Source organism: Strix uralensis, chromosome 2 (assembly GCF_047716275.1).
Source record: "Strix uralensis isolate ZFMK-TIS-50842 chromosome 2, bStrUra1, whole genome shotgun sequence".
NCBI lineage: Eukaryota > Metazoa > Chordata > Aves > Strigiformes > Strigidae > Strix > Strix uralensis.
Window position 1 is genome coordinate 19360451 of NC_133973.1, and position 70201 is coordinate 19430651.

Sequence of the window (70201 nt, forward strand, 5' to 3'; positions counted from 1 at the left end):
TTGTGACATGATAGATCTAATGGCCAGTCTCATAAAAATAAGAGAAATTATAAGAACAAAACCAAAGCGTCTCCTTAGTCAGTGCTATTCACAGAAGCTCAGGCAGCTGCTATAGATGTGTCTCTGTCTCCTTGGTCTCCTATTGACTCTATCACTTCTTCTGTTCCCCCTTCTGCACATCCTGCTTTCCCTTCAACAGCACTACAAGCTTTGCTGAAGGAGGTGGTTATTCCTCCTTCAGTGGCAGGGGCAGCCACAACCATAACAAGGGTACGTGTGCCATTTGGTCCGGCAGATTTGGTGGTATGGCAGCAGCAAATGCCCTGACTCCAGGAAGACCTGGAAAAGGTTCAGCAAATGATTAGGGGAATTTTTAGAGCATATGACCCCGCTTGGTCTGATGTTTGTTAGTTACTGGAAACTGTATTTACCCCTGAAGAGCAAGTGTTGATTTTACAGAAAAATAGAGCACGGGCTGCTGCTCCGGTTGGTAGGACTGCATGGCCAGATGCAGAGTCAGACAGGAACTGCCAGACCAAGGCAGGATGAGATGCATTAAGACGATGTCAAAAAGGATTAGAAGAATGGTTAATTGGACCAAGGAAAAAGAATGCTGACCAGGCATTAACTAGGTGGGGAAACAATTCTGAATGTTTGAGGGAATGGACCCTGAAGCCCTGCAAAATGGGACTTGGCTTGCCTCCTTATTTGTAGATCAAGCGGCCCTAGATAGTAAGAAGTATTTTAACCAATGTTCTCCAGGTTGGCAAGAGAAGCTGGTAGGGGAGATATCACGTGTTGCAACATTTGTGTATAATGGAAGGGATGAGGCTAAGGGTAGGCAGAAGAGAAAAGAGCAGGAAGAGCAGGCCAGCTTCTTAGCAGCTGCTTTGCAAGGTAGGAATTTTAGGGGGCAAAGAGGTAATAATAATGAAAATTCAGGAAACAGAAATCTAAATCGGACAAGACTGAAGGATTACTGCAGTAAAACCAAGATACTGGAAAAGAGAGTGGCCTGTGATCCCGAGAAGGGGACTATGACAGCAACAAGGGGAGCTGAACGAAAGCAATGAACAATAGTGGTTATCAGATCCCCAAGCTCTAGCGGTGGAAGGAGATATAAAATTAATCTGCTCAGGTGACCCTAAGGAATGAATTATAGATTTGAAAATTGGAGGTGAATCTTAACCATGTCTGATAAATACCAGTGCAAGTTATTCAACATCAACAAACCCCCATAAAGGATCAAGAATTAAGGGTAAAGTAAATGTTGTAGGAATAGAAGGTAAATCTACATTTGTACCCAGGACAGAGGAAATGACAGTACAGATAGGTCCATGGTCTGTTAATCATTCTTTTCTGTTGTTGAGACTGGCACCAGCAAATTTGGTAGGGAGATGTTAGTTATACAAATTACAGGCAGAGTTGCAGTGTACACCACAAAGAATTGCATTGTGACTCACGATGGATAATGTATCAAAATATCATGATGGCTATTGCAACTGAAGAAGAAATAGCCCAGGGACTCAAAGATGTACCTAGGATTTTATGGGCCCAAAGTTCTGCTGATGTAGGGTTATTAAGGTCGGCTGATCCAGTACAGATAGAAATGGAGGCAAACCTCCCTCCTTAAAACAATACCTATTATCTCAGGAGGCAAGGGAAGGTATAAGACCAATAATTGAAGATTTTCTGTCAAGAGGGATTTTAACTCCTTGGGAGTCTCCCTGTAATAATCCTAACTTGCTGGTTAAAAAAGCCTAAACTAAGCTCAGACGGAAAATGAGTTTATAGATTTGTCCAAGACTTATGAACAATAAATAAATGGGTAACTGTACTGCATCCACTAGTTTCTGATCCTTCAACAGTTATTATAACCATGATACTGGCCCAACTTTCTTCAGTAGAAGAGTGCATCCAGAATCTCAGTATATTTTTGCCTTCACCTGGCAAGGGAAGCAGTAAACGTGGACTAGATTTTCTCAAGAGTTTGCAGGATCATTGACTTTCTTTTTGAAATCCTAGTGACAGATTTACAGGACGTAGAATTAACCAATAACTCTGCATTAATACAGTATGTGGATGATGTGCTAATAGCGAGTACAAATAGGGAAAATTATGTTGAAGACACAAGTAATGCTGGTTGCTTTGGCTGATAAAGGCCATCAAGTATCCCCAACCAAATTACAATTCGCAAAGAAAAGGTAGGGTATTTAGGATATTTTTGTCAGGAGAGGTCAGGAACATACCAGATGACTGAACAAAAACTATCCAAGATATGCCTAGGTCTACAGGTAAGAAACAGGAATAGAGCAACAGTTGCATACTCCGTACTACCCTCAATCATTAGGGAAAGTAGATAGAATGAATCAAAGCCTTAAAGATTTATCAAAGATTTGTGCAGAGACTAAAATGGCCAGATGCTATAGTTGTTGCTTTAATGTTCATAAGGTGAAGGCTGAATAAATTGAGATTGACCCAGCAAAGTGGTATTTGGCAGGAATATTCACATTCTGAACATATACATGGCTGCAAAAACTAGTCATTCCAGTCTGTTTCCTTTTTTTCATGACTTCTACTTCTGGAGAGACCCCGAACTCCAAACGTCCAGTGAGTACACCCAGATTTCAGTCTCCAAGGAGATAAAAAGAAATGTTTATGAAGAAGGGCTCTAGAGGAAAGAACCAGGGGTGAGTATCAGCTTAATCTGTACATCTCTCAGTGTCCAGGGACTAATTTAAGGTCACTGTTAGAAATTTGCTTTATGGCGTATGTCTCCACTGCAATAATTGTCCGTGCTTGCAAGTGATCAGAAATGCTGCTGCAGAGGACTGGAAAATGTACTGTAGAAAACTCTACATAGTCTTAAAGTTTCAGGATGTAGAAGTTAGTCTCACGCTGGCCTTCCTCAGTTTCAGAAGGCTTAGGTCTGACAGTACTTTGGTTTTATTTCCATGGAGCTGAATTGCTTTGTCGCAGTGTGGTTTGGACCTGCACAGGGACCACTCCATCAGCAGTGAGCTGGGCATTATGCTGTTCCACCCTGCCTGCCATGCAGATGTGACCCAGCCCTTCCTGCCATCAATGGAGCCATCCGTCTGGGAGGCCACATCTGCTTCCACTGAGTGCAGGAGAAACACATATCGGCCTTCTGGCATTGTCAAATATGCAAAAAAAAATGTTTGCACCTTCTGAAAATGTTACTAATTTCAGATTTTCAGGGTATACAGGAATTTAGTCTGACAAGGCTATATTTGTTTGCTGTCTTGGCCTCAGCCAGGACTACCTCGTTAAAGAGTGTCATGACTGAGGACTTTTCAACCTGCTTTTTAAGTTCTAGTTGGCATGCTGAAGCCGTGTTTCTAGCTTTGATCCTATAAAACACTGTTTTTCAGCCTCTTTCAATCTGTGGACCCCTCCATTTTTTTTCAGTGGAGTTCTGGTCCCTGTACAATGAAATTGAGTCTACTGACAAGATGGCTATTTTTCTAAATACCTTAGTCTGTGTTTGCTAAGCACTTCTAGTAAGCAATGCAAAGTTAGATGAGCTGGATTTTTTTTTTTTTTGATCAAAGACTATGTCTGTGCTCCTTAAAAGCAGCTTCTTAAAGCTCTTGAATGCTCTAATTTGCTGCATGTACCAGCAGTTACAGTTTCTTGTGTTTGGTAGCAGAGCTTCAGCAAAAGGCACAAAGTGTCTTTCAAGTCTTTTGACTGTCACATTAGGTTATCCATTGTGCTAGAGTGTGATGAGGTGGGGAATCCCTGTCATAACCACCTGTGATCTTGTGGTTGTAAAGCTCTTTTGGTGGCTTTTATCTCCATTCTGTACTCTGCTGAAAGATTTTCTTAAATGAGCCTGGCATTAACCTTCTTGTAACCACAGCAGACCACAGCAGATGTAAAGCTAAGACATTAAGTGAATCCTGCAGGAAATTTTAACCTATGAAATCTATTTGCCTTTGTAAATAATACTTATGTGATTGGTTTGAAGATGGCAATGTAAGTGAAATTTCCCAAGTTCATCTTCCCAGCTGGGATTTTGCCAAGTCAATTTTCCCTCACCAAAATGAGGCAAGGCAAAAGAAGGAGAAACAGGAAAAGATGAACAAGATGGGCTGGTACTTGAGGAGTGAGTGGGTGGCTGCAGAATGATCCTGGTTGGCAGGAGCTGAGAATCTCTGCCAGAGAAAATTTTGGCTGTCTCTGTGTTAATTTTGGCAGGCTAGGCCGAGAAGGGTGAGCTGGAAGCACCCGTGGCAGAGTTACATGGCAGCAGCCTCTGAGCAAGACCCAGGCAAAACTGATTGGGGGCTGAAATTCATCCGAGTCATTCAGTGGAGATGAAAGCAAACAATCATGGTTGACCTGCACCAACCTGTGACAGGTTGGCTCCTAACCTGACTTCTCATTGTGTTGTCCACTCACAGAAACAGATTTTGCTCTGACTCTAGTGAAACTGGCCAAAGCCCATAGACTGTAGGCACTGTGCTTGCTGTCCTTGATGTGGTCCTTCAGTTAAGCTCTGTTCACGTAGCAGCATGATTGAACCCATATGTCTAAATAGCTCTGTAATAGAAGGCGTGGGTTAAAAAAACCAAGCAAATGCAAAGCATTTCACCCCGCACGCAGTGGTGCTAAATATAAATTGTGTAGTTTCTAGCAGTTACTCCATATAAGGACTCTTCTTTTTCTCTTGTCATCGTGAGCTGAACTAGGGGAGCTATGTCAGAAACTGGATGTGACTGGTATGCTTGACCTGGACAGCTGGTATCCTTATGTTCTTGTTCATCTCACGTGGCAGTGAGATGATAGGTGAGTGCCAAGATGAGATGGCAGTATGGCACAGTACCTCCTCCATGTCTCAGCTTTTTTGTGGAACTGCCTGGGTCTCTCCCCCCATAGCTGCTCAGTGGTAGCTGAGTTGGAGGTGAATTCGTGCCATTCACCCTAAGCTGCCTGGTGGAGGGGGTAGAGAGGGAAGGACACATACCTACTACAAGAGGAAGAAGAGAAGGCCTAAGGGTAACAGCAACTTGTTAATGAGCAGAAGTCTGAGTAAGCTTCTGTAATCCTGCCTGGTCTTGTTCAGCATCTGAGAGACAGCTGGGAGAGGGGAGCTTGTGTATGAATTATGGAATCTGTGACAAGTGCATGGATTTTTAACTTGTCAGAAATGGGAGCTGAAGAAGACTTCTCTCTAGCTTGTCATTTATGTATTCTGAAGGCATGGGACTGCTCTGCTGGCAGCAAAGAGATAGGCTCTCCCAGAGCATGAGACAGGTGGGCACCATGTGCATGAAATCAAGGTGCTACTGTGAGTTTTTCTACTTGGGTTACTTTGAGCAGAGGGCTTCTGCAGGTTAGACACTCTGCTCCTGGGTACTATGCAGAGTCTTATTGTCTCTGGTCCGTCAGGATCCTCCCTGCCATGCACTGTTACTTGAACCATACATTTTAGACAGAACAGCAGCATATGGTTTGGTGGGTCCCAGATAGCCTCAGCATCACATAGCAAAAGCAAAGGCTGTGGCAGAAAGTGTGATACAAGGACCAGTGGTGTGTGAGACACCAGAGGGGTGTCTGAGGCATGGCAGACCTGCTGCTGCGGAGTCTCCCAGGTTCCTCTTTGTTCATCAGAGCGGGTATCCGAGCAGGTTTTCCTTTTATCAGCCCTGTTTCTAAGCCCCCAATGCAACAAAGTCCTCCTCCGTGTTTGCAGGATCTTGGATGTTCCTTCCATCTCTTGGCAAAAGAAAGCTGAAAATATCCACAGATGTTCTGAAGAAGAAAGCATGTTCCTGTGGGCCCCTGTCATCAGAGATCTGACAGTCTCCACAGGGGAGAGCTCCAGAAATCTTGGCCCTGACTCTTGCAGGTGTTGGACCATTCCTTCCCTGGAGGTACTACAGGCTGGAGAAACTATGTGTACCTTGTCTGTAATTAGGCCCAGAGCCTTTCATTAGCAGTTCCTGATCTCAGCAGATTTCTGCAATGTGCTTTTTATAATTTGTGGGTTACTTTAAACGTCCCTGTCACGGTGATAGCATCCCTAGTTGAGGCTCTGACATCAACTATGTTTGGAGACAGGCTAATAGCTGAGGTGAACTTTTAATTTGACTCAGTAATTTTTTATGGTCTCTTTGTATGGGAAACTGGAAAAACAGTGTGGCAACGTGTCTCTTTTGCTCTCTTTTTCCCTCACAATGGCCTCTGATTGAACCTCACATTGTGCAACTGCTCAGTGGCTGTGGGGTGGGTGTTGTCTCAGGGCAGAGGACCAGGCCTGTGGAAGTTGGATGGATTGAGCTGAAAGGGGGATCACCTCTGAGGCAGAGATAGGATGAGTGAGAACAAAAGTCCAGTGTCCTTCTCTCCTCCTGATTTGCCTTATTCAGCATCCAGTTGAGAGCTGGTCAGGAGAAATTCCCCGGGTGCAACTTTTTGTGGAAGCTGTGGCAAATGGGTGATTTCAGGAGGTGGGGAGAAATGTCAGTGACCTGTGTCTAGCCTGTCCACTTTCCTAAGACTTGACACATGAGACCTCTCTGCTCTGGACCATGTGGTGGGGAAAAGCCTCTCATCTGTCAGACATGCTGGCAGACAGTGTGGTACGCATCCATTGAGGTGAGTGGCACCTGTGCTAAGGGTGCAGGCCAGCACTGAGAACGGGCTGCTGTTGGTAAAATTATGTCTATCCACAGCTGCAATGCAGCCTCTTGGTTTCTCTGCCCCTCCAGGACCACTAAACCAGCTGCAGTTGGCTGGACGTTGCGGATCAGGCTGATGGTCTCTCTTTGGTGTGTTGGGTCCCAGGCAGCAGCGCTGCTGGGCTGTATCACAAACGTGTGAAGTACGAGTGCTGCAGTACAAGGGCAGGTGGGGCAGGTCTCATACAGAGCGTTTGGTGTTTGGCAGGCCTGTACTTTGGGGCTGCCTGGGAAATCCTATGTATGTCCATGTTCCTGGCTGTCTGTAGCTGGTAGTCTGAAGGTCTGCATGTTTATTTCCATTTTTTACAGATCTGTAAAAGTCCCTGACACAAGAGGGCCTTCACCTATGGCCATCTATGTCCTGGTCACTCTTCTTGTTGTGCCAGTACAGCCTATTTTGCCCAAAAGTCACCTGCTCTGAACATGATCTACAGGAGTACCCTGATTATGCATGTCCAATTCCTAAATAAGTTGTAAAGTAGCTGTAATTTCACAGCTTTGCTGTTAGATAAACAAAGTGCACAATAGTCTCTTTATCACCATGTAAGCATACACCTTTCTGTGGTTATCTATGCTATTTTTTGCTTGCTATTGCTATTTCTTTGATCAAGAAAGAGTTCAGGGTTCAAGCATAGCTCTCTGGCTAGTTTCATTTAACAAAGAAAGAATTCCTGTTCTTATGAATATGAATCTTTGTCAGTGTCTGCATCTTCATCAGTCTCTGGGGTCCTGCTGCCCCCACACAGAAGTATCTCTCAGGCTTACCCCACATTCCTGCCTTGTGACTGCACAGTTAAACTCTCCTAAGAGCCACTCAAAGCATGTTTAGAAAGAAGTGTCATGCATGAATAGCTGTAGGTGTGGATGGGACAGGTAAGCTAACATGGCTGCAAGCCTCTCCCTCCTCCCATGCTGCACAGTCCAGGTTGTACCTGCCCTGGCAGCCTGTGGTGTAGCCATGGCTATGCTGCTCCACTGCAGGGGGGGGATGGATGGACAGATGGACAGATGGATGGACAGAGAGAAGAGCAGACTGCCTGCAACCAGCAGTGTTTCCTGGCCTGGGGCCGGTGCTGGGGCAGGGAGCCCTCAGCGGCTTGCAGAGCTGGCTCTGTGCATTGCTGGAACCATGGGCTCGTTTTCTGTTTCCACACGTTGAGTTTCTGGCATTTAGCCCTGCTGCCTCTTCCCCCGTGTGAAGCGAGGCCTGTGTATTTCCCCAGTTAACACATGTCAGCGTTGACAGTAAAAATAGGTACGCTGCTTACACTTACCAACCTATTGAAAGGAAGATGCGCAGACCTAGTATGCACAAATTCCTCTGCAATACTTCACAGCTTATTTCCTGCTTTACTTGGTCGCTCGGGTTTTCCAATCTCCTGTGCTCCATCAATGACTCATGTCATGTAAGGAATGAATCTCCATTCTCCTTTCATGATGCTGTCAGTGGCTGAAAGGACAAAATAGCCCTGTGAGCTTGCAGCTTACCAAGTAAAGATTTTAGTTCACCTTTCAACTACAAGTTCTTGTCTTTTTCTTTTTTTCCTTCTTCTACTTATGGTTTCTGTTAAGCCTCACAAGGTAATTTTTGTCTGCAGTAATTACACAAAACTTTATGCGTCTTTATATAAAAAGGGGAAGTGAATTCTCTGGCTAGCTAAGGGTGTTGTGAGAATTCATCAGTCAATGTTAGAAATTAGTGTCTAATCTTATCTAAAAAATGTGTTATATGTGAAATTTGAGCGAGTTGCTCTTAAGAGAAGGCTGCTGATTGATGACAACACAGATCGTGCATGTGCTGTCATCTTTATACTGGCTGTGATTTTTTTTTTTTTTTTTAAAGCTAGTGAGGATGTGAGGGACAGAAGGAGCCTAATGGGACTTCATATACTGCGTGATGTATGGGGCACTTGCAGTCAGAAATATTGAACTCATAAATGTACTCATTTGCCCTGGAGTCACTGAGAGGGAGACTAAATACAGGACACCGCAATGTCATGGTCATGCAGAGTCACTTCTGTAACAACAGAGCTACAGTAGAAAGGCTGTATTTTTCTTTGATTTTACTGCAAATCTGTAAATGAGGTCTGTGAGACTGCTATCATTGGCTGGAGGAGAAGGTGAACTTTTGCTGGATTTGGCTGTATGCAGACCACTTTTGCATTTTGTTGTTTTTCTGAGATTCTGAACATTTTGGGGTCCTATTTTGAAGAGACCCTGCACATGCTGTCTGTTCTGTCTCATGTCTCCACCACAGCACTGCAACCCTAAGCTCTACCAGCCTACCCTTCAAGCATGAAGGTGAGATGAAGTTGAATGTGCACATCCGAAGCAGATGGTTAGACCCAGTCTTGCAGTGGTATTTATGAGAGATTTTCTTCATGTCGTTTCAGCAGCACAGAAGGAAATGAAAGTGTTTCTTACTGTAAATACTTTTCTCTCTCCCCCTTTCTCTGCACTGCTGTGAGAGTCTGAAGACTCACTTCACTGCTTTTCTCAGAGAAGGCTATTTCTGTCACAGATCAATTTAGGCCTGTCCTATGCATGTATGATAAAGACAGGATGGTGCTATGGTAGCCTTGAATAAACTTGTAAATTTTGGACACCAGGAGCGAGAGGTGAGATGTAATTGTCATTGCTAAGAAGTCAGAGGGGACAAACCAGTGGCTGAAATGTGGAATTATCAAGCAGAGCCAAATTGTTTGAAAAATAGTGCAGACCACGCCACAAGGGGTTTAACCATTTCTCTGAAATGTGTGTATAGATGTAATTCCACTGTGTGGAGCTTCTTTAATCCACTGTGTCTATGTCTGTGTCCAGAGAAACAGCATGGAAGTATAAGATTCCCAGTCGCATCCTGCACTGTTGTCACAGTTATTCCCTGGCACAGCTACTAAGCACATCTAAAAAAATCCAGATGTTGGCTCTAATGCTAAGGCAGTTTACTTCCTCCAGTGAGCGAAACAGTTTCTGCTGCATTGTTTGTATAATTTAACTCAGCACTCAATGCAAAATGCCAGCGTGCTTTAAGCCATCTCAACAAGTGTGAACAAAATATCCGGCCCTGCATGGCCCTGTAGATAACTGGTTCACAGTGGTTCTTCAGGATTGGCTTTTCAGTCCTGTCTCTGGGATCTGCACTCCAGAGTCAGGGTGGCTTTCAGGCTGTGTTCAATCTAGTTTTGCAATGCAACTTAACTTCCCATAACCTTTATTCTTTGCCTGGGGCGGCTGTACGGAGCCCTTTCCTGCATGGCAGGTACCATTCAGTCACTAGAAGAGCCCAGCAAAACTCAGGCTGGCCACATAGCCTTTGTGTATGGAGGGAGAGCCTTATCCCACCTCTCCTGGCAAAACTCTCCGTGAGTGATTGTTGTTGATATTTTAGAAAATCAGCTGGTCTGCATGTGCAGTGCTTTATCTGACTGGACTGATTTATCTTCCCTGGGTGGGGATGCTGTGCTTTGATAAACTGGAAAAGGATGGAAGAAATAGGTGTTTTGCCTTTGTCCGGTCTCAATGTTAGCATCTTCCGAAACGGGGTGAGCTGACCAGGAGATATTTTCGTCTCTCCTCACCTCTCAGCCCTATTCTCACACTTGCAGCTAGCTCCAAGGTGCGGGACTTTGCAGAGCACATTGTGGCTCGTGTTGGTTCAGCCCGAGTTCAGTCACCCAAAACCTTGCAGGTCTATTTTGAAACATTATTCAATCTGTCCACTATGGAGTTTCTTTTCTTTTTTTTTTTTTTTTTCACTCTTGCTTCTGACATCATTTCCTGAACGCTATATTCACAGAGCTCTGTAGCCAGATCGTCTTCTCAGCACATGATGCAAGGAGCTCTTTAAAATGGATTTCAGCTCTCCTTTTACTCTGCAGTGCTTGCTGGTGATAATAACGGTTACTCATGGTAAGTTGGATTTTTCTTTATGAAGTTGGCACAGATTTGCCTAGATGAGCAGACACCTTAATTTTGCTCCAGGATCTTTTAAGGATTCTATCAGGTTTAGGGAGACTTCAAATAGTGTAACTGCTAATGCATGAAAGGCGCAGTCGGACCAAAGTAAGACGAATTATTTTTTTAGTAAATGAATGATAACTAACAATATAGTACTTTCTCAGTGTACTGCATCTGTAAAAGCATTTCAGCAGAGAACGTAAGGTCTTTGTATGCAGAACACTGGCTGGAGGGGCTGGAGAGCAATGTGGTCCCGCTCCTTACGCTTGGTGTGACCTTGGTTTAGTCCCTGAGCTGCTGTCACCGTGTCATTTACCCATCTCTGATTTGCGTACAGCAACTTAATAATGTGCAAGGATATTGTGAGACTTGCTCAAGTTAAAACTGTGACCTTACTCTGTGGGTAAAAGCAACTGTGCAAGTGGCAGTTGTTTTTGCTACCCTTTGTACAAGATCTGTGGCATTGATGCCCTGAGGATCTTTCTTTGCACAGTCTCTAAGCTCTGAGGGGGTGTAGTAGATGGTCACGTCAAATTTGGGGAAAGAAAAGACCAGCTGCTCAGCCTTTCGTCGCCCTGTGCGCATGGTGTATGCACCACTCCCATGTTATCAGGGGAGAAAGTTGGCCTTTACAGAAGACTTCCCACTCTTCTGATTTTCAATTACTGGTGACCCCAGCCTGTCCCTGGGGATGGGTCTGTCTCTCCTATGTCTCACCTGGGCGTTTGCCTTTCTGGGAGGCAGATGAGAGGGGGTGGATGGACATGGCAAGCTTGCTGCCCACACTCTGTGCCTCTCCTTTCAGGCTCTATCCACCGGACCAGAGTGCTCAGCGGCAACTCAGCAGTCTTTCCTTTGGGAATTCAGAGTCTGCAGACCCCCCTCAGAATGAGCAAGAGGAATGTGACATGCTTGACAGATGTCTTAAATAATACTTTGTTGGCTAAGTGCGGCACTTCTGCCAGCAGATGCCTGAACTTGCAGAATGGCTCTCTAGTGCTGAGGAATGTGGAGAAAGAGGATGAAGGAAAATATGAGTTTGTTTTTCACAACACCACCACATTATTTACACTGGAAGTATTTGGTAAGTGGCCTTCTTAGCAACAAATAGCTTTTGAACTTGTGAGCCTGGCTGGAAGCTGGTGCCTTGAAATTCTTCCTAAGAGATGACTTGAGCTTGGAGGAGCTATAGGTGCCTCTGGAACAGTTTTATAAGCTTCTGGCACCTCAGCAAGCTGTAATGGTGAGTGTAAACTAGGGGATGCTTTTTGCATCCGTGTTGTCGGTCTCTCCTGTCTGTTGAGTCTTTCTTGAAGTAGCCAGTCAGTTGAGCTACATGCTATTTTTCCCTGATGTAAAAGACAGTAGCATGAAGTGTTTGTAAAGTTGAGCCTACAGTATGTAGATAAGTAGCTGGAGATTTCAGTCCATTTCCAGAGTACTCTTCCTGATGGCTCTCATGAAAGCTCTCACTGACCAACAGCATTTTGCTGCCTGTGGACACGCTTCCTTAAGGAGTTAACTCTAGCTGACTTGGTTCTGGAAACTGAACTGGGCTCTGTGCAGGTCTGGGTTTGAGGCATGCTGGGTTTTGCCCCTGCTTCATGCAGCTGAGGAAAGGTACTAAAGGAATCCAGGTGTGACTTTCTGATTCTTAGCTGGCCCCAAGCAGCTTGGAGGTCAGCATCTTCAGAGACCCGCAATAGGTACCCTCCCATGCCAGTCTCCCTGCTGTCCTCCCTGTGGCCTCAGAACTGCTGCTCCCCTTCATGTGCCTGTTCATCCATCTGTGGGTTGAGAAGACAGAAATAAAGTCATTTCTGTACAGGAGCCAGCTCATTACTTGGGTTAATATGGAGAAGGCTTAAGTGGGTTCGCCTCCCTGCTGAACAGTGCTCCAGACAGCCAGCAACCATTGCTCTGGTCCTCATCTCCACAGTTCCTTTTGCAAGGGCTTTCTCTTACACAAGCTTCTAAGAGATATTGAAGCGTATGAAATTGTAATGAAAATGTCTGAGCAAACTGGTCTCAGTGAAGACAAATGAATCCTTACACCTTTTGGGTGCAAACAGGCGGAACTGCCATGGAGAGTAGGTCAAAGATGTGACTCCTTGGCACAAAGATCAGGGGCTTAGACTGGAAGTAGGCAAAGACTGCAGAAGTGTCCTGGGTTTAACCTCCTTTTCAGGGAATTTGCTTTGGGAACTTTTGTCTCCTCCTTGTGTTCTGTTGCCACACCTAAGTCAGGGAAACAGTTTCACAGCAAAGGTATTCCTAGAGGCGGTGAATTTTAAATGAAGGTGATGTCCTGGTTGAAGAAAGTGATTTCTGAGCTTATTTACATGGATGTTCGGATAGACATTCTCGGTGTGACTCTTACTGTCATAAAACCATACCACTTCTCTGTCTAGTCTGTATTTGCAAAGTGGCAACTGTAGGAAATAAGTTGGCTCCTTGTAGTAGACTGAAAGAGAGAAATTCAGGAAAGTGTAATAGGACCAATGATTCGTTACTTCTACTATCGTTAGATAGGATGGTCTGGGTCATTCTATCTAACTGCAGGTGTCTGGTCTTGGTACCCATATTGGGCATGATTTGTACTAGTTCCTCTCTAAAATGGAAGAAGAGGCAGTGTGACAGCAAAAGTACGAACCTCTGGTAGAGGAGAGGGCTGAGTCTCCTCTGATGCTATGATTATCTGCTGATTACAGAGAAAGCCTCAGGCTGGCAGATGGTTTGGGTGTTTCCACCGCCCTCTCAGGGATTTTTATTCTTCTTTTTTTCAATTTCAATAAGGAAAATGAAGAGATGACAGATTTTTGTGGCATCTCCAAAATAGGGACCAGGAGTCACTAGCAGGGTTGGGTGGGCTCTACTAAGCATTTCAGGGCTGAGGGCAGGCACTGAAGAGTCTGGTTACTTATTTCTGTGTTCCCTGGCTACCAGTAAATGCAGTGGTAGTAAGACTGCCAGTAAGGGAAGCTCCCATCCAGCTCATGTTCACTGCTGAGTCTGCTCCTTACCTCTCTCTTCCCTCCCTGTTCCCGTTGCCCCATGCTGTGTGTGACCAGAGCTGGCCATTGGAATCCAATGCTTCCCCAATGGGACTGCAGAGTTGTCCTGTGACGTGACCAGCAACACGAGCACCAACTTTCGGTGGCTGCTGAATGGTACCGCGCTGAGCACCCCTGAATCTTGCATTAAAGATGGTGGGAAGAAGGTTCGCCTGGACAAAACCATGCCTGGAGAATTTGTATGTGAGGTGTACCATGGGGCCAACGTCATGAGGACGAGGCCTGTTGTGCTGTCTTGCAGCTATGGTGAGTAACAGCATCTCCAGAAAAACTCCCTTTTGGTCTCTTGCAGCAGAAAACTAAGGGGTGGTTGTTGTCTGAGTAATACCGAACTCTTCTGTCCTCTGGCAGCTGCTTTCCAGACTTACCACATCCTCCCTTTAGAAAGTGTCCTCTTGACTTCCTTCTCCCTCCCATGTCTCGGACTGACACAGCCTACAACCACAGAAGGGATGGAAGTTTTTTCAGGAGGTCCTTTTACCCAGCTCTGCAGCAAGGATCTATCTCTGTCTGTTTTCCTACTTCCCAAAGATGGAGACCTTGCACCCTCCTGTGCACTGATCCTTTATGCTGATTTGGGAACAGGAGCTGCTTCCTACTCTAACATTCATCCATTACCCTGATGGCTTTCCAATTTCTGCAACATCCCTGTAAAAACACCTCTGCTAGTTCAACCCTGTTGCTGCTGGAATCAGCTGAGGTGGTTTTTGTCTTGTCCCTTTCCTCCTTATCTAGGCCAGATGCACAAAGATTTACCAGTCTATACAAATGTCTCTCCATCAGCCCCACACCATCAGAGGTGACACAAGTCAGTTACTTAGGAAATGTAGGGGTTTTTCCCTCCATATCCCTGCTCAGTTATGCAGTTCTATGAGAAGGCTGTGACTTTATCCATTTGCAAACAGTCCATAAATGCGGAGTACTCTGCTTGGATGAGGCCATAGTTTAATCAGATGGAAAATCTGGATCCTAGGACTGATCAAAACTGCCAGAACCTCATGATGCAAGGCACTGGTCTGTGTTGTAAGGTCACATTTATTAAAAAAAAAAAATCGATTAGATAACTTTGAGTGTGATTTCCCTTGCATCTCCAGTAGTGAAGGTTTTTCTCCTCTAGCGGCAAAGATGGTCGTCAAAACTACATCAGGGTGGCATAATTTAACCATAAGGTTTTTGACTAATTTATCTGTAATTGATTTAATCACCTTTGCTACTAAAGAAATTGTACTGTGCAATAGCACCTAGCATTTTAGAAATTACATCTGACCTGCTTCAACTCTACAACATATATTGTCTTTTCTTCTATGGTTGGCGTACAGTTGGTGTGAAAGCAAAATTAATGACATAAACCCTGTATTGTGTGTGCTGGCATTCAACAGAAAGGCTGTGGGCTGTTCGTGCCTGATAGCGTTGGTGCCACTGGCCAATCTGTACAAGTTTGTCATTTGTGATTGTGAAGCAGTGATCTTAATTTTGTCCAGTTAAACTGGTCAGAGGTTGTTCAGCGTAGCCAGACCCAAGTTGGCTGAGACACTTGGAGGGGTGAGGATGCAGACATCCACGAGCTGTTCAATTGAGCCCTGTGATAAATCACGTGAGTGCTGACAGTTACTATTGTTTGTTCTGGGTGGCTGCCCAGTCCACTGGGTGTGATATCAGTTCCCCATTTCCTCTTGAAAAGCCCACAGGGGAATTTAGTGATAGCTCTGTTGGGATGGACACACACGTGAATGTGTATTTGGAAGTGTCTGAGAGCAAAAAGTTGTCAGTGATGCTACTTTTTAGTCACCAAATGTAACCGCATTTGTAAAAAGTGAACTAAAGCAGTTCTGAGTATGAGTAAAATGAATTGGAGAGATAAATGAATTCAATTTAATTAATTAAAGACTAATTCATTATTTTTGTGGGTTATTATTTGCTCCAGAAAAAGGGCTGAATATAGTTTTTCTGCTGTAGGCATATGATCTATGTAAGAGCACCTATTTGGGCAACCTGTTGGCTGATTAAATTAACTTTGAATAATTGTTAGTGTAAAACAGTTTAGCAGAAATACTGTAAATTTCCCAGGCACTAAAGGGCTCTGATCACGCAGGATCTAAAGCAGAGGATTCAGAAGTTAACAGATCAACATATATAAAAGACTTTTATTCATTCATTACTTGTTTTATGACTTGTTTATTACTGATTTTTAACACAGTATTTTATCTCAAAAAGACCTTTTTAGCAAATGGCAATTCTTAAGAAAAACTATTTCCAACATATATTTATGCCTTTGATAATATTCTCTAAGCTTTCATCAAAAAGGAAAGAAAATTATTAGGGAAATGATTTCTTATTTGCTGAAAGTTTAATTTTGAGTATAGGTTTTTTGAAGTTGGTAACTGTTCCTGAGGAGACTGGAACAAGCAATCTGAAAATACTTTTGAGTATGTGTGGTTTCACACACAGGAGCACCTGTCTACAGTTGTTTTTACTGTTCTAGTGAGTATCTGGACTATGACAGTGTGTAGTATGTCTTGGAGTGTTTGAAACACTTCCCAGCCTCTGGGGATATGCAGCAATTTGTGTGTTTGGGGTCTTGAAAACAAGCTCCAAATGCTGATTTCCCCAGTGCAGTGCTGTACAGGCATGTGCGCAGCAAAAAGAAGCCAAATGGTTCAAAAAGGGATGGCTTGGGTTTACCTACGGAGTTTTAAGGAAATTGTATTATAGCAATAGTTGAGCTGTATGGTTTTTTCATATTGGGAGGAAGAGTTTTCCTACTGGCTACCCCAGGTTGGAGCAAATTGTCTCAGTGAAGAAGTGAGTCTGGACGGGTCTCTCTTTTCTGCAAGTCTGCGATGCCCTCTACCAGCTTTCCTGCTCAGCAGCAGCGTATGTGCAAGTCTGACCCGTCAAAGCAACCCTGAGCACTGAACTGGGTAATAATTACCACTGACTTGTGTGTGGCCTTCTGCTCAGCCATCTGTAGCCATCGCCTCCTGCTAGGCGTTTCACATGATCTCGGTTGGGAAGGGGAATAAAGAGAAATCCTTCTCTGAGCAGTAGTGGAGCTGGTTTCCTACAGCTCTGACTCGGGTGGCTGGAGTCTCTGGTGCCTGAGGAAGTGCAGGCTCTGATCAGACTTTCTTTGAGGTTGGTGCAGCCGTTATATGGCTGTCCTAAGTGGATTCTCTGGGGCTTAATATGAGCTCTGACGGTAGACTCTGATGCTTTTCTTTCAGCAGGAGATGCTAGCTTAGGTCTCCCTCCTCAGCTGCCTGTTTTCATAAAACTTGTTGAAATGTAGTATCTTTCAAACCACCACCTTCCCTGTTAAATTTGATTAAAACTTATTCATTATCTTCGATGTTGCTGGTCAGAGTAGGCAGAAACAAATGCACACAGCATAGTCACACAAGCCTCTCTTCTTAACGAAAAATTCCATTCCATAATTAAACGATGTGACATAAATTACGATGTGCCACATTTCATAAAATCAACTCCCCTGATCCAAACCAAACAAAAGCAGTAATAATGACCACATGTTCTAATCTGTCTGCAGGTTCCTCCCATTTGGAGAAAGCAGCTTTCCCACCCTGGTAACTAACAGAGCCCTGTCCTTCTTGCAGGAGACCTGTTGCAGTACCCGTGGTTCATTTACATCCTGGTGGGATGCGCTGGGGGTGCAGTTATCCTGGTGGTGGTTGTCTCCTCAGTCATATGTTGCTGCATGAAGAGGAAAGACAAGTTCATCCCAGTGCCTTCAGGTGAGTGGAGAACACTGTTGTTCCTTGGAATGAGTCTCACAGAGGACTGTGTTTGTGCAGCCTGGGGTTGAAATGGCCTCAGCTTGGTGGCTGCTCATCTTCCAGCCAGCCCTCCCCTGACCTGGTGGAGCAGAAAGCTGCTTGCTGACAGGCAACTGTTACAACCAGCAGGGTCTTGAATTAAACCTCGCTTTTCCTTTTTTCACCTCATGCCTGCCACCTTGTGCTCCTGGCCAGAAAGAAACAGCAAAACCTTTTCTGTGGGCAAGAAAACGGAGCCTCATTCAGGTCTGATCCTGAAAAGACCTGAAGGCTTCTGATGGCAGTCCTTTGTCAGCACCAGTCCCTGAGTGCAATCTGCCCGTGCCCAGTGAGGCCACCTCAAGCTGTGATCCTGCCAGCGTGGCCAAGCTGGTCTCTGACAGGTTGGCAGTGGCCCTCCGTACTTGGCATCTGTCTGCTCCAGGAATGGAGCCAGTGCCACGTGAGGAGGAGACGCACGCATGTGTTGGTGGTCCAGCCTCACAATGAGTGGGCCAAGGCTGCTGGGATGTGGGGGACCGCTTTCCTTCAAGTCTCTGATTTTGGTTTTACAGAGGAGGAGAAGGATGATGGACTAACAATGTCCGTGGTCTCCAGTGAAGGTGTGAAGAGCCCCCCCAATGGAGACCATGTTGAGGCTCAAGCTGCCCAAATTGACTGCCCTTCAAAGCCTGGTGGGTCCAGTGACTTGTTTTAAGTTGGACAGATAGCCTGTTTAGGAGGGTGAAGGACAAAATGGATGTGTGTGACTGAGGGGGGAGGAGCTGACCGAAGAGAGGGACCTGGGACTCGCTAGCGCAGGGAAGGTGCTACATCTTGTCTAGATGACAGAAGTTGCAGCAGGTCATTTATCAGTACCTTACTCGTGCTTGGCTTCTGCACAGGAGTAGCTCTTGCCCTCATCTAGCTGTGAGCTGTAGCAGCAGCCATCTCATAAGCATCCCGCAGAGGTGGTACTGCCAGCAGACTGCAGACTGTCTGTTCCAGTATCTTCTGTGCTAAAATACACATCTCTCAAAACCAGCAACCCCTCCAAACTCCGTGGTTTTCCTGCAATTTTATCACATACACCCCTTTCTCATCAGTAACGTTTTATAAGAACTGGCATTGTTTTTGTAAGCAGTCATCTTCGGGACAGCATCCACCAATATGCTGAACAGCAAACACAGCTAAATCCCACCAAAGTCAGACGCTTGTGTATTTCCTTAAATTGGTGCTAAAGTAGGAATACAGTAACATTTTCATTCCTTCAAAGAAATCAAGAATAAAAGCCCACAGCTTTAGCACAGTATGGCCAAGAGAGCGCAGCGATAAAAACCTTTCAGAAATTTCCTGGTTTGTGAGTGCTTGATATTAATATTCTACTTTTTGCATTATGTTTCCCTCAATTTTATTTCACAAACACCTTCCCTAGTAATGCACCATCATCAGCTGAAGTAGATCTAGCAACAATATCATGAACTAGAGCAATGTTACATAGGTCATAGCCTGGTCTTGGCACTACTGTCTCTGCTTCTGGTATGCTTCACTGTACCATGCACAGCCTCTCAGCAGATCAGCTATGCTTTATGTCTAACCTTGGATGCTGCTTTGCCCTCCTTTCAAAATATTAAATGCTACTCATGAACATAGTGCACGAAAGAAAAAAGAAGGTCAGTCATTCAGGTCATTGTTTAACATTAATATACTTAAAGTGTAGAACTTTTTTTTTTAATAAAAAATTTCTGAATTGTCAGTTTGACTAATTTTCTGCAAATAAGTAAAAAGCAGACATGTGCCAGGAAAGTGTTTAGATGAGAACATATTAAATGTGTGCTGTTAGCCAGCTTTAATTATTCAGATGTGACTGAATAGATTTTGCTTTGGTATTTTGGTACATTTTGGGCGGTTGAGCCCAGAGATCTTCAGCACCAAAGTGTCTTACAAACAAAGCTGTGATGAACATCTCAATAAATGAGTAGTTACAAAGAAAATTGACATTTGGCTTGCAGACGCCTGGGGAGAAGGGACTGAGTGGGTTAGGCAGCCTGTGGCATCAGGGACTGGGGGGAAGATTTTCATGGGGGTGAGCATAGTGCGGGCAATTATAAACCATTTCTCCCTTCTTTTCCAGATGCTGCCCAGACTGGTCAAGGCATTGAGCCCCAGCCCCCCATGGAAGAAAATTTACCAGTGGAGATAGAGCCTGAGGAAATGCGAGACCCAGAGGTCATAGTTGATGTGGAAAGCCAGGAAAACGCCTCGGACTGTTTCCCGGGTCCAACTGTTGACTGATCTGGCATGCTTGCTGTTCCACCCTCTCTTGAGACCCATGACAAGCATTCTTTGCATCCCATAGTCTCATTGTGTGTAAGAATTGGTCCAGAAAATTTTAGCAGGAGGAAGACGTGAGGTGTCAGGCCTGCTAACCTCATTAAAAAAAGAAAAGAAAAAGAAAATATAAGAAAAAGCACACGTGTGGCTTCAAGGCCACGCTGCCATGGGCTGACAGGTTCACTAACAAACAAAACTGGGCAGCTCTTTGATGCTTTGCCTGTTAATAGACCTGCAGTTAACCTGTGGAGCCCTAGAGGACAGCCTGAAATGAGACAGACAGTTCCTCCTGCTCCCTGCCTACCCCATCCTTTGCCATGTCTTCACCAGCCAGTGGTTCCTGCAAGGGGTGGGCATGACAGGCAGACTGAGGTGGCCTGCCAGTCCCAGACAGAAACAAGGACCTGCCAGAAATTTCCTGAGAAAGCCTCTTCTCAGGAGACTTCAAGGCATTTTTCACAGGCCCTGCAAAAAAAAAAGCTCGACGGAGATTTCAGCTAGGTATCTGCTGTGGCAGATGTTTATCTGAATTGCTCCTCTGAGCTCCAGACCCTTTGTGATTTGTTCCTCACCGCTTGCTGCGTGGGGCCAGGAGTAGTGGTAGGGGCTGCTGCGTGGAGACCCGGGAGGTGATGCTGGCTTGCTCGTCTTTTGATGCCCTGTAATGGCAGGGGGCTACCAGTTACCTTCTGCCAGAACCTAACTGCTCGGGTTGCCAGTGAGTTAAAACAGCTCTGTCACTAGCTTGCTTGCTTGCAGCAGAAGGGTGCTTGGGGCTTGGGTGTGTAATTTTGGCAGAAATGTTGATTATAATGCCGAGATCATTCATCAGTGCAAGCATTAGTGCATTTAGTGTAATGGTTTAGCTACTGCAAGCTGGTGAAGCTGGCCATCTGCCTGTGCATGTAGGCTTCTTCAGTGCTGTGTTATTTGCATAGACAGCAGCAATTTATAGAATCTCTTAGGCAAGTCTTGCTGCTACACACGTCCTGTTCTGCTCAGGGGAGGTTTGCCAGTGGACCAGCTGGGGTAGACCTGCAGAGAAGAAGGACAAGGTGAGGGGAGGGCAAGGACTTGGTGTCAGGCAGCAGGTAGCCGAGCCCCTGACAAAGCTGCCAGGGGCTGCAGGGCTGTCAGGCCACGGGGAGTGCTGCAGGATGCACTGCCCAAGCAAGGTATTTGCTGTGTAAGTGCATTTCAATGGTCAGAAGCGAGGCATGTTGGTGTTAAAGTAGCCCAAGGGGCTAGAAAGGCATGGTAGAGTAAAGGCAGAGATGGTACAGATTGGGGTCAAAAGGGATGGGGATGTGTGTATTGCATTCCTCTCTTCCCTTGTCATTTTGTCCCTGTTTTATATTGTGCTGACATTGTGCCATGAATCCCTTGGAAACGGATTTAAGGTATTACTTGTAAATGCCACCCAGTGAGGTCTGCAAAAGTACCCCAGCAAAATCAGAACTGAGCTGAATGCTTCTCTCCCAGGCGGGGGAGCTGGTGGGACGGCTGCATGCTTACCTGGAAGTCCTTCATGTGTACATGGCAAAGCTCTGCATAGGGGACGCCCAGCCATTGGTGGTTGTTCTTGTTGTTTCCTTGTCCTGTGACTCTGTTTAGAAGATTTTTGGATCTTGTGTGCTGTGTTGGTGATGATTCAGCCTGTTTCTGCTTTTTAAGGCTGCCGTAGGAATCAGATTTTCCACGGTAAGAGGGAGATAATAATTCTTTTCCTCATGGTGCTGCGCTATCTCCTTTCAGTACAAACATTCCTCAAAGGCTGTGAATAGAATGTCAAAAATGTGACACCGAGCGCATGGGGTGGCAGCTGCCTGTAGGCAGTACAATGGCGGAGACGCTGGGTGAACAGGGGCCAGCGTCACTGAAATGGGGGGATGTCGTCAGCTTTGCTTCTCTTCTGCACTTTCTGGCAGGGGCAGGCAGGGGACAGTCGACTCCAGTACATGCTTCGAAGGCTGAACGAGGGTGCTCTGAGCTGCGTGGAGAAGATGCCAGTGTTTCGGGTGCTGAGGGTGACAGAGCTGGGCCCGCCTTGTCCTGCTGGGCTGGTGTGTCCTGGCTTCAGCTTGGCCTAGCGCTGCCTTGCTGGGGTGCCCTGGCAGCCCTTGGCACCCTCACTGGTGTAACCCCAGCCTGGGAAGGATTTTTCCCATTGAGATTGGAATCTGAGATTTGAGCCATCTTTATGAGGCAGAGAGGACACGGCTGGTTTTCTGTCCTTCCTTGCTGAAGATGCCATTCAGCAACTGGGCAAAGGTTTCTGTTACTGTGAGGTCAGGAGAGAAGTCGTGCAGCCTGTGCTTTTCCTCTAATTGTATGTATTCAAGCCCTGCTATTGTTCTTTTTTGGTGGTGTTTTTCTTTTCCCCGCAATGATTTTGTTCCTATAATAAAAAGATCTGTTTTCTAACTTGTTTTGGAAATGTTTAAGTCCTGTTATTTAAAAATTACTTCTTTATGATTTCTGCTGAAAGTACAGGCTGGTTTCCAAATTTTCACCTGGCCAAATAAAGGAAAGGTGATAATGAGTTAGCGCTGGCTAGAGCTGACTTGGGTAGTCTAGGGAATAGAGATCACAAGGATGTTCATTTGTAAGTCAGTCCAGGGGAGGCTGTAGGACAGTGGCATATAACTAGTCCCTATCGAAGTGTGTGTGCTGATGTGCCTGCACATCTGTGTGCACCAGCAGCTTGCCAAACCGTGCTCTGGTGCCTTGCCCGAACTGTGAGATGCAGAGAAATGGTCTTGTTTCACCCATCTGCCACAGCCACCTTAGCTGTGAGAGGGGATGCTTGACTGCATAACTCCTTTTACAAGGAGGTGGTGACTCTTTCATGATCACCCTTAGACAAGTGGGCCCAGATGGTGGGTAAAATCAATGTCCCAATGGTTTGTGATTGTATAAAATCCCTTGATTTTACCATTACAGGGTTACCCCTGGAACAGTGGTGTGACTGGACATGGGTGATCTTGTCCTGCAGCCTGTGAACCTAGTACCCCAAGGAGCCACCTGCCTGAATTTGCAGTTGTTTTCCAGCCTGAGTATGGTGCTGCATCACCCAGGCCATAACGAGGGTACTTTTGGGCCTGGGGCTATCTGGCAGAGTAATGGGTATGGATGTACATGGTGCTATCAGGAATTTGAGTAGAAACAGAGATGTCTGTGCTGCCTCTTCGGGGCTTCTGGCAGCCTTGGTGAGGCTGTGCCCTGTCCCCTCTCTGGGTTGCTGAGAGAGGCCTTGGTGCTGGGGTGTCTCTGGGTGCCTCTGGCCTCCTGTGGGAAGCTGGTGCTTTCCAGGGGAGGGGAACTGCACAAAGAGCTACCAGTCACGACGTCCTCTCCAGCCACTGGTCCTGGCTGGGGAAGGCTGGGAGTAGGGCAGGGTCCGGCCCTCTGCTCATTGAGTGCTGGTGGGACAAGGGGAGGTCTGCTCTGTGGGAAGTGCAGATGCTTTGGGATGTGGTTTCTTCCCAGCTGAGACAAACCACCCGTGGTTTATAGTACTGTGCAGAATGGATGTTTAGATTAGTATTCATGTCAGTGTTTCGTGGTGGGAAGAGAAAAATTTCCCTCTGCTTGTGGCATATGCTAAGCAACAAATGACATGAAATGTAATATGTTGTCTTTTCATCATGTAATTCATGCAGTTTATGAATATAAAAGGAGAACAGAGAATGATCTTATTTGACTTAAGATATAGGTGAAACCAAAAGCACAGAACAAACATGTTGTATAACAGCAAGCAGAGAAAGGAGAATGATTCCTTTAGATTTTTTTTAGCATTCAGGATGAACTCATCTCCACAAATTTCTCATGTCAGTAAAGCTCGCCATCCCAGTGGTGAAACAGTTTGTTCTCTGCCTTCCAACCTTTACCCCAGGCTGCTGTGCCTGTTGTCCCAATGGCTGTGTACGTAGCCCTTGGGGTCCTCCCTTGGAGTCCAGAATGGGGGCAGAGGCACCAGGGCAAGAGCCAGCAATTTGTGGGGAGCTGAAGGACCAGCCCTCCCTGCCACCATCAACTCTACAGAAAAAACAGACTAGAAGTGGGTGAGTCTGAGAGCAGATAGACAGAACTGATAAGGGGCCAGTTTACAATAGCAAAAGAAACGTTTGTTGTAAATACTGAAGAGGCACGTGAGCAGTGATTGTATTAACTTCTGATGAAAATATCAGTGTAGTTGAAAAAAACCTCTAGATTTTAGACATGTGCATAGTAAGTTCATGTCACTTTTTATGAATTGCAATTAATTTCAAAATAAGCAAACAAGAAGAGTTCACATGTAACTCAACTGCAGGATACAGTGTCACTGATAGAGATCTTCAAAACTAGCCAAAAATTCTGGTGGTGCTACAAGATCCAGAAGTGTAGGTATTACTACCACCAAGTGGGGAGGAGTGAGATGCCCCATGGACTTCCATATATGTAAACACACAGACCAGTAATGGACGTGAGCAAGAAGACCCATTTCTGTCTGAGATGGAAGCAGAATTCAGTGATGTGTCATCACAGAGGCTTGGATTAGCGTTTGGGTATTGCTTGTGCCTTTGGCCAGCCTGCTCAGAGCCTGGGTGCGATCAAACCCTGCCTGTATGAGGCTAGCAGTCATGAAGTTCCTCCTGAGCATACGCAATGCTCCCCTCTTGTCCTGTGGTGTAAAACAGGCTGGGAAACAACATCATCACCCAGCGGGGACCCTGTGACCTTGGACAACCAGAGACTACATCCTGCATTGGTTTTGTTCACAATGAGCGATGTGTTTCCTCTCTGCACAATTACATGACTCATCTCTCAGGCAGAGGATGTGGCTGGAGACAGCAGTGGAATCTTTGCTGAGAACCTAGACGTCCCTTAGGTGAAGCCCTTCTAAATACTTGTACTTTCCAGCAAGCAAATGGTGGCAGGTGTTGTGTTAATTATATCAGGATTAATTTAACTTGGATACAATCAGTTAAGAGACATCTCTGGGCTGTGCAGGACCGCTGGGAAGTGCGGCATCTTTCTGGCTGGCCTCCCTCAAATGCCACTTTTGTGGCTCCAGGCTGGCTGACGGGCTGAAGTGGAGCTCTTGGCCAGCTCTAGGACTGAGAGACCTCTTACCTCCAGCCCTCTTGGTCACCAGCAAGCAATGTGACTGAATCAAATGGCTGTCCACTATTGCTAGGGACTAAAGAAACTCTTCCCTGCCTGTACCAAAGCAGACTGCCTGAAGGGCAAAGGATGTTTAATGATAAGAAAGATGGGGGGAAACGAAGGGGGGAAGGCAGAAACACCGCCCATAAGCATTAAAATAGGGTTAAACCCGTCAGGAACTGGATAGCAGTTACATTCAAGTAGCATGTGAAGAGCCCAGAGCAGTTCTGCCTATGCATGCTGACAGCATCACTGGCATCTACATGAAGGTATTTCCTACCTCAGCCAGGAGGCGGGATTTCAGCCCCAAGCAGCTTCTTGTCTCTCAGCTTCCCCCAGCCTCCCATCAACCATGAGGGCATGAGGGGCCTGACTTCATCAAATCGTTCATCACGCTTGCAAGTTTAGGTACCCAACTATACCCCTCACCTCTCAACGCACCTACAGATACGTCCTTGGCAGCTTGGTTCCTGCCCCATGAGCTAACGTTGCCATCTTCTTCAGTCCACACCTCCCGTTGCCTTCAAGCTTTGCTCAGAGCAGGGGCCCTCTGTCAGCACCGTGCCTCCTTGTTGCTCAGGGAGCTGGGTTTGGACCTGCTGGGCTGTGACCACGGATGCATGATATCCCAGCCGGAGCTGGCTGTGGGTCTGCAGGCAGTGAGTGGAGTGATTCCTGGGTTTTCCCTTTGCTCTTCCTGTGGTCCCTGGAGGGGTGGGTGCGGTTAGGATGGAGTGAGTTTCTGCCTCCTGGGAGATGGGAATACTTGGCCTATGCCCACTTGGGTTATGGGCATTTTGGAGCAGGGGCTGGTCCTGGTGCATGGGGAGACATCTGTAGTCTGCTCACCATGCTGTTGTGCCAAACACTAATGGTAAGGAAAGGTTCCCATCTGCAGAGGTAGCAAATATGGGTGGCTAATGTCAGCTTATTTTTAATTGATTTAGTTTTCTGGTTAGCATATTCCATGTCATGCCTAGCCAATATCCATGATGAAATATTGGATGGGGCTGTAGTATAAAGCGTGTATTTTATAATTGATATTGGAAATGAGGGAAAAAGCAAAACTTGGAACCTGAATTCTGTGCAGAATTTTTAAAACTCACCTAAACTGATAACAGCTACTGATAGTTTTAGTATTGTCTAACGCTATAGAAACTAGATGTATTACAGACCAAGAATTACTTGGAGGCAATTTTCAGTGAATCTTTTAGAATTGCAAATACAGTATATTAAAGAGAATTATTATCTGCTCCCTTATCATATGCAAATGGAACAAAGAAATACAGTTCAGTGGCTATCGTCTTGCCAGCATTGCTGTCTCAGCTTTGGTTTATAGAAGTTTCTCTTTGAGGGCAAAACATATTTTCCCAAAACTAAGGAATGAAGCAGTTTTTAAAGGTTTTTTTGGAAGTCATGTAATAAGATACCTTCAAACAAACAAAAAATGAGAGAAAAAGATGATGTGATGGCATTTTTTCTACGTGAAAAGAATTGCAATAGTGACTTTGGATGCTTGAAAGACTTGAAGCAAAGAGCATTAAGAGTTTATGCTGCACTCCTGTGAAAGCTTTCCCTCACAGATCTCAGAGATTTCCCCTGTGAAACAACAGACAAACCTATAGTTAGGGAATTCAGGACAGCAAGGATGGGATTCAGTGACATGTGTGAATGGGTAGTCAGCTGCCTGGCAGTCAGTCTCGATTCACCTGGAGCTGACTACAGCAGCTAAGGCAGGTGGAGGCTTTTCCAAGGTGGCACACGGAGCCTGGAGCAGGAGCTACCTGCTGGGTGGGACAGCCTCTGCTGCTGGTGTCTCGGTCGTCACAGGACGAACTGTGGCAGGACCGAGAGAGGAGGAGGAGTAGGATGCAGAGTGATGGCTGTGGAGGATCTAAGAGGAAGAAAGGGCATGGGCTTAATGACTGAGGGTACAGAAGTGATGGTGAGTAATGGCAGTCATAGATGCTGTTTCTTCCCTCAAATAGGTGGGGAGGCTGCAGGGGTCTCAAGCAGGGTCTGTCCTCCATCATCCTGCAGACTCTTCAGGCACTATAAAATGTAGTCCTCCGGAAAGCAGTAGTCACTGCTTCTTCCTCCTCATGCCTACTCTCCCTGGTGTTCGGCATGAATTGAATCGTGTTCCCCAGATAGATGCACCTCTCTCCGGGTGGTAGATCACAGCTCCCCAGAGCCCCTCTGGCGATGCTTAGCCTGGGGAACCTGGGACTCCTTACTCCTCTCTGCCTTTCTCATGAGCCGTTTGCAGGGAATGTGCTGTGCTAGTTTTGATAAACCCGAGAAGGGGAGTAAACACAAATCTTCCCCTAGAAGCAAATGGGAAATACCTTTTCTTTTTTTTCTCCCCCCACACCCATTCTCTAGCTCTAGCCAGCCCTTTCAGGATTTTTCTGTGGACCTCACTTTCTGGTATATGTTTTGCCAAATGAGAAGGGAAAAGGGTGGTGGGAAGGCAGAACCCTGGCCAGCTTTTTAGGTACCCTGAATAAAGATAAGATCATGCCTGTTCCCTTTCCTTCCTGTGCACAAGCAGAATCAGATTTCTCTTGCTGCCATAGAAGGCCACAGTGAAAGCTGTGCAACTTAAGCTGCTGTTTGTACATATTCCTGCCCAGCTGTTGAAGGTTTGGGGTTCTTCAGGTGATTTAGTTTCTGATAAGGCATTTTGTTTCTTTACCTTTTGTTGAGAGTTTAAACTTTGCTATTTAGCAAATACAAAGGCCTGTTTACAGCTTTCTCTGGAGCACCAGGTGTAGATGGGGAGGCTCTTCTTTGCTGGAGAGAAGATCAGTAGGAGTCAACACTGCCACGAATTTGATATCATCTGTCTTAAAAAACCCCAATGGTTAAACATCCTCAGTGAGAAAGGAAAGTAGATGCCTGTGTTTATACTGAATTACTGATGCTGCAGAGCTTAAAAGAACTTCCAAGATAACACAATTAACTGCTGCAGCTGTAGTTCCAATGCAGTGCATCTTACCTGTGTGGGCACGAGGCACATGCAGTAACTTTCCATTGAGGCCACACTGTAAACTTGCAGCTCTACAAAGTGGCCCCTAAGGTTCAGTGAATGTTTACTGAGTTGCTGAAAGCGGAGTATGTGGGGGACATGAGAGAAATGTAGTCAAGAAAAATCCTGCTCTTCCGCAATGAAAACGAAAAAGGGTGGCTGAAAAGAATGGTGACACCATCCTGAACCTGATCACTGAGACCTTGCAGTAGGTGCTCTGAGCGGAAGGTGCTTTTACATGGTGCTTTGTAGACAGGTAGTTGGGAGCCAGGAGTTTGGGTCACAGGAGCATCTGGTTCCATTTGTTGTCCCTTGGACTGGCTGGCTGACCTTAGCAAGTCATTTCATCCTCCTCTGCCTCATTTCCCCATCTGTAATAGTGAGGTGATCACGTAGGCCTCCTCCGTAAAAGGGGTTTAAGCCTTGCTGATACACAGCAGCACCTCATACCTGTGTGTTTGGTGTGACCGAGAGCTGTGAGACCCCATGGGGTGCTGCATGCAGAGATCTGTCTTGGCTGCAGCTAGTGCTGTGGTCTGGCTGCCACAGGATGTCTGACTGCCCTGGATGTGAGGAAGGAGGTTTACCAAAACTGTTATGGTGGATGACACCTCTCTTGTTAACCTCATTAACTTTTGAGATGCTGGTTTCCTTCTGACTCTCAGGAGTGTAGCAGAGGGAGCTGGGTCTCATGTTACTGCCTTGGCAGAAATACAGTGACAAGCCACAGCTTGCCTCCAATCTCCTGATGCTCAGACAAGTTACACAGAACATCCCCTGTCTGCCTTACTGAGATCTTAAAAACCAGAAATTCTCAGAAATGCAATGACACAGCACCTTAACCATTACCTTTCCTGGCTGACAACAGGAGCCGTGGGCTGTGAACGTTTAGAGATGGGGACAGTTTTGTGCCTGTACTTTCCCCTGCTGTGGAAAAGGCCCACTCTTTGCTAACGCTCGCCTAACTCCCTGCTGCAGCCTCCCGGCGTTTCCTGTGCAAGCGTGGAGCATTGGCAACAGAGCTGAGTGTGGTCAGGATGGGGGTGAGCCTGTCCTGATGCCCTGTGGCCCCCACACCCTGGGGAGCTGCCCATCTGGGTCCGCCGTTGCTTTTCAGCCCTGATGTGGGGCTGGGTCACCCAGGGCAGAGGGAGGGTGCTGGTGTCTGGGTCTGGTCCTGGTGTGTCACCTGTGCTTGCTCAGGGCTGTGGGGGACAGCAGGGTGTCCTGCCACACCAGCTAGCCAAAACCTTGCTGTCTTGCCATGGCAAGGGTCTCAGCTCCTGTTCTCTGCCCCGCTTGCTGTCCTCACAGCTTGCTAGCTGGCAGGACTTGATGAGTGGATCCGTTGAAATGGCTGTGCACAGGAACAGACAGATACCATGTCTACAGGTGGAAAAGAAGAAAACGAGTCTGAGAGAGAGAACACCTGGGGCTGGTGATGTGGTATTATGGACATTACAAGGGAGACATTTCTCTTCAAATAATCAGCTGAGAACTACTCTGCATGAGTCATGGTTTGAAAGCTTCCGTTTACCTTTTTTTAGAGAAGGACAAAAAAGTTTCTGCAGACAGCCGTTTCAATGCTGACAGGGTGTGTCACTATTTTTGGAATATTTCCACTGCGTAGAGGCAAAGCAGTGCTCTCAGTTTGAATGTAACAAGCTCCAAGCCACTGAGTCAGCATCCCCGCAAACTCTTGGCCAAAGCTTTGTTTTGCGGTCATGATCTTCATATTTGCACCACTTCATTCAAGCTGGACTTCTTCCTTTCTTGGCTCTGCGTGAGGCAGTAAGTGAAGAGGAGGTGGTATGTGGCCTTCATCAGCCAAATGGTTGAAACTGTATTTGGAAGCCAGCAGTTCCTTGACTTTTCACAGTGCAGCGGCAACTCCCCCTGTCAGGGTGACTTTGCTTCTTCCCCACTCCAGCCACTGCCCACAATTCCTCCTGTCCAGAAAAAAGTTAGTAAAGGGGAAGGGAATGTGCTGTAGTGAAACCCTCAGCTCTCATCCGGGGCAAGCCAGCTGGAGCCCAGCTGTTAGTCTTGCAGGCAAGGGTGCAAACCCTGAAGAACTCCCAAAAATACGGTTAGCATTATCCAAAGCTTCCCCTCCACATATTACTCATCTGACATTCCAATCCAGATCACATTTGCTCTTCTGCTCAAAAACTATGCCTCACCAAAGGACTGTCTTTGTGAGAAATTTAGAGGTATGAATTTGCAATAATCTTGTCAACTTTCATGGCGAGGGTCTTGGGTGGTGGTGAGTGCAGGGTGTCTGACTCTTCTTTCAGGGAAGAGTATCCCATGCAAATACAATATACAACCTGAGCTTCATACCAGAGGAGCTGGTGCAAATTAGCAGATGGGTTACAAATCTACGCTGGCTTATTTCATGCTAACTTTCCTGAGAAGAACACGCTAAGTGTGTTTGTACTCTTCCTTTTCTAGTACATCTAATAACATTCCCTCTTTTTTTTTTTTTTTTTTTTTTTTTTTTTTAAATAAGCTTCAGGCATGAATGTTTATTGGCTTATCACTAAATTGAAGACTTAGAGCTGGGAACAGCTACATCTCTTGAGATGTTGCCTTCAGATGTGTGGGAGTCTGTCACCTTTACATGGAAATGTAAGTATGATACTTACATTCCCTGTGAGGAAACTGCTTAGTGTATTACAAAGAACAGAAGAGTGAAAGAGAGAGCAAGCAACAGAAGCCAATGTATATGATTACAGCACTTTGTGGCTTTTGCAGTGGAAACAATACCACAGAGATGGTGGTGATTGCAAAGAAACACCTCATTGTCATGGCTGCACTCAGTCCTTCACTGTGCTGTGTGTCAGAAGATGGAGATGTCTGGCAATGCAGCAGGCTAAACAGAGGCCAAGCATCCTTAGCCATGGGCTCACAGGCCTAACCGAAGACAGGTCCAGCACCACCATACTGGGAGACATCCCCTTTTCTATCAGTGCCCTGGTTTTCTGGCTGGCTTGTGCTTAGCCCATCAGTGTTACTTCCTGTGTAACGGGTAGTAGCGAGGGTGTCTGCAGCGAGCGGAGGAGCATGAGGGCCTGGCAGACCTCACCTCATCCTGCCCAGCACAACTTGGGTTGGTGTTTGGACTGTGGCAGCACGCAGCTGCGAGCAGTAGCTCTCGCCATGCCTGTCTTGCTCCTTGGGGGGCATTGCCAGCTGGTGCAGGGGCTGCTCTGTCAGTGCTCTCTGATGTAGCTGTTTTCAGGACATGCCTCCAGAGCTCCTCTGTGGCAGTAGCCCAAAGCTGCTGCACTTTCCAGTGATACCTTCAGACAGCCTCTCCTTCACACCTTCCCTTGGAGCTTTCCTTGGAGGGAACCAGAGACATCAGTGCAGGGACTTCCAGTGCTTCCCTCACAGTAACATCCAGAAAATCTGTTCCTTCTTCTAAAATAAGGATCAAAGCCCAGTCAGAATGGCAGCACAACATTGTCTTGCTCCTCAAGAGAGGGAGAGTAAAGCCACAGGGATAGTGGCATTTGCACCCTTCTCATCTGGCAGGAAGGCTGAGGTTAGAGACATGGGCTGTTTTCTCCTTGTCCAGCTGGGTCTGATAGTGCAGGAGGTTTCTGATGCTGTTTAAAAAAGGGGCTGCTCGGTGGGATGCACATGCCAGGATCACATGAGGTATCCTTGCTGCAGGTGGGTGGTGTGCCCCTTTGCTGGCTTGGCTGTGCTTTTATTATACAGACTCTCTAAGCAAGGTGATTTTGTGCATACACACGTAAGTACTCAGCAGTACCAAGGCCTGGTGTCATTTCTGTAGTGACAGTGGACAGGGGACATCAGCTATTGAGCCCTCACCACTTGAGTGCCTTCACTGCTCACAGCAAACTCATTTTTGAATAGACTTTTTATATCCTTTAGGAGTGGTTTCTTGCTCCTGTCTACTTGTTGCTCTAACAGGAAAAAATATGCCACATTTGATGTGCTATAACTGGTCTGCTGAAGCATAGGGGCTTCCAGTCTGAGTCGCTCCAACCGTGATTTTTACAAGAGCATGGGCATCTGGGCATGACACACTTGATTAACTGGAAGTAGTGGCCTACATTATGAATACAGGGCATCCTTTTAAGCCTTGTTCTGCTGCTGTGGAGCTTTACCTCTCGTCTCTCTCTTGCCTTCGCACGCACATCCTTGCATTTGTATTTCATTTGTACCAATCCCAGTTTTTGCCTGCAGCAGGAAGTATCCAGCGAGCAGGGCGGCACTGAGCAGGCTCTGTGTGTGCACAGAGCAGAAGGACGGTGCCTGCCCCAGCACGCTTGCAATCTGAGCGTACCGACAGACAGAGCACAGGGGTATGCTGGAAGCTGGTGGTGGCTTTGAGGGATGTTGCCGTGAGGAAGAAGCGAGACAAGGTTGAGCAGAGTGTGAGCAGTGGTTTTGGCATGCCCAGGGGCCTCTCTTTGCTCTGCTTTATGGACCCAGCTCAAAAAAAAGCAGGAGATTGGGGTTGCTGCCTTTGCCCAAAGCCCGTAGGCTCTCAGGCTGGAAGCAGATGGGTCCGAGCACACAGACCTGTGTGTCCCTGCCAGCATGGCCGGGGAGAGAGGTCCCCACAGACCCCAGGGCTGGTGCTGCTGGCACAGGCTGCTTGGCTGGGGAGATGCCTCGGCATGGCAGCCCCTGCCCTCGGCTTGTTTTTCTCCACAGAGGGTAGAGATTAGGCACAGAAATGTCATCTTGTTGTTGCTTCCTCTCTCCTTTTACGTGTGCCTCCCTTGTGCATTCTTTGTAAGGAAACAATAACAAAAAGAAGGAAGAAAAGCTCGGTTTTCCCTGTGATGTGCAGAGGCAGCAATACAGGGACCTTGGTGCATTTTGCCTCAGGTAACTTTTTCTCTTTTGGTGCAAAAAGGGGTAGTTTTTACCAGCTTTAGTACCAGCTAAAAAATGATGAAGTTGGAGTAGAGGAGGTGTCTTACAAGATCTTCCTATAACTTCAAGGAAGGAGAATCACATAAATGATTGTACATCTCTTGTGCCATAGCTTTTCTTCTATCTTCTTTTTCTTGGTCTACATCTGCAATAAAAATCTGGAAGATTTCAGTGGCTGCTGTAGCAGAGGAATTGTGTTGGGGATGATACGATTCAAAATCCTCACAACCTCATCTGTTTCATATGGGAATAAAGACTTTATTAGCTTTTCACATGTTTTTGGACCTAACTCCCATGCCTTCTCCCAGCTTCTTTCCTCACCATCTTTTCCACACCAGCCAGCTTCAGGGCTGGTTTCTGGCTAGATCCAAGGTGGTGTTTTCATCCCCTTCCACACTCATCTCTCTTTCACAGCTTGCTCAAATGGCAGCCCCTCATAGATCAGACGTTGAGATGAAGCTGATCCTGACAGTTTCCAAGAGAAGTGTGTCTCCTTTCTACGCATTGCCCAACAGCCATCAGATACCTGCCCCTCACTGGTTGTCCAGGGCTTTCTGTCCCCTCGTTCCTGCTGAAGCTATGGGGGAGCAGAAGGATTCCCATCACCCCCCACTTCAAAACCCATATCTGATCCACTAGAATGATGACATGTAGATGCTGGAGTTGAACTCTTTGGGTGAACACTGAAGAGGACAAGAGCCCTGGCTAGCCTTCCAGCTGGGTAGACAGACCTTGGAGCCATTACTACATTTTAGTGTACTTTCCTTGTCACTGCATGTTGTCCCCATCCTGATAAATCACCCTGTTGAGAGGTATTTCTGCCCGTGGTTTTTGTGTCTGTGCTAGAAATGGGAAGTGCTAGGGTGAGAGCTGGAGGAGGGGAGGAGGGCACGAGGGTTGTACTGACACGTCCCACGACCGCTTGCTCACAGCAGAAAATCATTTCATCTGCCAGGAGCTATCATTAGACAAGGCAACACTGGATGTTTTTGACCCTGAATATGAATTTTAGGAGGATTTTCTTAGTCAAGTGCCTGCTGCTTTTATTTCCCAGTGTAAAATGTGAGTTTTTCTTACCATTTTTTGCTCTTTCGGGCTAGTTTTGTTAAAATTGCATTTGAAACCATTTACAACTTGCTGGAATGTTACTGATAAGAAACTAATTCCACTTTCCCAATGAGTGAAGACCTTTGGGTTATTGCTATTATTATTCGATTTAATTTTCAGCCGGGGGGAGGGCAGGACCTGAGTTTCCTATTCCAGTTATAATAATAAGCTGTAAACAGTTTTGGTTTTAAGTTAATGAGCCTTAATTTGACACATGTATAATGAGAAATGTCAGCATGCAGTTTTCTCTCTGCCCTCGAGGTAGCTTGTACTACATTAGAGATCCAGTTCACGGTGCATTATCACATGTAATTTCCTTTTCTTATCAAAGATGAGCAAATCTTTTGAAAGTGCAAATTATATTCTTCCATAAATATTAACAGAAAGAGTGATATATCTCAGTTTCTTCGGTGGAGTTGAAGAAGTCTAAGATGTGAAAACAGCATGCAAATACATACGTCTTTTATGTTTTGCATATTATTGCTCTCATTATTTTTTAAAATATTAATCTAAAAACTTAATTAAGGTGTTAATTCATAGATTAGAGGAGGTTATGAGAGATGGAGACAATACAATCACGCATAGATTTTCTTCTCTGTTCATTCCACTATAGATTGTATATATGGCTGTTTAATGCTTTTCTCCAGAACAAAATTAATAGGTAAATAAGGAACGTGGTGGTTTGGGGTTTTTTTTTTTTTGGTTTTTATATATGTGATATATATATAAACCATCTTCCCCAGCAGAAATGAAGATTATTCCCTTGGATGGAAAACTTGTTTCAATGACTTCCCTACTTCTCTGAAGTTACTATGGGAGCTTTTCATTTTAACTCTTTCTTGTGACTGCAAGTGAATTCTACACTGCCAGTTTGGATCTTTCTGCCCCTTGAAGTGCATTTCAGCTGGCATTGCAGAAATGCTTTTTCATTAGCTAAACAGATTTTTAGTATTGTATGTGTGGGACGTTCAGCTTTCCATTAGCAAGACTATGGAGATCAGATAAACAAACATCCGGAGATGTGTCTAGGTGGTCTGTCCATAGAGATGCCATTGAATTATCCTTGAAAACTTATTATTTTTTTTCCTTTACTTCCAGAGAGAAAAAATAAATAATAGTATCTGTTACGCAAAGAAATCTTATTACTAGCTCTAAATAGCTGTGCACGACTGAGCAGAAACAACTATTAAAATTAAAATATTTGGGTATAATCTGTAGTGTCATCTGTGTGGAAGATAGCTGCTTCTGAGACTGTTTGGTTGAGAGCTTGATTTCAGAATATTTCATTAGATACGTCAAATACCTTGTAAGAAATGCAATAGTGAAGTAACAGCCTCTCCTTAGACTGGGGGTGAATTGCAAAAAGCACTTCAGTATTAATTTGCTTGTTGTAGAGGCACACTATTTTAGCTCTTTGATTATCTCTGACATTGTTAGCTTCATGAAATAGCAACTGGATTTCAGCTTCCCCTCTGTGATATAGTTTATCACTGTCCTAGATACCAGGAATGAAGGACTGTAATAAAAATATGCATAAACATAGTTTTTCTCTCTGTGGGGAAAAAGTGCTTGAAATATATAAAATTAGAGCAGAATCAGCTCCATCTGGTGATGTGAAGAGAAATCCCCTCCTGCTGATTGTCTTTATCCTGTAAATTGAAGAAGAATGAACATAAGAAAATGACAAATGAAATAGGCTGTGGCTCCAAGTGCACACTCAGTTATCAGTGAGCTTATCCCACCTGACACTTGTGAGCACTTTTCTACCTCCTCCTGCAAATTTTCCACCCGCCACGGGGGTGGAGACAACACCTTACTTGAAGTGACCTCCCAATAAACTTTGCACTCGGAAACCCCGGTTCGCCAGTGATGGGCCTTGCACAGGCTGTGAAGAAGCCTGGATGGGAGAGGGCATGCCACCCAGGCACAGCCCGAAGAGTACGTCATCTCCACTGGTAGTAACATGACTGATGTTTATCAGCCTTGGCTTTCCTGAATATCCCCTGCAGCAGTCACACGCTAAGTGCTGCCCAGCCCTGGCAGCACCTTTGGGAAGCACCTACTCTTACCTGTTCTGGAGAGGGGACCTGTCATCAAAGGACACCTGCAAGGAGAAAAGATTTTTTTGGCCTTTGCTTATCTCCTAATGTCTCCAGTGCCCAATCACAGGATGCAGTTAGCTGTTTGTTTCTCCCTGCCTTACTTGCCCCATTGTGATCCTGTGCTAGAAAAATCAAGTGGATATATTCCAGTGGGGCAGGGTGCCCGGGATGGGTGAGGAGGGGGTACTGCAGGCTGGCAGCACTGGGTCTGCCTCCAGTTCAGTGCCTTACACTCACTCACTGCTTGACATGGGCTACTATTATTATTGCCATCACTGTTGTTGCTGAACTGACCCTACTGTCCAGGGCCACTAGTGGTTTGTGTTCTTGTTGTCTGCAGCGGTGTTTGCAGTGATGGGCGCTCTGGGTACCAGCCTGTGACACATGCAAAACACAACAAAGTGACCTTATTTTCAGGAAGGGTTAAGTTCAGGGTTAAGTTCACAGGCCAGGCATGAATCTTGTACATCCAAAATCACTCCAAATAAGTCAGCCAGAGTATAAAGCCAGCTTTTGAAAGCTGGATTCTTAGCTTCCTTGCCTCTTAGAATTAAATTGGGCACTGACATTTATCTAATGACTGATCAAGAGATGCCTAGGCTTAGGCAACTTGGGGCAGAGGGAGGGTAGCAAGTGATAACCTTTTGGGTCACTGCTGTGGCTGCTGAGCACGGCATCGGGCTGCCGGCGACACACTGACGGGCTGGTTGTCCTTCCCTTTACAGGCTCTGTCGCCAAATGGATTTACATGGCCGTGAATGAGTCGGCTCTTCTCAGCATCGCTGTTGCTGGGAACGTATATGATGCAACATGGCTGAAAGACAGAAAAAAGTTGATTCAGATAAAAGATAAGAAAGTTAAGTACTACGTGAACAAGGAACAATGCAGGTGTAAGATATTTCTAAACGGGACTCTGCAAATAGAGCAGGTGGTGAAGGAGGATAGTGGAAAGTACACGGTGACTGTTTATCATCAGGATGGAAAATTGAACAGAGAAGAAGATACAATGTTCATCGTTCAGGGTGAGTGTTTGCTCTTCCCATACCATTCCCAGACTAGCTGAACAACAACTTGGTATTCCCGCTCTCTCCTACAACCTTTTCTACCCATTGCCCCCCTTTCTGTTTTGGGGGGACTTCTGTAAGATGTACCTCTTTCCTCCCACCACTGACAGCAGTCTGCCTCTCTTCTCCCTTCTCTTCCTCCTGTGGATGCTCTCTGGTCCCTTGCTTCTCTCTGGCTCCCCTCTCTGTCAGCCCCCACTTCCACATGTGCCCGAGCAAGCAGCCATGAGCGTGTCCATGTTGGCAGCCGGGTGGGTGCGCATGGCCCTGTCGCAGCACTGCACGTGGTGCTGGGACTCCTCGGGCCCAGAGCTGCTCCACGCGATGGGGGATGTGCTCCCAGCAGCACCCTGCTTCCAGAAACCTCTTGTGGTAGCGCAGCAACCTACGTGAGGAATGCCTGCGGCTGATGCACCGTGCACTTCTGGCACTTCTGGTGCTGTTTTATAGGCACTGAGTTAAGACTTTTGGTCTCTAGCTACTGCTCCAGCAAGGTGAGCACCTTGTGTTGTATCTGCCAGCCTCCTGAGGAGATCTCAGGAGCTCAGGAGGCACTAAATACCTGTGTTTAGGCAATGGGATCCCAGTCCATTTTTGTTCTAAGATAAAAAGTAGCCAACAGTCACCTCCTCTGAGATACACCACAATAGGAGTTGAATTTGCGGTGGAAGAAGACTCCTACACCCTATGCTTGTGTAGCATAACGCAACAAATATGAAGATTGTGCTGTTCAAAGCACACTTAAGCATGCACTGGGGATTTCAGCTGCGTGGGTTCAAAGCGTGAAGGCAGCCTCCATTCCTGTGCTGTATCTTGTCCTGAGAGATCAGAGTGGTAGCAGCCCAAAGCTTTTGGGATGAGTAGGGAAGATGGGGGTGGCTCCTTTATGGCTGCTGCCTCCTCTCCAGGCTGCTAAACTGTAGGGTAGTGTGGATTTTTTTCCTAGCAAGAGGTTGATTTTGCTCTGTCCTTCCTCAGCCAGCATGCACACCTTTGCCAGCCTCTTGAGTTTGAGGTCACCAGCTGGCACAACAGAAATGATGCCTTGATAAGGCATGAGAGATATGGTGTAGATGGGAACTGGCAGTGCTAGGTTAATGGTTGGACTAGATGATCTTCAAGGTCCTTTCCAACCTAGTTGATTCTGTGATTCTGTGAAGGCAGCAATGACAGCTGGAATGGTTTTAGCAGGGTTTCTGTGCAGCGGGAGGCCCTGTGGCTAACAGACTGCTAAGCAGTAAGGGTGTCTCACTGCTTTGGGAATTATTATTGCAAACTGTCTGCAGATTCAGGAAGTCGTCAGGGCCTGATGCTACTTATTTGTGCTTTAAGCCACTGAGCTGTCATTGGGGTGTACTGGGTTCAACTTTGGGTTAAGGTTCCAATCTAGCTATGTGCTGCATCATTTCATCTACTGTGCAGCAGAGAGGTTGCCTTACCTCTGATATATGGTTTTGGAAGTAAAGTTTAGTAATTGTTGGGTGCTAGAGTCATTTGTCAGCCAGATTACTTTATTACTAGGGTTGGACAAACAGTTGTTCCAAAAAAATAATAGTTTAGATGATACCATCACACAAGTCCATCACTGGGGTCTGTACTCTAGTGTTTCACACTGGGGTGTTCCCCTGGATGATAGGTTACAGCTTGCAGAAGAGGAGGGGGCTTAACAAGGAAAGGGTGGCTGCAGGTGTCACAGTGTGAACTTAGGCTGCATTTCCTACAAGCAGCCCTTATTGGCTTTAAAATTTATGCTCTCTATAAGTTACACTGCCTATAACTACAGGTGGCCCTGGCATTTTTTTGTTTACCTGGTCTAAAAGGTAGAAATTAAATTTTTTCCCTCTGATGTTCCTGCCAGTTGCCCCTAGTCGAGGGTTTCCTGCAGGCTTTTCTGGCTCTTTCAGTGCCACCTGTGATAGAGAATCTGGAACTGAAATGTAGCTAGCTGTTGCAGGACATAAAGAGACAGAAATCAGTTCTGTCTGTCATAACCTCATTGAGAGCTAAGAGGTGTCTGGTTTGTGTTTTCTATTCTGTTTTGGTGGGTTTTCATGCTGTGGCTCTCGTGCTAGCTGAGTGCTGTCGGTAGTACATAAATAGCTGTTTGTCCTGCCTTAGAGGAAATCTCTCCTGATGGGCACAGGCAGATCTGACTTCATTTGCACCAAAACACTGGGGCCAGAGTTGGAGGGGGCTGTGGCTCTGAGTCCCTCCCACGTGCTGCCTTCCGCGAAAACACAACTTCCTCCCGTCGCCTGGCTGGCTGGCTGTGGGCCAGGCTCACCCTGAAAGCAGCCAAGCCCTGGTGGTGCCGCTCTGCTTTGCTAGGCCAAATATGTAGGCTAACATACTGCATTTTCTTTATTACTGTCGTTACTTCTGTAGCAGAGGTCTAATTTACTCTTCTTTCTTCTCTGGTCTCATTAGCTGGTGTTACTCCCTTACTGCTTATTGGGGGCTAATTCTCTGTTCTGGTTAATAATGGAGGTTTTCAAAAGGAGAAACCATCTCAGATGTGCTTGTCCCTTCTCTTCTTTTTCAGAGCCTGTCCCTCAGCCAATCCTCAGTGCTGAATGCATGAATAAAACTGTATCTGTCAAGTGTGAAGTGAAGCACAAGACTAAAGACGAAACGTTTATGATGGAACTGACTCAAGATAACCACAAAAAAATCCAAAAGAATGCAACAAGGTTGGAATTGCACACACGGTATTCTGGGACGTTCAGATGCGTTGTTAAAAACCAAGTCAGCGAAAAAACAGCCGAAAAAGTAATTAAGTGCTCAGGTAAAAAATCTGTTTTTGCCAGAATCTGCTAGGGTGGACCCACAAAGTCTGCATGTATCTGTAGGACTGGTCTGGGTGCCAGGAGCATCCATGGTTCTTGGTACCCAATATTGTGAGTCTAACACTGCCACAGTTATTGGGAGCCAATGCTGCTGTGGTAGCCAGGATGCGAGTCGTGCTTTCTGCTGGGCATTCCCCAGCCTTGTCACATCTCCACCCTCCCCACCCTGCTGCTGCCTGCCCCACTGCTACCCTTGTGGCATCCCTACTCTAACAGCAGGGAGGCCAAGCTGGGGGCAGTGGGATGTGAGGTGGGCCATGCTCCTCTTTTCCTGCGGCCAGTGGTGTTTGCCCCCATGCTCAGTGAGGCCTGGGGGTCACTGGAAGAGGGGGAGAGGTTCTTCTGGAGTCAAGAGCCTTGTGGGTGGCAGAGAGGCCCCTGGGGCATACTGCAATGCTGCTTCCACTGGAGGTGGAGTCTGCTGGAGGAAACTGCAGCCTGCCAGTGAGATCAGGCTGGCTGAAGGATGAATGAGTGAGAGAGAGATTCTTGCTCATCCCATCATTTTCTCTCTCCCCTCCATCACTTCTGATTCTTCTTCCAAAAGTTGCCAGAGGTATCCTGACAGACTTTTTGGTGTCAGCATCCTGACAGACTCAAGTGGTGTGAACCATCACTAGTGGTAGACCAATGAAGTAAAGGAGAAAGCTGGGAGGTGGGCCTGAAAGTGTTTTAATCACACACAGCAGTCTGAAAAAGGCCGAAAGCACTTTCCCCCTCATTTTTATCCTCCTTTATTCCTTTAAAACTAATGGTACTTCTCAAAAGTTGATGTCAGTCAGTCAGTCCAAAGACAAAGAGTTGACTTCAATAAGATAGTCTAAAACTACCCAAGCTATCACAACATAGATTAACAGTTTATTTTTTGAAAACATGGCTTGGGATCTTCTCCTATGTATGTGAAGCCATGGCATTGATTTCAAGGGTTTTGCTCTTGATTTACATCCTTATGGCAGGAAAATCAGTTGCACATTATCTTTCTCCCCTCCATGATCATACCTATGAAGGGGGTGGTTGCCTGCTACCTGTGGATATGGATGGGTGCTCTCACAAGGAGAAGAATAAGCTGCTTGGACTCTCCAGCTTGGCCTAGAAATCAGGAGGGAGGTTATGGAGAATTCAGCTGAGCTTTAGGTCTGCATGGCTCAGATGAGCATGACTCAAACATACCATGGATTTTCTTACTCACTTGAAATGTCATCTTTCTAAACCACAAACGCAGCAAAAGAGCTGGAGGAATTGCATTTAAAATTGATAGAATCATGATGAAAATTATTAAATAGGCAAAAGAAGTCATCGTTCTCCCCCGTAAAAGTTTTGAAAGTTATGGCAAAAAGAAGGGACAGATCATACTGGTATGACACTGGATGTGATGTTCAGTTCAAAGTTCAGATTTCCAGTGCAGTATTGGGGAAAAGTCCTTGAATTTGCTGGGCTTGGGTTCATCCCACCTAACTGTGAGTGCTTCACTTAAAGTACTTGTTTGTTCTAGATTCCCGCTAGAGCTAGTGGAGAGCGGGGATCTCGTGAAAGCTGGCTCAGTATTTCCAGTTTCCAGCTATTTCTGCCACAACAAATTTAAGGAAAAGTCTGAGTCCCAAGGCCAGTCCATGATGTGAGACAGGAGAGAGCAAACCTTAATGTATAGAGGCCCTACTGAAGCGATCCAAGGTCTGCTCTGGCTGATTGAAGGGATAAGAGCTGAGGGATGGGGTGGCCTCTGCTCTTCCACACAGCCCTTGCCTCCTGAAGGATCCCCCTGATGCCTAAAATAGCTGAAAAAGGGTTGTTTTCTGCTGCATGAGTGCCTGATCTGATGGGCTGCACAGCCCCATTGGTGCTAGCATTGTGAAAGGGCTGGGGCATGGGATGTGGCATGGACTTTTGAGCCAGGTGTGAAAACATGCTGATGGATTAGGTCCATTTAAGGCAGAACAAACTAGCCCAAACATGTTGTCTTAATGAGGAAATGCTGCCTGAAGCTGGCCATCCCAGGGCACAAGCCAGGCAAGCATGGGCCTGCCTGAACTGCTGGTATAGGCAGGCATTGCCCATCAGCTAGATACTTTGACTTCCCTTCTTCTCACCCTTGAGAAGTGCTTTTCTTTCACCAGGTGAGTTGGGCAGGAAAGTTTGTTTCTTCTCAAATCATTAACAGAGAAATAAAATGTTTGCCACACTGGTCTTTAAAGCACAAATATAGCATTTCTCAGACACCAAAAAAACCACTAAAACCATGCAGCACTACCCTTCCTACTCAAACTAAAAACCCTTCAGACCTTTCTGTGTGGTGAGAAGACTGTACCAGCTCCATATTAGATAAAAAATCCCTCAGCTTGCAAACCTTCTTCCAACCCTGCTGCCCTCCATGGACATCTGGTCCTGCCTTCAAGGCCTATTGCCTTGAATTTTGACCTGGCAAGGCATACTTCAGATGGGCTTCAGCTCAGCTAACTTTTCATACAAGCATAACTATGTGTCATTCTGCCTGGGCTCACCTTATAGTTAGCTGGGAGAAACAGGCATGGAAAGGGCAAAATACACCTTGGTGTAACACTGGCAGCTAAAACAGGTGAGAAGAACCACATTACTGAGGGTACTTGTCTTTTTTTTTTCACTGGGGCAACCCAGGCTGATGGTGGCCTTTATACTGTAGACACCTTGGTTTTGGTTTCATCACTCTTTGCTCTCCATGTTCATGCCCAGTGAATGTTAAGGGTGTCATCTTCTTTGGAGCTTTGTCCCCCAAGATGCTGAGGAAGGTGCACTTCTGCTGGGTTCAGCTCCATGGTGTTTGTGCTCGGGCGTGAACACCAAATGCCAGGAGGACAGCCCAAGCAGGAGGTGGTAAAGAAAGGCTAGTGTCCAGCAAACTTTGTCTGACCAAAACAAGAAACTCTCATGAATTTTTGTGCACTGGGCAAACCCAACTCTCATTTTGAGGCTGTGGGATATTTGGTTATGTTCTTTTCCTTTTCACTATTTTTTAAAATTTGTGTACAGCCAAAAATTGAAGAGGAAGTACCGAAATACTATGAAGTAAGCTAGTCTCAGTGTTTCCTCAGTAGGAAGTACTTAGAGGGTTTCTTTTTGTTAGATGCTGAGCACTGCCTGGATGCTCATTGTCCTTAAAAGGGTCCATTGGTAGCAGGAACAGGGCATTTGAGGTAATGTAAATAAGATGTGCTGGCACACATAATGCTCTGGTTTCAATTTTCTGCAGAACTTGAATCCACCAGGGAGAAATCAAAATTCTCCACAATGAGGACCAGCAACTTTCTGCTGTGTATAAAGAAAAGGCAAAGGATAGGCTCTCTCACTGGGGCTGCCTGTACAGTCAATAGAATAAAATACAGAATTCTAGGTAGACGTTGTGCAAGTTATTTCTTTCCCTCTAACATCTTCTTTCATTCCCTTAACTAGGCCAGATGGACCTTTATCTCATCTTAAGCATAGCAGGAGGTGCAATCTTCTTTGTCATCTTCATGGTTTTGCTTATTTATTGTATCAGGAAGAAGAAAGCAGAAAGGCTTGAAGACAATGGTAAGTGTTTAAGGGGCTTTATGTTGCTATCCAGACACCTAAAATCTTAGAGCTTCCATCTGACAGCACCCCTGTGGGCAGGAGCATGCTCTCTGCCTTGGCATGACCAAGAATCTGGTTTTGGCATATGGTGAATCTTGGCAGATTGGCTGGCATTGCCCGTTTCAGTTTCTGATAAATGCTTTGAACAAAAGACTTCTTGTTCTCAAGCCCTTTGATTTATTCATGGGGAAAGAACTGTTCCTCTAAAGCTCAGCCAAGGCCACCAGTCATGAGCATCTGTGGGGCTAAAATACACAATCAGATATCCTGTCAGTAGATTTTTTTAAAATTAAATTTATATGGTGTCAAATTAGGATCCTTGAAATAATTAATCACATTTAGAAACATTGTAGATAGTGAGAAGGGGCAAGAAGGGCTCAGCTTTTCTGTGAGTTTCCTCAGGCATCTCACAGAACTTGTCCTCTCTATAAAACAATGTCCTTGGAGGCCTATCAACACTGGAGGTCCAACTTGGGTGCTTTAAAGAGTTGAGGTTTTCAGAGTGGACAGAGATTTCATGTGTTGTCCAAAACTCAAGATCATAGGAAATACTCTGCCAGAGTCTTCTCTGAGAGTGGGCTCTCAGTCTTGATGGAGAGGTTGCCTTGACTTACAACCTGGGAGTTGCTGCTAGTTTGGGTGGACAGAGGATACTGAGCTGCCACTCAGGAAGAGTTGTCTGGCCCACCTGGAAGGGGAGGCTAAAGCCAGGAGGGAGGTTGCCCTGGCAGTGAGGTTGTCCTGCAGCCAGGGGAGCATGGCAGTTAAAGGCTTGTTTCTATGTCCTGCCCCCACACACTGCGTCAGGCTTCCTGTATGGTCTCAAATAACAGCTAGTCTCTGTGTCAGTTGGTTCTCAAGTTACAAAATGGGAGTGAAAGGTTCTTTGTACACCCCAAAATCTTTGTCAAGATAAAGAGGGCAATGCCTGAAGTAAAACTCAGCTGATACCTCAAAGGTGCCAGTGGTCAGGCTGACAGCAAGGGTGAGTGTGACCAGTCCCATGGCCGCGGGAAGGGCAACCTCACCACACCTGAGCATGGGTAACTTGCCATGGCCCTCCTGCTTCCCCTGAGATTACGACCATGAAGAACAGGCAAGTGTTTTCCTTGCTCTCTGGGAGAGCTCACCAGAGTGCAACCAGGAGATGTCATCTCAGAAGGCTTGCCATAGCCTGTGAGCACAACGCTGGAGTGAGCATAGTCACCTGAGTGTTATTTTATATTATGGCTGTTCTTGTCTGAGTGGGATACATTACTCCCTCAACTGTGCAGTGATAGCATATCCTCAATTCTTGGGTCTGGATTCAGCAAGAATTGAGAAAAAGAGAAGTCTGGGAAAATAAGGACTGATAAAGAATGAGAACTAATAAACTAAAAAGAGAACTAATTAACTAAAAAAGAGGGTGACGAGCTTCTTTAAAACAGTTTGGTGTGTGCTTAAGGGCATTTCAGTGTCCCAAGAGCTAAATCCCTCAATCCCTAAGCTAAACTAACTGACATTTCAGAAATGATGAGTTAGGGATCAAAAGTCAGCTGGCATGAATTTACTGCTTCTGCGTGTGGGGAAATTAATGCTGGGAAAATGGACCTCTGGCTTCCAGGTGACTGGACATCCCAGTACAGATAGCGGCAGGGTGGAGTGTTTTGATGTTGCTTCCTGGGGTTACATCTCACTTTCTCTTCAGTGGCCCGTTTCCAAAAGAGGACAGAGCAGCTCAGGCTGCAGGTGTCCATTGGTGATGACTGGCAAAGTCGGTTCCCCCAACACAGAGAGGGCAGAGGTGCTCAGCTGCCCCAAACACCCCCAGGTGTCTGGACCTCAGTCAGGTAGCCAAAAAGCTTTTGGGTTTGCTTGGGGTATGCAGGCGAAGCTGGTTTTGGTTGTTCCACTGGAGTAGCAGGAACACCTGAGAGTGACAGTGGGCTTCCAGGTGTGATCAATATTTGGCTTTTTCTTGCTTGGGCCAAGCAGTTTTCCCTAACTGTTCAACTTCTGCTTAGACTTGAGTACATGCCTGACTGCTGGGTCCTTCTGTCGTTGCAGATGAGGAGCGAACGATGCAGGCTCGCCAGGCGGGCAGGGAAATGGTGGTGCGGGAGCTCCCTCAGGTGCCATGCAATCCCACCCCGAAGCAGCTGCGTGTGCAGCAGCGGCCGCTGCCACAGCCCCAGGTGCAGCAGCAAGCACTGCCCCCACGGCCCAGGCCCCGCACTCAGCAGCGGACTCCAAACCACCCGAGAGAAAGACCTTGAACATCTGCCCTGGGAGGGATGGTGGACTCTCTGCTCCACCATTCACTGGGAGAAGAAAGTTTCCAATAGTTGGGAACCCCTCCTGCCCAGCCTTGCATAACGCTCAGCTATGAAATGGCAGCTTTCGTTGCAGAAAATTATAGAGAGCATCAAATGGGGATGAAAAGACCCAGTGGAGGAGATTCAAGGTGATGGGCATTCATCCCTGTGGCCATTTTTCTTCAAGTGTATCCATGTTAGGGTATGGAGCATTGAGCCTTGAAACCTGTGTCTTCTGTGGTTCACTTGTTTTTACTGCACTTTGTTGTCTTCGTGCTTTTTGGATGGATTATAACAAGAAGAAGCTAAAGCACTAGTGAGATGACATGGGCCTAAGGATCTTACAGGGTTTTGTCACATACCTTTCCTTTCTCCTGCCACACATTAGGACAGCCTTCTGGCCTCAAATACATGACCTCCTGGATCAAAAATAGTTGTAATTAAATGCTTGTCTGAAGTTGAAAGTATTGGTGTCATCTAATTCAGAGAAGAAAATACTGAAAGGAGATGTAAGAGCCTTGAAGAATCTGTGTGGGAAAAATGCAAGTGGGAAAGGAGTAAACTTTTCAGTTTCTCTACTGTGTTTAAAACAAGAAACCACAGGCTTAAACTGCAGCAAGAGAGTTAGGTCAGGATTTTTGGTTTGGGTTTTTTTTTTTTTTTTTTTGCAAACGAATCACTTAAATAGATTTCTGGGAGAGGATCTCCAGCACTGGAGGTTTCAAAGGGTGGATGAGGCAACCATCTGTAAGGCAACCTTGTTCTGCTGAGGGCCAGGGGAATGTGCTACATGGCCTCTCCAAGGACTGTTTCAGTTTTCTGTGAAAATTGGCAAATTGTGCTGGCAAATAAAATGAAAGTTTTTTCTCAGCATAGGTCTGTTTGGCTATCCAGACATTTTTTCATCATAGAAAAGGTCTGGTATCCATTGGCTCATGAAAAAAGTGTTACAAACAGCCAAGCGGTCTGATTACTAGTGGCATTGTCTGAATCGTCATGGCTTTGCATCATAGGGCCTCCTGCTGATGGTGAGGGACTGTGTCCCTTGATTCTGTTGGTAGGCACCTCATGTATAATCAGGTGATGGCAGAGAACTGCTGAGAGATGTCCCTCCCAAAGGGAGAGGTTGGACTGCAGTAACTGCACCTGCATCACCCTCCATGTGCTGGATAAACACTGCTCGCTCCTCTGGTCCTTGGAGATGTTCATAACTGCCTCTATAGAACAGCTGAGGAGCTGAGAAAGGTCAGTGCTTTTTAGAAGAATGTCTAAATGGGTACACTGTCCCCATCTGGTGTAAGAGGCAGCACAGGTGGAGGAGGAGAGAACTGTGAGAGCCACAGAGCATGAGACATCCAGCTAACATGTTGCGTTAGGCAGAAGAACACATAGTACCTCTTTCAGGCCTGACTATCCTACACATGACAGGGGAGATAAAAGAGTCATCCTTTGTTTCTCCTCAGAAATGTGACTATTTTTATCTGGTGGTACAAGGGCAGGGAAGTAACTTGTCAGGGAGAAGGAGGTCTCTGCCTTCTCCGGAGTTCAGTCACTTTGCTTGAATTCCAACCAGTGGACACAACCCTGGGAGCATCACTTGCTCTTGCCTTAGCTTTCTGCAGCTTGTTTTAGGGCTTTTGCTATTTAAAGTTGCATTTGGTAAACATTTCATGGTTTATTTTGTAACATATGCTATATCCCTGTAGTGAATGAATAAAGACAAGAGTGGGTGGAGAGGATTTTAGTTCACACCTGTGCTGGTACTTCAGTATCTGGATCTCACTTTGGTACAAAGGAGGCAAGAAAAACGTTTTGGTCCCTGAGCCATGGAAACATGGATGCAGGAGGTTTCACACCGATCCCTGTGAGACACTGACTGCCACCTGAGTGCTGGCAGCTGGTGGGCTCAGGTCGGTGTGGGTGAGCACAGCTGCCTTGCCCACCTGCCTGCTGTGGCGGCATGCTCTGCCTGTTCTGTGTGGCTGGAGCTTTATTGGTGCCCTCTCCAGAGCAGCTGAGCTGGGACTCCTCTGTTGTTCCAGGAGCACTGGTCCTTCCTGGGAGACAGGGAGGCTTACTGGGACCTGAGGAAGATGGCCAGCTCCTCCTGGGACCCCTTTGCCACTGATAGTGCTGTCTGTGCCCTGGGGTTAACAGAGCTGCAGGGATGCTTTGGAGATGCTCCTTCCCCATGGCCAAGGCTTGGTGAGCTGCTGTCGTGCCTTTGAGACACTCCCGGGCTTCCCACCAGCTGCTGCCCCAGGCCCTCCTCTGCCTGGGACTGGTGTTGGTGGGGTGACACTGTCCACAGCTCCTTGCAGGGGAGCACCGGTGCATGCGTGAGGTGGTGCCAGGGTGACTCTGGCCCAGTTCATTGTTCTTCTGGCAAGGAACTGCAGCATGAAGCTACGTCATGCTCTGGGTAGGAATGGGAGGCAAGAAGATTTTCTGCTGTTGGTCACAAACTGGGTCGAAACCTGCCCTCAAGACTGGGCTTGAGACTGCCCTGTGAACTGTGGAAACCTCTGCTGTCTCGGCTTAAGGTATGTGAGGGCTGTGCACACCCAAAATTTACCCTTGAATCCCCTTCCCGGGGAGAGGGGCTGCCAGCGGGCACCCTGAGTACAGGGCAGGCCAGAGGTCACAACAATAGGCATGAGTGAAGTGTGGAGGTCTGTGTTTTAGTACTGCCCTCTACCTGGCTGCCGTAACCATGGGCTGAGAGAAGCACTCAGCTTCAGTCAACTCACCGAGGTCTCCTCTGGGTTACTAGACTCTTTTCAGCTAAATGTTTCTCTTACATGCCAAGAGGCTCAAAGTTAAGTAAAAAGAGATGAATTTAACCCTGTTGGGTGGATTTGCACCAAAACACAGACCTCTGTCAAGCAGACAAGAAAATACTATGAGCACAGAATATCCCCATGCAATGGGAGTCTCACCAGGGCAATACTTGTTTTTGAATGATGTCTTTTTTTTGATAGTCACCATTGTTTTTGTGATGCCTCATGTTTGTTGCTGATGCACTGCAACAGATGATACTTGTACAGTCCTGAGTTCTACTTGGTGCCTACTTGAAAAGTCAGCAATTTTTCTGAATGTGTGTCACAGAGCGTTCAAATCTTGGGTTTTTATGCTATAGAGGATGTTTCAGTTCTGGAAAATGAGCTGACAGTGAGACCTAAGAAATAACAGGAAGCTCTTGGCTCTGGTGATACTTGCTGCAACCTTTCTTTGTTCTTCTTTCGTAGACACATCTACCAGTGAGTCACACAAGAAGAAGCATTTTTCCCCATTCTTCTTAAGGGGGATGATACAAGAGGGCTGACGAGCTGAGCCGTGCTCTGTAAGGACTTGTCCTCCCCAGTTGAAGAGATGCAGTTTCTGCTGCCCAGGTGTCAGCAGGGATCAGTTTTGCTCAGTGATGTTCTGCAGGGCCAGTGCTGAAGGAATGGGAGAAAAGTGCAACCCCGTGATCCAAGCAGGTCTGTAGTCGTGTTGTGGTCCTGCAGTGCTCGCCAGTTGTACAGGCTGAGTAGGCACCCCAAACAGCAATGGTTAATTGTATAGAAGATACAAATCTTCTATCCCAGTCTTAATCCATGTGACATCAGCAGCACTTGCTGCCCGAACTTGGCCTTTCTAGTAAAGTAGACAAGACCTGCTGGTATCTCATCTGGCTATTAGCCCATCCAGAGGGAGGCTCTCTTGCTGCTAGAACAGGCAGTACAGGAGCCAGCTAGATCATTTAATTTCTGAAATAAAACTCTGAGCTTGTGAAAGGTCAAGTAGGAAACCATGACTAGTTCAAATGTCTTTCTTGGGATGCTTGCCAAAATGATGCTATGGGGAAAAGACACTGATTTCATCCTTATTCTGCAACAAATCTTCAGGCTCTGATGTGGAGATAAACCCCAGCTGGGACTGTGTTGCCCATCAGCTCCCTCCTCCATTCTGACAGACAGGGCATCATTTCCTCAGTCATGCTGAAGCCTTACAAAATGCTTAAGAAATGCTGGGTTTGTCTTTTGAACTACAGTCGTTCATGGGGTGTGCTATGGGCAACAGACTGGGGCAGAGCTCAGCTAGGTCGGCAAGGTGCTCCACCAATTCTCCTTGCAGGTACTGGCTGTGCAGTGAGCAGGCTGGCATGGCTGTTACTTTCTGATCCCCAAACTGCCTGATGGTCACCCTGGGCCAGGAGGGACTGAGGGGCTTGTTCATGTGCTGCAAGTGATAATGTAAGAGGTCTGGCCTTGAGGCTTTTGGATAAGATCAGTTTCTAGTACCTATCAAGCTTGTGAAATAACCCTGCTTGGTGATCCTATCTCATGCTGTGGGAGGAAAGATAAGAGTTAATTGAAGGAGAGCACAGTAAGAGGCCCTGTGCCAATAAAGTGGCCTCCTGGCCTTCTCTCCCACCCTTATCTCAGAGGAGGGATGCCAAATCCAGCCTTCTTCTCTCCCTCTCCCCCAACAAAGTGCTCCTTCCCTCCCTGCAGGTGGGAGTTTTCGAAAGCACCTTCTCCCATCCTTGCAGCGTGGCTGCTGCCTTGAGCCATGGATCCGCAGAGGCCGTGGGAGCACTTTCCTCCTTCAGGGGTACAGTTTTAGCCTTTACCTTTGCAGGCCGTTGCCAGAGCAGCTGCTTGAGGGGCCTCTGATGCTCACCCCAAACTGAAATTCCCCTCTGCTCTGCTGCTGGAGAGCGGGAGAGATGCAGCTCCTCAGGCAGAGGGTGAAGTGGCTGTCCCAGTGCAGCTGGGGCAGATTTTCCATAGCTGGGCTCCAAGCATCTTCTGCCAAGAAGGAAGCCACCCCTGACAAGTCTATCCTGAAGGACCAGAAAGGAGTCAATACCCTGACTGCCTCCCAGCTCCACTTTGGAGGGGAGTATGACAGTGAAAGTAAGAAACTGAGCAAAATTTCTCACCCTTTGTGGATTCTCCTGGCAGGGAAAAGGCAAACAACCCCAAGCTGGTGAGGATGCAAACCTACAGCCCCCTCACCAGAATGTCTCCTGCTTGGTAAGGGGGAGCTGTTCTCTCCCCAAGAACAGCAGGGACTCGGGTGAAGGAGCCTTCCCAAAGCCCACAGCATAGCAGCACAACACAGCTGCTGCTCCCCTTGACCTTCTGCTGGAACTGGGAAGGTGCAAAGGCGAGCTGTGGGGAGAGAGGAGCAGGCATATGAGGAGCTGCCTCACGTCAGGATCAGTATGGGCACCTGCCAGCTACTGCCCAGGGCTCCCCAGCTGGGATCTGGGGCAGAGAAAGAGGTCAGGGCCCAGCTGAACAGGCCCAGGGAATAAGTCAGGCTCCGTGCATGCAGCACACTGTACAACAGGGCAGGTGGAGAGGGATGGGCAGGCACAGAAACAGCTGCTTGAGAAGATGAACTGGATGACCAGGAAGCAGGATTTGAGTTGTGTAACTTTCTCATGCTCGCAGTCCTGGGATGAGGCTTCTCTTTCTGTGCAGAGCTCACATCTGAACTGCGATTCACCCTTTGGGCAGGGCAAGCATGCGTTTTATGCCTTGCTGGGCCTCCTGCTTGCCCGTCCTTTTTTAATCGTCCTTTTTTAATCGCAGGACCAGCTGCCTTAGTCTCACCTCCTGTGACACTTCCCCAGGCAGCGCTGCTGAAGTGTTACTTTCTATTCTGGCTTTCCTCTCCTACAAAACACTCACTCTGGGCGGTTTATTTTTCCTCTTTGAACCACACCTCAGCACTCCACCTATGCACACATCAGCCTAAGAGCAGCATGCCTGACAAGAGGGACAACTTCCAAGGTGCCCCTGGTGGCTTCAGAGCATGGTTCCTCTCTGTCATGCCTGTCCCGGAAAGCCCCCTCCAGGCAACTTTGCTGTTGTCAGCCTTTGCCGGTGCCATCGGGAACGATCTCTGTCTCCAAAAGGGTCGTAGAGGTCTTTGCTGACGCTGACTCCCCCTTTTCCAAGTCTCGCTGGTCATGAGGCGAGCGCCGTCCGCCCAGAGCCCATGGTGCCGGCAGGCCCTGCTCTCCCACCCTCGACACATGCATTGCCGGTGTTAAGTTGCTGGTTTGATCAAAGTACACACAGACAGAAGGAGTGGGCAAAGGCTAGGGCAGACAAATGACTAAGGCAACGTTGGATTTTGCCCACCTGCTTGTCTGCAGCACCGAACTCAATAGGCTACCGGTGCCTCGCGTGCCTCTGTTTTAGGTAATATTGTTAGACAATTTCTGCCTTCAGTGCATCTGAAATGTAGTCTTTGAGATAACAGGAAGAGATAACCCCACAACAGAGGTGCTATCTTCAGAGTAGTGCTCATTGGTTGCATTTCCCACACGCTTTCTCTGCCTACATAACAACAGCAGGCAAGCATTTTGGGTTGCTGCCTGGCCTCCCACACAAATACCCGCTTTTGTTTCCAGCCCTTCTGGGTGGCGTGGGGCAGGTGAGTGAGTGAGGTGCAAAGGCAGGTGGGTGTGAGCAGAGATGTGCACGAAACAAAACTGTCTGCAGGCATCCCCAAAGTGCATTTCTAGACTTACCACTCCCTGACCGAACAGTGAAATGGGGACAGGCGGTAAGGCCCGCACATTGGGATAACTAGCCCTTGAAGAGCCTCACGCTAAAATATAATGCCTGTTGGGACAGTCTGGGACCGCTGCTGTTAGCAGCTGGAGTCAGACAAACCCCTCTTTCTCTGTTAAAGGCAAGGTGAGCTTTTCCGTGAAGAATGGGAATGAAATAAAGGGGTGCTTGTTTGCCAATGAGTTCCTACGTAAGGGTGCCTTGGTCTCCAGCTTTTCTTCCACAAAACACACATGCACCTCACTTGCTTCCATGATGGGCTCTTCCCAAAGCCTCTTGCAGTCCCTTACCCATTTCTCTGGGTGCCCCAGAGCCCCCTCTGTTTGCTGGCAGGTTCACTGGAGGGTCCTGCTGGGCAGAAGCTAAGCTCCCTGACCTGGCAAGGAGGTCTGTGCCATAGGGCAGGGGGCTGGGGGCTTGCCCTGCTCTGCTCTTACTCCTGACCTCTCATCTCACACTGATGGTGTGTCCTGTCCCTTGGTGGCTCTCTCTGCTCTGAGCACTAGGCAGATGGCAAACCTGGGAGAGCAAGGGTGGTCTGTAGGCTTGGGATGCTACTGTAATGCTCCTGTTTGTATTCCTGCAGGGAATGGAGCTCTGATTTCTCCTCTTGTCTGAGAAGGGAATACTTGTAGGTATCAGTTTATGCTGGCGTCACTGTTTTATTCCATTTCTACTTTCCTGGAGGTTTTACACCTGTTAAATGCACCACCTGAGGGAGCTGTGTCTCCGAGAAAGTCTGTATAATGCTGGGCTGTATGACCGACTGTACAGTCAACAGGCTGTACAATGCAGGGCGACTGCAAGGCCTGTGTGCTGCAGGCACACTGGTCACTGTAGTAGCCAAAACTTCAATTTTAGTTGTCTTCAATGTGATCTCAGTAGCCAGGGCCAGTGTGAGTGAATGGCAGAATGAGGATGTGGTTCCTATTGCAGGGGAAGTGCCTGTATCTCAAACCCCAAACTAACCAGCAAAACCTCCGACACCCTTTTGCTGAGCTTACAGTTTCTATAGAATCTATTTTTCTTTCAGCAATTTAAAAAAAGACAAGCTTAGCCAAAAACTAGCCATTGCAAAAGAGGAACCGAATAACATGATTTTTTTTAAAAAAGCACTGACAGGAAGGAGACATGTCTGCACAAGTGACTTGTAGGAGCCTTCCCTGTAGTGGAAATTAAATACTGAGTGTTGGAGGAGTTGCTGGGAATCCGAGGCTTCCAAAGGAAGATCTGTTTAATAAGGAAAAAGGGGTGGAAATAAATGGTGTCCCCACCCTCTTTCTTTATCAGACATCTCACCTTGCCTAGAAATTCAGGCTGCACATGGCCTGCCTAGTCTCATGCTGCAGAGAACAGCAAATATGACCCTGGCTAGTGCAAAGTACACTTCTTCTATCAGCCTCATTCTTGTCCATCCCACCCCTCTTCCTTGGCATCCCTGTACCACAAGGATGGCTTGCCTGCTGTATGTTCTATGGAAAAGGGGCTGGATATGTATGTCTCTGAATTTCAAATGTTACCTGCAGTAGACTCCTCTGTTGATGTTGGGAACATCACATCAGGAAAATTGGGTCAGCTTTAGGAAAATCACCAAATTGCAGCTCTGAAGAGCACAGATAGTGCCAGGGTTAGAGGGGGTGTCAACAAGTGAGGAGAGGCATTTCAAGATGGCAACTGTAAAAGAAATAGCTGTGAATGTCCTTTCTCTCAAAGCATCTGCGCTAGAGAAGAACATCTGTGACAGAGCACCTAAGGCAAATGCAGGCGTGATGTCTTATCTAGAGATGAAAACTGTATCACTACCGGTGGGCACCAAAGCAGCTGTCTCAACTGACTCAACGTATGTACACATATGTTAAGCAGCAAGAACTGTTGGCCCTCTGTCTTTCCTGAAGTTTTGAAGCACACATGCTTCTGAAGCCCTAATAAGCAATAGTACAGGATGGTTTACAGGCCTAGATTGACCAGAAAGGAAGCAAAAGCTCTGCTTCTCCAAGGTATAAAAAGAAGATGTTAAATCCTTTTGAAAAAAACTGCTGTAGGAAGGTGGGATGAAAGAAATGATGCAGACAATACTTCTCTGTGGGACAGGTGAGGCTTAGCCCAGCACTGCAGACTGCACTGCAGGCACCGACCCTCTGCGGGCTGAGCCTGGGGACAGGCATGGCTGCTGGGGCCTGACACACGTGGCTCATCTCTCATGTGGGACCCGGCTGTGCTGCACCTTCTCCCAGCTCGAAGTGTCATGCAGGTGTGTGAAGAGCAAGTGGATGGTCTCATGGGGGAGGCGCATCTTGGAAGCAGAAACTTGTCTGCAAATGGTGTGGCTCCCAGCCAGGAACCCAGTCCATGGATCTCTGCCGTGGGTCTTTCAGCAGCTTTGGCAAGCTGGACACCTAGGTACTGCCACCTTGTTTTGCTGATCAGGGATATCAATTAAACTCAGACACCAGAGTGAAAAGAGCAGGCATATTTTACTAGAAATAACTAAATAATGTAACAGAATAATACAGAAAACATACAGTAAGAAAAGACAGAATAGTGCACTTAAACAAATAGGAAAATACAGGGTAATGCATCAAATCATTACTACTTGAGAGAGAGAGAGAATAGTGATTAAGAAAGATCCATCACCACTTGCATACTTTACCATCATCCAGATTCGCAGTCGCTGGGCAGCCCCGGTTACAGCGAGGATTTGGAGAGCCTTTCCCTGCAAGTGGGAAATCCTACGCGGTGCGTCCACCCGTAGGTGAGGCTTCCAAAGTCGCTGTGAGCGGGTCCCGCCTTATATACCTAAAAATCAGTAAGCCAGAATAGCTGACACCTTTGTTTTAAGCGGAAATGTCTGGTTTTCATCTCACGTTAGGTTCCCCCCAGAGCCTGGCCAGGGCTTAAGGGAGAAGCTAAGGGAGTTTCCCTGCTTATCTAGTTAATTTATGAGCAAGGTCACAAGGCCAGACAACTGTTTCTGTGGCCTTGTTATCTTGCTCACACATAAAGAAATATAAGGATACATTCAGGATAGACATGTTTTATGATGTTTAAGCTACATTTTCTATGCATATTTCACTAATGACTACACACTGGGTTAGCAGTTTCAGTTCAGGGCCTGTTGCTCAGGCTTCAGTATTCCCACCTTTTACATCAGAACAGTTGGTTTGCTATAACTTAGTATAATACCTATTAGCACAATGGTTATCAGTTATAAAATGTACAGGATTCATCTATAGGTCAACTCTGGCTTGGGCTTAGCACTTCACACCTTAGGGTCACCCTTTATTCAGTAGAACCCAGAGTGGGCCAGGATGGATGCCCTACCTAAAACATGCCCCTGAAGGTGTTTCCTGGGGAACCTACGTGCATGAAGTGTGGGATTTTGTGCTATGCCTGTTTTACACTCAGAGCTGGCCCTTTCCAGTGGTCCTGGGCTAAAGTCTCTACCTTGGGTGGTGAACAGCATGGCTGGAGGAGGGGACACAAAGCTGGAGCCATGCTCAGGGAGCAGCTAGGCCATTGCTGCTCAGGGAACTGACAGCTGCTTGGTCTCACCGGAGGAGAAGGGAAATTTGTGGACTGGCCATACAATGATAACAACAGTTTAGGGATGCTCTATTTAAGCTCAGCACCTGTTAGCCAGCTTCTGGTGCACACCTCTAGGCGGGGAAGGCAGTTTACAGCACAGAACTACCTATCAGCTCCTGTACAAAGCCCTGTCCTGCAGGATTTGGCCCAAGTGCTTCATTCAGCTGCACTATCAGGTGTCTCCAGGGCTAAGAAGTGGAGGCAGCAGGCGCTCTGCCTGCAGCAGCCTGCCTGGTGCTGGTGAGAGCACGGGGTGCACAAGAACATGTTGGTGCTGTCATCTAGTGGGACTACATGAGCACAGCCCAGCCATGGCTCTGTGCCCTTCCTACCATGCCTTTTACTCCTCCCTTGCGCTAATTTACATCCCGACTAATAGGCCTGGGAGTATTTTGGGGCCATAAGGCTTTTCCCAAGAATAGGCAGCGGAAAAGCTGTTATTGTTATAGGCTTCATACACAGTTTTTATCACACTTGTGTATCCCAGGCTAGGCTTAAAGGGAGCTCATCCAAACTTGTGAACTCAGCTGGTTGTCATGTACCTCCCCCCAGTAGAGTGTATTTTGTGCCTGTAAAAGAGATCAGTCCAATACACAAAGAGCATAATGGTTAATTGACCATCTAATTTAGATCTTGTTTTGCACCCAAGGAGATCTGAACGGTCAAGGCTAGAGACTTCTCTTAAACACTTGTTTTCTGTTATTTGTATTCAAAACACAACATCAGTCGCTACTGTTTGTGAGATCTGCTACAATCAAGTTCAAGTTTTGGTTCCTCTTGCAGCTTCTCAGACATGTTCTGTCACTTACACAACACGTGGCAAACCTCCCTGTTGCCTGCCTCAAATTTTCCCGGAGGGTACATTGAGATGACTTGTCTTCTGGAAGACAAGAACCAGTGTCAGAGATGCAGTATTTGGGATGTGTTCGAGGCTGAGTGGCAACAGAATGGCAGAGGTGGGAATTGGGCCTTGCAGCACATTTTATGTCTTTCCTGGCCTCTAATGGCTTTGTCCTGTAAGTGCCTCCTCGTTCCTCACACAGCAAAGGGACTGCTGGAAAATCTGATGCTGCTAATTCTGGTGGAGGAACTGGAACGTGAACTGCAGCCTGGGCAGGGGGCAACAGGGAACTGAAAGCAGTCTCCCAAATGAGAGGAGTTGGCATGTTTTTGTTTTTAAAGATGCAGGGATTTCTTAGCTGTATTTTAAATAGAACAGCCCAGGTTGGAAGAGACTTCAGAGATCCTCTGGTCCAACCTTTTGTGGGAAAGGGAGCCTAGATGAGATTATCTGACACCCTATCCAGTCATGTCTTGAAAACCTCCAGTGATGGGGACTCTACCACATCCGTGGGGAGGCTGTGCCAGTGATTGATTGTTTTCACTGTGAAAAATTTATTTCTTGTATCAAGATGAAATCTCTCCTGATGCAACTTGTACCCATTGCCATGTGGCTCATAACCATGTGGCTCCTTGCGGTTTAGGTTGAAATCCTTCATCTTTCTATCTCAGAAACACTTCTGTTCATGTGTGATGGAGGCTGGTGTCCTGAAGGAAACACAGCTATGAAGGCACGTGTCTCTGTTGGTCCCCATTCATGCTGTCCTTCTCTACCCTTCCTTCCCACCCTTCTCCTAGTCTTTTTCAGGAAGCACATTAACATCTTCTTAAGTACAGTAAGTGTTCAATTTCTAAAGGACTCGTCGCTTAATATCTCTTATTCTCTTCTGCTGCGTAAGGCACTCCTTGACCCTGGTGAGCCATTCCAGCTCATGGTGGTGGCTGTGGCGGCTGCAGAAGCTCAGCGGTGCCAGCTGATGGTGAGTAGGGGAAGGGCCTGGCGGGATTCCCCTTCCACACGTGGGGATGATATGGGGGTCAGGGGAAAAAAAAAAAAGCCCCAAGCACATTTGCTCGCAGAAGACTGGTTTTGGTGAAAGCTGCCAAAAGGTGACTGGGCTGTGCCAGAGGGCAGCCGAGGAGAAACCCCAGCGAGGCCAGAAGAGGGCACCTGAAAACTGCTGGTTTGTGTACGGCTGAGTCTGCTGTTGGGCTCTTCCCTCTCCTTTTTTTTTTTTTTTTTTCCTTTCCGCCTCCCCCCCCCCCCCCCCCCCCCTTTCCTTTGCACAAACCCCGAGAGCCGTTTTCATCTTCCTGGGAATTCGCTGCTTTGTGGCACGAAAGTAGAGCACAAAGCCCCGCTCGGTGTGCGCCTCTCCCGCCTGCATCCAGCCCCCACTCCCCTCCTCTGTTGCCCCAAATTCTCTCCCCTGTTCCACACACAGGCCCATGCCCGCGCCCACCAATTTGCTCAGCTACAAATCACACGGGCATGTGCAAATATATTGTAACCACACAACAATCCAGGGGCCAAAACCACATCTGTTTGTTTTTTTGTTGTTTTGTTGTTTTTTTTTTTCCCCTGAAAAGCTCCCTGAAACAGGCAGATTTCAGTAAAACAGCACCTGTGTTCAAACCACAGTGGGGTCTGGAGGAAGGAAAAAACCACCCCACCTCAGCAAGCAAGAATGTCAAACTACAAGCTTGGCTGTCTTTTTGAGACGCCACTGCACGCTGGCCCTCTTTCTGCTAATACTGGTTAAATGTTGCTCCTTGAAAAGCCTGGTTTTCCGAAGGCTGAAAACACTCAGCCAGAGATCTTGCACATCAAGACTTCAAATCAAAGGTGCCGAGCCTGAGAAATGTAGGGAGCTCAGCTGTGCTGAGGGGTGGCAGGGTGCAACACCAGTATCACCCAGTTTATAAAGCTCCTGGGGTTTGTTCAGAGTGAATTTTGACACGTGCCGTCAGAGCACAGCATCCCTGCCACGCTTCCCTTCTGGGAGCGCGAGCATCCCATGGTCTTTCCCTCTCATGTGCAGAGATGCATTCCTTTCACCCCCCAGCCCCCAAATATGTGCTGTTTCCTCCTTGCTTCTCATGGGTGCTTGCAGATTCAAGCATGAAATCTCTACCAACAAATGCTTTTTACATGCTCTGCTGCGTGGCTTTGCTGTATACACTTATGCCCTAATTGCATCACTTCCCTGCAACTCCCTTCCTCAGGTGAGCACCCTGCTCTTTTAGTCAGCACATGCACATTTCATGCTCTATAGCTGTGCCCAGATAACCCACATATAACTCACACTTACGTGTACATCTCCACTTTTTAGGCACAGAGGCACTGACTGCTCTGTAATAAAGTCATACTACACACCGTGTATTTACAAGCACCTTTTCCACATAGTCTGTAGAACTTCAAGTATAAATATACTGATTTTCTTTGCACAGACACACATGCACACACTTATTTTCCTTTCTCTGGAACAGACAAGGCTTTGTTGTTAGGCTGTCTCTGCTCCTCTGGTCTTTGTTTCCCCCCTTGTGTCTGACTCTGTTTTCCCTAATGCCTGTCTCTCCTGCTTGTTGAGGCTGTCAAGTAAGCTGCAAGGTGCAGCAGATGAGCTGCTTGAAGTAATGTTTGTGCAAGGCCTTTTCCTGAGGCGCTGCGCGGCTTGTTAAAACGGGCCTCGTGTGTTCTCTCTCTGAATCCTCCCTACCCCATTATAAGGGTACAAAATGCAGTATATTGATGAAACATTTTTCCTCCCGTGGGACACTGTGCTGCGGGGGCGAGGGACTGGGCTCCTCCTCGGGGAAGTGCAGTATCTCTTCCATCGCTGTTGCAATAACAAAACCCCCGACAACCGCTCTTGTGAACACCCTGCTCTTGCCAGGACAGGCTGGGCGGCCGCATCCAGCCTGCCTAGGCTCGCCCGCACGCCTTGGCCCCGGGCGATACGCTGCCGCCCCGTTCGTTTGACGGGTGGGTTGCTTGTATGATGGAGCTGAGGGAGCAGCAGCAAGCTGGGGTGCAGCAAGTGGTGGGGGTGAGTGACGTGGGCTCTTGGGCAGCCAGGAGGGGTTTCAGGGTGGCTTGCTGGCATCAGCAAAGGCTTGCAGCTTTTGGGAGAGCACACTTGTGGTAGGGGGTCCCTGTTACTGGAGTAGGGGCAGGTAGCCAGGCTGTGCTGCACAGCAGCATCAGGGAAGGGGAGGTGGCGAGGATCTTCCCTCACCCCCACGCTGGGTACTCAGCACTGCTCTCCAGCCATTCCTGGGGACATTTCTTGCATGTTGCTTGCATGGTCTGCCCAGGGCTTTCAAGACACAGTCTTGCTGGAGCTTTTGCAAGTGGTGGAGTGCCCCTGTCCCTGCTCCTCAGCCTGTGCTCTGGGGAAAGGGCTTTAGCCCCAGCCATATTTCAGGTGCTTTCTCAGCTGTGTTGTGCATTTAAATAACAGCTTCCTGCTGCTTGGAGTGAGTTCTCTTGGGCTGAGAGAGTGAGGTTGTAAGAAGGAGTAGGGGTGATACTGAGTGGTAAGTGTTGGCTCTGTGAGATTTGCTCAGTGCAAAAGCAGCTTCTGGATTTGCACATACCTGAACACTAGCAGTGTCCTGTCCCAGTGCTAAGCAAAAGGAGCCGTGCCAAGCATCTCTCCATCTTCTCTGTCTACATTGACCCCAAATGCATCTGTGTGTTGTGGGAGGCTCTGCTGAAGCAGGATGAATGGATGCTAACTCAGCTGAAAGGGATGTGGTGTGGGAGGGAGCTCTGCTTTTGAGGATGCCTCTTTGACTCCACTGGTGAAGGCAGGCCAGGCTCTGTGATGCCCTGAGGGTGGTAGCACCTCGCTCTAAACAGCCTTGAGGCCTTGAGAGCAACACTGGTGGCAGACCTTTGGATGAAATACATTCAAAGACATCTCACTGAGAAGCTGGCTTCCACTGGCTTGTCCTGGCAGTGCTGTGCCAGCAGCCCACTTGATGCTGAACCCAGTTTCCTCCCCTGCTGGTCTTGGGCTCCTGGGTCTCTCACTGGGGTTAGAGTCCTAAACTTGTCATGTGCTCTTCACTTTTTTGCCCTTTCTTATTTATTTTTTTGTGTTCAGAACAGACATGACGCAGGAAGCAATGTCCAGCAGATGTATTGCCTGTCCTGTGTGGTCTTCCCAGGACAGCCTACCTCCTCGGAGCAGTGACACCAGTGCTATTTCCACTCATTTCTCTCTTTTCATCCCTTCATTGCAACCTTGTGGTGAGTCAGAACAGTTATATTTATGTCTAAAAGAGCCAGGTTTTGTGTAAGTTATTTTATTTTTCAGCAATCTCTCTCATCTGCTTAGTCAGGGGCTGGCAGCCCCCATGGTGGGGAGTATCTCCAGCTCATTTTGCTCCACGGCTCCATTTGCCTCTTGCACAGGGTTCCCAGCCAAACCAAAGACGGGAGCCAAATATATCTCGTGCACAGTAGAGCAATGGCTCCAGTTCCCCACCCCCAGCAGCTTGCTGACCTGGAGACCTCTGGGCATAAACAAAGTACACTGTTAGTGGAAAATTGGTGCAGCCCCCATAAGGTCCTTAGGAAACATGTGAGCCCGGATGGAGCCAGCTGTTCTGCGTGGGAAGGCGAGAGGTTAGCCCAGATGATGCGGAAGAGAAAGGCAAGCCAGAGCTGGAGCACATTATTTGTCTTGTGGCCGAGAAGATGAGTGGCTTGGGCTGGATGTGGGTGAATGGCGCTCGGCCACGTTTTGAGGAGTGACCTCCAAGGCAAACTGAAAAAGCCATAGATGTCAGCTCTTGTGAAAGGATGTTGGAAACCCCACAGCCCCGGGAGGCTGATAGTGCAGTGTATTTCTATTTGTAACCATTAGCTGGGTCTTTGCACAAGCTTACTGTCGCCTGCAGTTTTATCTTCACAGTGGGAGGCGCAAAGCCAGTAAGGGGGCAGTTGCATGTGCTGTCTACTGCACAGCTCCTCCCTTTGCTTCTGGACTGATATCATGTGATAGATAAGCATCCTGGCTACCCAAGGAGAAAAAATCTCTTCTGTACAAGCCGTTGCGTCCGGTGATTCAGGTTGCAAAGGTTGTTTCAAACACAATCTATGTTCTGGGGTCTGGGATGGATGTGACTATGGATTCTGCGAAACACATGTGTTGAGCAGGGCGATTTGTTAGTGCTAATGGGGAGGCCATAGCTTTTTAGCCTCATGCTGAAATCTGACTGGGCTCTGTATGTGCATGTTGGGGGTAATCTGGACTCACACACTGAAAGCCCTCCCTCATACCACTGCCATAGATTTGAGACTCAAAGAAGAGGGTGAGGCAGCATCCTCTTTGTGAAGTGAGTTGAAATGGTCCAGTTTTCCTTCAGAAGTTTCTGAGTAACCAGCCATGTTAACACAGCTGCAGCTGTGTCTCCACAGGGATGTTGTTTTTTCAAACTGAAACCAAGAACAATTCCCTCAAAGATGCACTGAGGGTAGGAGTGATTATGCTGGAAGGAGCAGTGTTGTCGCTTGAGTGGTGCTTTGGCTCAGAACTCCTTCCTCAAAATTGGAGAACCGTAGGATCAAAGCTTAATTTAGGCTGGAAGTGATGCCCCTGGAGGCTGTCTAGTCCAAGTTCCAATGAACCCCTGAATGAAGCAGATAGACTGTGAAGCATTGTCTTGTTGCTGAGTAGAGAAACTTTGGAAATAAATCTTGACTTATTGGGTTTCAGTGGGACTTTTGCAGTAATGTAAGAGGTGTCAGGGGTTTGTCTTGGCTGTAGATCGCATCCAGACTCTTGGATGCCCATGTCACCCTCCAGAAAGGTGGTGGTGCTTGTCCAAGCACAATCCCTCACTTCATCATGGATAACACTGCTGCCTTCACCATTCCCTGCTGTATCTGGCTGGGACAGTATGCTCTGGGCCCATCACTGTGGTTGTGCTCTCCTTGCTTTGACTGGGTAAATAATGGCCTCTTTCCCCTTCTGCAGTGACTGTATGTCAGTGCAGTGAAGGAAACACAAGGGCTGCATCACACGCTGCTTTGGCCCCCCTGATGAAGGGATGGTAGGAATGTGGTGTGTGGGGCAGGCATGCGTGGACCCAGAAGTAGGCCAGCTGGGAGAAGGCCATCTTTGACGTCTTGCAGCTTCACGCAGGTGGTGGTTTTGCCTTGCTGCTCCCTATTCCTGATGGTGATCTGCACACCTCTCCTTCCACCTTTTTGCAGCCAGGAGAAGAAAGGAAGATGCTTAAAAACCTGTGTCTTTAAAAAGCAGATGCTCCTTGTAGCTAGAAGCAGTCATGCCCTGTTGTACCCTTGGTAGAAGGTGTATCTTGTCACACAGAAGGTTAATGTGTCCAGTGTTTCTGCTCTCTGGGTCTCTGAGCATGTGCTCTCAGGGGCCCAAACCCTTCCCCAGACCTCCCAGGTTTGCATGAGTTTGCAGCTGTGCTTCCTGCTACTGGTTGGTCTGGATGTACAAAGGGAACAAATGTTGGATGTTATTTAGCACTTCAGTCAGGTCGTGCTGCAGCCAGGAAGCGCAATAGCTTGTAATGGAGAACATATGGGATCTCACGCAAACACACTCACTCGCTCTGTCCTTGTTTCCCTGCCTGTAAAATGGAAATAATAATTCAGTACCTCAAAGAAGAGTTGTGGGGGGTTTGCTTAACAAATTAAGATTTACGAGACACTCACAGTCCTTCATCCAGAAGGGGTGACAGGAGGGTGTTGGGTTTTTAATTGCAGGAGCATTGCCAGTCTGTCTCCTTCCCTCGCACCCGATGGAAAGGAGATGCTGGGTGGCCTGTTTGAATGGCAGGCTGTGGTGCACGGGCCGCTCAGTGGCCCCTGAGGACATGGGGACCTCTGGGGATCCTGCTGTACCGGATGGGGACAGAGCAGTGGAGCGACCCACCTGTGTCCATCTGGTGATGGCCACCCCACAGCCCTTGCGGTGACAGTACCCGAGGCGTGATCAGTCCCGCTCGGGCGTGTTGGATGATTTCTCTGGCCCTGTCGTCCATGTAGATGACTGGGTCTGTTTCTCACTGGTTGTGTGGAAAACTGGTACCGTCCCATGCAGCCGTCCTTGCACACATGCTGATTCCAAGAGCGGTAGCATTGAAAAATGTCCCCACAGATAAGAATATTTCCCCAGATAATAACATAAAGTAAAAGCAAGAGACTATTTATTTATTTTTTCCTCTTCCACCTCCTTTTTTTTTTTAGTGAGGCTTTTTATTTTGCCTTCAAGGAAAGCAGTACATATCTTTATCTTAGAACTGTTTTTAAAAAATCATTTTCCTTTTCCATACTGACCTTTCTGAGGCAGATGAAAGGAACAGCCTTTAGAGAAGAAAGCTGGGTAAGGCAGAAACCCCTTCTCTTCCTCATCCTCATCCAGGGCACTGTGTCCTTGTTCCCTCCATTCTTCACTCTTGGCGTTGGTTTCTAGGGGAGGAGGGCATCAGCTCTGTTCTGTTTCCTGATTGACAGGCTCTCACACACACACGGGTTGGTTGATGTTTTCTCCTCCTGAGCCCAGAACACTGATGTGACGAGCTTGAGGCTCAAGACCTTTCAAGAGTGAAAGTCTGGGCTCCCGTAACACAGGAGGTCCTCTCCAGTCTTCTGTGGCAGGGGTTGTAAGAAGTCCTCCTGGTGCCCAAAGCCACCTGAGAAGCAGGGTGGCTGAGCTGCACTGTGACCGGTGGTGTTTGCATTTGGTCAGGGCGAGACCATGTCCCCCAGCATTTCAGTATGGCCTGAAAACCTGGGAAATTGTCCCTGAAACCCCAGCTGCTGCTACCTGGCCAGGGAAACCAAACGACTGGGAGAGCTCCCCGGGGCCAACAGTGTGAAAGAAGGTCCCTGGCAGCCCCCCCTGAGAGGCAGGGTTGGAGCCGGCACTGTTGCCAGGCCAGGGACTCATCCTGGCAATCCTGCACAGTAGCTGGTGAAAATCTGTCAAAGCTGAGATGCACTGAGCAAACCAGCTCGCCAGTAAATGAAGTGGCACTTTTCCAGAGAAATTTTCGCTCAGCAGAAACTGTGCGGCTGCATCTGATATGGACTCTGTAAATGGCCATTAGCCTGTTGCAGATGAGAGCAATATAATTGAATTTAAGGAAAAGGTTTAGGAGGGAATAAACTTTTTATTTTGCATAGTTTCCCAGAAACTTTTTTTTTTTCTCTCCAGTTGATAGCTGACAATGTCAATAGGTTGCAGTTAATACATGGAGACAAAAATAAGAACCAAAGGAGGGCAAATGAGAAAGAAAACTAGGGATGTCCATCTTCACTAGAGCTGGGTGTATGTAGCAATAAACGTTCACAAAATGTGCTTGTGAATAAAACATGCAGCCTGTCTTCCTTAGCGATTGTGACCCATTTTATTCCCAAGCACTCTGTTGAAAAAAAAAATTTCTATCCACAAAGATGTTCACGAAAGCAAGCTATCTTTTAGAGTAATGTGAATAAATATAATTGAATGCTCAGGCTGGCGTTATTCTCAAAGCCATTTTGAAGAGCCCTATCAGTTGCATAATAGGCTCGTGGAACAATTCGACATGATTGCAAGTAACTGGCGATGAGGAGAGGATGTTTCTCCCGTGTATGAAGCATGGTGCCTAGCTAGAAGTGATACAGGATGACTTACATGACCAATGGCAAAATGTAAATGGTGAGTGAGGAGTAGGATATTTTCAGCAAAAAGGTCCCAACTAAGCCATATGTTAAAATGCCTTCACGCAAACTGCTTGTCACAGCCATCTGAAAAGCAATCCTGTCTGTAAGTAGACAGGCTGCTGGCTGATAATTCGGGGACAGATAACGGAGCTGCGTTTGTCGGAGGATTTATCTGCAGTGAGCAATTTGATCAGCTTTAATCATATGTGACAGCAATGTGAAGTGCAAAGTTGTGGTCAATCAGTTTGAATTAATCCCTCCATCAATGTCACTGAACCGAAGATCGGGGCAAGTTGGTGTTATTTTCTTGCTTAGCCCATGACCAAGAGGAACGGCTCTCCCTGCCTACAGGTATCCCCACCTTTCCTGCACTGGCCTACATTCCTCTTCGGGAGCCTTCCCTGCCCACTGTATCGAAGGCGGAGAAGGAAATGCGCTATCAGTTCACACAGAGTCCATTCACCCCTGGCTGTTGCAAAGTCCTCTCCGGTGAGTTTTTCATTTTTTTCTGTGTATAGCAGCAAGTTGCATTTCATATGCCCAAAACGCCTGGGATTTCCCGGCGTCTCCCGGATGGCTATTACACATTAAACTATAATTGCACCGTCAGGGAGTTTTCCTTTCTGATGGTCTGCCAACACGTTCCCTTTGAAAAAATTATATCTATCGAGGTTAGCAGCTTGGGCAGGAAATAATCCAGACAAATGCAGGCTGCCCCATCTTTGGGCCAATTAATCTGAAACAGATACAGTGAGAGGGTGATAGCGGAAATGCTGAATGAGATCTGTGGGGAGCAGACAGCAATTTAGCTGGGCTGTAAACTTGCAATTCAGATGCTGGCAGCAGCACTCAGTGATTATGGGCCACGGAGAGGGCAGAGGAGGACTCTGATGCAGTGGGTGAGGGATGATGCATCTGCGGGCAGCACCTACAACGTTGTGCACTTCAGGCATCCCAGGGCCAGCTCTGTATTGACAAACTGCTAGTCATTTCTAGAGGAAAAGGCTAGCAAAGCTGCGAGGTTAGATTAGCATTCTGGTGGAAATAACGTATTGGTAAAGTGCAGGAGGTAAGCCTGCGTTGCTTGGACCCCTACCCAGGAAACAGTTTCCCGTGCAGTGCAGCACAGGCTGAAGGGCTGCCCCACACAGGGGCCGGATCTTGGTAATGCAGAGAGCATCCGTGGAAAATTCAGAAGGGCACTTTTTGGGCAGAAACCCTTGTAGAAAGCTGGGCGGCTGCCTGGATGGAGCAGTGTGGACCACAGCAGAGCCCACAGGTAGGAAAGTTGTGAACACTTCATTCCTCTGCTCTGGAAACTCAGCAGAGTCTGCTGCAGCTGGCAATTCCTGGCAACCCCCTGGCAGGATGATAAATTAAGAAAACATGAACTAACTCAAAACATGGCAAAGTGAAGATGAAAAGCTGTGTATTAAATTTTCTTTACTCCATCTATGAGGATTTCAGACTTTTTGGCTTAGAAAGGAATGAAAAATTGTTCTGAATGCTTCATTTTGACAACACTGAAATGAAACCTTTTAGCTGCCTTAAGAGTCAGTTGGTCACTCTCTTTTGTTTTTCACATGAACAGCTATGCAGGTTGTGATAAGCCCATGAAGGTTTTGGTGCCATTAAATCTGAATCTATGTTGGAAAAAGCATTACCAGTTGTATTCAGGTGCAGCATCAGCCTGTCGCCAGTAGTAAAGGGGGGGCCATAGCATGGGGCATGACTTTTTCCAAGGAGTGCCATGAAGGCTGTGATAAGCTTAGTAGAAATCTGATGAACATTAATCAATGGGGGAGGAATGTGCCAAAGAAAGATTTGGTAGTGAGGTCTAATAGTAAGAAGATTACCCTGAAATAATGAATGCCTTTGCACTACAAATTGATTTGGAAAAAAAAAGTTTTAACTCATTCTCTCTCTCTCTCTCTCTCCTGTTTGACTTGTAGTTATAATGCAAATAACACAGTATCTGTCAACCCTCTCTCAGAAGCTCTTCTTCCGTTCCTGACCCCACCTTAGGAAAAAACCTCAAAAGCAAAACCAGAAAACCTTAGACAAAAACGTTCAGGAATGGGTAACAAGCAATATTTTTATATAGATTTCAGTCCTGCTAGTTGTGCTATTTGAGAATGAATTGGATGCAGCAGGGCGGTCAGCAAGAGCTGTTGTTTATAGCCACTCTCCTTCAGGATACATATAAAAAACCCCAAATACATTCCGTTTATGAAATACATAGCTGAAATGACAGGAGCTGCTATCCAAATTGCAAGCAGTACAAAAGGTGGGTCAGGTATTTGAGCTATGGGAAGAGAGGTGTGACCACAGAAGAGAGTAACTGAGTGTAAGCACAGGAGACCAGTGCAGAGCAAGGGAGGGAGCTGTATCATTTTGTGCAGGAAAGCCACACAAATATCACAGCAGCAGATAAAGGAGGATGTAAGCAAACATCAAAGAAGGGCTTGTAACATCACTTTATAGTTTTAGGGGAAACGAGCCTGAAATAGTGAATGGGAAATCTCTCCTTTGTTTCCCTTCTGTATTAGGAAAACAGGCTTTACAGTTGCTTGCATCCTCAGTTCTTCTTCCAAGGAGAGAAAGACATCCCCTGTAAGCGGCTCGCTGTGTGCCCTGCTGCAGGACAAGCAGGCTGTGAGGGCATGGCAGCAGGAGAGTGATGAGGGGTAGCTGGGGCACTCATTTTCTCTCTAACCCCCTGCTCCTCAGTTGCTCAAAACGTTTGTCTTTCAAGTAATGGTCACTGTTCCAGCCTGGGTCTGTGCAGAGAGGTTGCTTTCTCTGGAAAATGGGAAGAAATGTGGTTCAACTAATTATTAGGAAGAAAGTAGGGATGGTCTCAGCAGCCTTTTGGCCAAAACCTGGGAGAATGAAAGGTTGAAATTAGGCAGAGAAGTAACTGCTGCTATGAAGAGCTTTCTCAACTTATGCCAGCAAAGTTGGCTTTCTTTTGAGCTCATTTTGATTGCTTTAAAATCATGTACTGTGCTTGCACGGTACTTTTTTGTGTGTCTAAGCTCTCAAAGTGAGCAGCTGAACAAGGCTTTGCAGTCTGCATGAGTGGCTGATTTCCCTGCACAGTGACAAGTCTGGTTAAATGTATCGTGGGCTGCGCACAATGGGCACAGAGCCCTGGTCTGACCCTCTGCAGAGCTTGAAGAGGGGCAGAGGACCCTGTACTGCAGCTGGTTGGTGCTTGTTAGAGATGAAGAGCGTGCTGCTGAAATGGCTGGCAGGACAGCTGGGGGAGATGCCCTTCCCTAGGGCTTTAGCAGCCCTACAGCTGCTAGTGGTCCTGGAGAACTCCTCCTAGACCTTTTGGGGAAATGAGGTGGGCAAGAGGTACAAAAGCCAAAGCACTGGGAGATGGTAAAGCATGTGGGATATTCTGCTCTTTGAGCAAACGGGCATGAAATCCACAGCTACTTCTCGTAGGCAGCAGTGCTTCAGAAACCTGCAGAACAAAGCTCCTATTTTACTTCTGCTTTGCTTTAAAGACAAAAATAAAACAAGCCTTCCCTTCCTCACGAACTAGAGAAAACTGTAGAAATGGACACTGAGGGGAATGGCTGCCTTCTCCGGGCTGGGAGGCAGGATTTCTAGCTGGGGCGGGTAGGGAGGCAGCCGTAGGGAACAAGTGACTTGCCCGAGCCATGGAGTGCTGCTGGCCTGAGGCTGCACCCAGGTGCCTTGCTCGCACGCTGCCCATCTCACCCCACAGGGACGCAGCGCCTGAGCCAGCCCCGTCTCTCTCTGTGCAAGTGCTGGTGTGTCAGCATCTGCTATAGTCATTAAATCCATTAGCCCCCGGGCGCCCCATAAGCTGCCCACTGCCGGCCCCCCATAGACAGCAGCTTCATGCATGTGGCCATCGCCAGCCCCCCAGACAAGGGGGGGAAGGAGGCCAGGCCCAACCCAGGAGTTTCTGGGTGCAGCAAGGAGGGGGACAAGCAGAAACGGGGGTGAGGCCAGAGGGGAGTGGCAAGGGGAAGAAACAAACCTGTCCTGCTCTTGGAGAGTGTGTGGAGGTGTGTGGGGAGGGAAAGTGGATGCCCCCCCGGTGCCCCCCAAGAGCTGGGGTAGGCCACATTTTTTCTACCCAACAGATCAGCACAGAAATCCCTACCAGAGCCAGTCCTTTTGGACCTCTTGACCACCGCCTCCCTCTGTAGCCCGCTGCTTCCTCCTCCCGCCATGGGAAGGGGAGCAGCATCCTCAGAGGGCTGGGTAGCACCTCAAGACCTTTGGGAGTTCAGACTGGGGACCCCTGGTCAGGCTGGAGCACAGGACAGGTAAGGGGAGCTGGCAGTGCTGTGTCTGGCATCCCGTGGGATGGAAGCTCGGTCTGAACCAAAGGGGCCATTTAGCATTATGAATTATTGAGTGCTTTGCAATGAGGAGGAACCAAGTGAGCCAGCTGAGGTCGGGCAACCTGCGCTCCGCTTTTAGAAACGCTGGCTGACCCGGGGCCAAAACACCCCTTCAGCCCAGGAGAGCCACAGTGCACAGGCTGGAGCCCTCCGCAGCGAGGTGGGGC

General features: G+C 47.2%; 2 protein-coding genes across 3 annotated transcripts; both read left to right on the top strand.

The window, feature by feature from the left end:
• The first annotated feature begins 5771 nt into the window (after positions 1-5771).
• LOC141938541 (uncharacterized) lies at positions 5772-22272 on the top strand. The gene is made up of 7 exons (XM_074857413.1): positions 5772-5903; positions 10510-10622; positions 11476-11754; positions 13742-13990; positions 17356-17493; positions 18090-18209; positions 19649-22272. The coding sequence occupies exons 2-7, from the start codon at positions 10562-10564 to the stop codon at positions 19807-19809; spliced, it is 1008 nt and encodes a 335-aa protein (XP_074713514.1). The 5' UTR covers positions 5772-5903; positions 10510-10561; the 3' UTR covers positions 19810-22272.
• An 11618-nt stretch (positions 22273-33890) lies between these two features.
• CD2 (CD2 molecule) lies at positions 33891-47684 on the top strand. 2 transcript variants are annotated; one of them, XM_074860882.1, is made up of 5 exons: positions 33891-34009; positions 36882-37178; positions 39763-40005; positions 43490-43609; positions 45698-47684. In XM_074860882.1, the coding sequence occupies exons 1-5, from the start codon at positions 33931-33933 to the stop codon at positions 45904-45906; spliced, it is 948 nt and encodes a 315-aa protein (XP_074716983.1). In that variant the 5' UTR covers positions 33891-33930; the 3' UTR covers positions 45907-47684. The 2 variants fall into 2 exon arrangements, with proteins under 2 accessions (XP_074716983.1, XP_074716984.1); XM_074860883.1 differs by having other exon boundaries at positions 43578-43609.
• Positions 47685-70201: the final 22517 nt, after the last annotated feature.

What these genes read in the sequence shown, in the direction of transcription:
- LOC141938541 (XM_074857413.1), top strand. Translation starts at nt 10,562, where the DNA reads ATGGATTTCAGCTCTCCTTTTACTCTGCAGTGCTTGCTGGTGATAATA. An exon ending in GATAATAACGGTTACTCATG is followed by an intron (nt 10,623 to 11,475) that starts GTAAGTTGGATT and finishes CTCTCCTTTCAG; the next exon opens with GCTCTATCCACCGGACCAGA. An exon ending in GTTCATCCCAGTGCCTTCAG is followed by an intron (nt 17,494 to 18,089) that starts GTGAGTGGAGAA and finishes TTGGTTTTACAG; the next exon opens with AGGAGGAGAAGGATGATGGA.
- CD2 (XM_074860883.1), top strand. Translation starts at nt 33,931, where the DNA reads ATGTTTTTGACCCTGAATATGAATTTTAGGAGGATTTTCTTAGTCAAG. An exon ending in TTTATTTCCCAGTGTAAAAT is followed by an intron (nt 34,010 to 36,881) that starts GTGAGTTTTTCT and finishes TTCCCTTTACAG; the next exon opens with GCTCTGTCGCCAAATGGATT. An exon ending in TACAATGTTCATCGTTCAGG is followed by an intron (nt 37,179 to 39,762) that starts GTGAGTGTTTGC and finishes CTTCTTTTTCAG; the next exon opens with AGCCTGTCCCTCAGCCAATC.